General features: G+C 34.0%; 1 pseudogene; it reads left to right on the plus strand.

The window, feature by feature from the left end:
* The first annotated feature begins 1,609 nt into the window (after positions 1-1,609).
* On the plus strand, positions 1,610-58,063 carry LOC149533849 (laccase-4-like; annotated as a pseudogene).
* Positions 58,064-72,089: the final 14,026 nt, after the last annotated feature.

Here is a 72,089-nt window from a genome sequence, read left to right on the forward strand (position 1 = left end):
TTTTATGAAACCCAATTCATGGCAAGTACCATAATAATGGCCTATTAAAGAGTCTACTAAATTTTTCTTTATTGAGATGATTTTTTTCCCTCTCTTTTCCCAATTATTTCTACATATTTTTACAATGTTTTCAATAAGGAAATATAGAATACAAAATGAAATATACAAGGAAAATAAGTAATGAATTTTTGGTGTCAAGAATGAGTGAAACTAAAGTTGGAAACAGTAAAAAAACCTTATGTAATAACCAATGCAACTTCTATGGAAAGACCAATTAAAAAATGTTGTAGAAGCATATACCAACTAAGAACTTTACTAAAGATATTAGAGAGTGAGAATGTTAAAGCATATGGAGGGCCAAGAAACAAAGATGGTCATAATACAACTAAAGATAAAAGGATTACAACACCCATCCAATAATTATAAAATTACCACACAGCAAGTCAAAAATTCCTAACAATCGATGAGCTTTAGATAGCTATCATTTTTTAATTGTCAAGACAAAGATGCATAGATGGTTTCTTGATAGTTCTAGCATACATCCCACACCACAACTTTGAACAAAAAAGATAAGAACTAAAAATCAAAAGGTATCTAGGCTTGAGATAAGATAGGTGTTCTAAAAGCACACATATTAAGAAAAGAGTGGTCCAAGAGATAGCAATTTTTATTTTTATTAAAATTTCATATTTGATTTTTGAAAACTACTAAAAGTGCATTTGTATGATAAGACCATTGACATTACTCTTAAAATATTAAAGTCTATACTCCTACAAAGTTGGATCAATGAAAATTAAACAAATAAATTCTCACACACACATATTAATTAGATAAAACCTGTATTCACAGGTTTACTTTTATTCTATTACAAAATTATTTCATTTTCTCAGCTTGTTTATGGAACAATTCTTGCATTACCTATGAAGCTTGTTTACGATCAAGGCTTTCAAAGGGGATACATTTCAATCTACATTAGTAATTAGGCTTTCTGAAAATGGATATGTTACCATCTAATGGTGGAACATGGTTTAACTTCCTTCTAAGAAATACAATTTTCAATCTCCCACGTAGCTAAGCGAAGTTATTTTAAGGACGGAGATTGGAGCTTTGGATTAAGTCAGTAAGACTCTATTTTGACCTGTCTGGATTGAATGGATGTGAACCCTGTAACTGGAAATTTCCAATAAGAAAAATAAGAGCATTGATTGGTATACCAACATAGGTTTATTGTACTTGTATTTCAAATGACAAGTTCAGAGGACACAAGCTTTACTTGGTTACCACTCCAGATAGAAAGCCCCATCATATCTCCATACGCCGCGAAGATTACATGTGAATTGTGGAAAGTCAAGAAAATGAAATAGATAAATATAGTTGCTAACTGTAAATTCATATGGATTTCTGACTGTGTTAAAATAACAATATTGCCCACCAACCTACCAAAAAAAAGAGAAAGGACGTCACACCTTAGACTTAATCCTTGTATCTATATATACAACGGAAAATAAACAGATTGTCACATCTCGGGCCAAAAATAATTTAGCAAATACTTAATTAGTGCGCTAAGGTTGAGATCAGATACTGAGAGAGGAAATATTTTACAATCCTGGCAATGAAGGCTTTTCATGGCAGCCTCCTACTGCCACTTTTGGCATTATGGCTTACTGTTCAATTTGTATCGGCAAAGCATAACGTGATTACACGGCGCTACAGATTCAACGTGGGTTATATGTTTCTATGGAATAAGTTTAATGTATTATTGTCGGCGAAGGCATTAAATTTATTTTGTTCTATTTTTTTAGTTTCATCCCTGGTCAAAATATTAAAGCCATGATTAGATCTTTTCTCTAAATTCCTGTAGATCCAAATGACAAATGTGACGCGCCTTTGCACTATGAGAGCTCTCTTGACTGTGAATGGGCAGTACTCGGGGCTTGCGATAGTTGCTCAAGAAGGAGATCGCGTGGTTGTGAATGTAACAAATAATGTTAAAAACAACATTAGCATACATTGGCATTTCGTCTTTTGATCCCGCTGCTCACTTATTTGCTTCATAAACATAATATAATATTCTTTCTATCTCTCCTATTGAATTGCTCAGGCATGGAATTCGGCAACTTAGATCTGGATGGGTGGATGGTCCTGCTTATGTCACTCAATGTCCAATTCAAACTAGGAAAAGCTACATGCACAAATACATAGTGTAACGCCTTGTCAAGGGATCCAAAGAATTAATCTAAAGTTTCCTTAAGTTTGGTAGCATTTTCTTTTATTTTTTATTTTTTGAAATATGAAAGTTAAACTATTCACAACATAGTAGCGAAAGCAATAACATCATTCAATTAAAAGTAAACATACATAACAGGTTACATTCTTCAAGGATCCCTTAATGTTGAATCACATCTAAATTAACTAATATTTGTTCTATCTAATTCCACATTCACATGAACTAATAAAAAGTCCAACATTCTTAAAATAATATACTTTTGTTCCAAATGTCCCCTAGTAAATTACATTTCAAAATGCTCTATCATCCACTGTACATGTCACAGGGTATGAAAGCTTAAAAAGAATATACATATGTGAAAATAATGTACATCATCATCCAATACTAATCCATGATGCAACAAAGTAAATGAAACCAAATACAATACATGATACATCATCATAGAAGATATAAACATCCATCATAAAAGTTAACCATATATCATCAAACATAATTGACTAAGTGCATGGTTCCTCCCAATCGTAAATAGCATCATTAAACCATTATGGGCCCTAGCCATCTCTCCGTGCATAACATCCCAAGTTATCGAAGAGATCATCGGTATTATCATAGTAGAAATATCACTCCTAAAACATACTACATCATATGCAGAAAGAAATCTAACATACTACAACATATGCATAAGAGATCTAATCATGCAAAATAAAGCACAAGATAAGTAAAAAACATCATCTATCATATGCTAATCATCAATATAAGGATACGTGTCCACCGTCATAATCCATGAATAGAATGAAGATAGATGCCAACAAAGAATGCTTCAGCCATGGTGTCTCAGACAGATCTCCAATGGTAAGAGTGAAAAAAGCACTACCACTCGACTGTGTGGAACCTAAATGGTCCACTCCCACCGCACAGAGGAGATAATCTCAAGTCCCAAACATGCTATCAAAACACATAGCACAATACTCTCTAAGTCCAGGAATCCTAAAAGTATACTAACTCAAAGGTTCCAATCACAGACCGACATCTAATCCCAGAGGCACAACAAAGACATGTAAGAAACGTACTATGCAAGCAAAAAAGTGTCACCACACAGATCACGCTAGAGTTACCCTGGTAGTCTCTCAATAGACCCTAGCCCCCTAGTGATCCCTATGTGGCTACTAGTATCCTCTCATACTGATGAGGCATACTATGGAATGCAGGGTCGCAATCAAGCATTCTCTCTACTCCCATCCTAGTCTATACTAGCACTCGAGGCATGGGCAATAAAAAATAATTATCTTATTAGTTTCATTTAAGTTAGTATTAGGTGTAATGTTTTCACTTATTAAGCAACTTACAATGAGTTACCCTAGCAGCCACTTAAGGCCCCGACACTACATGTAGATAACCTACCCTAAGCTCATGGAATCATAAATTACAAAATCATCACAGTCCTATACAAGCAACTGAAAAAATACCAAAAGATAATCCACAATAAGAGCATCAAATCTTCATGAGCAACTGAAAAGCATCCATAGATAATCATGACCGCAACAGTTCTCTATTGGCAACTAAAGATATCACTGATAATCACAATATCCATTGGTTCTCAATAAAGCAACCAAAAAGTATCTCAAAGTAATATTGATCGAAGACTCCAAAATAGTCGAGTCAAAACATGTCACAACATGATACCATCAAGATCGGATAAACACTTTAGTCCTATCAAAGTGACTGGAAAGTAATCCAAACACAACTGGTTGATAACTCATAAAAGGTTACATATATCATAGCTTACACAAGAAGACTGAAAACAATATTAATTAACATACCATCACATAATCATGGTTGAGTTAAAAAAAATCGAGATGAAAAGACATCATCATGACATCACAATCATAACCCCTGAGCCTCTGGTAGACGTCCTATAACTGGTCAACAAACTAGTCAACCCAAAAACTCAAAATAAGAAGCATATAAAAAACAAAAATGCAAGCACATGTTTTGGTTTGCTAAAATTACATAGTTGAATAAAGTGTGGAGGTCTTAGTTTTCATTTTCAAATTTAGATATCGAGTGAAAAAATTTGTACATTTTACCTAACCCGTGTATTTTTTTGATAGATAAAAGTATTCTCCCCATAACCCATTAAATCTATATTTTAAGATGTTTCTAAGAGTATATGATATTTGAAATAGACCCCTATCATGATCCAATAAGTCACATTGTAAATTTTAACAAGAATGATTACCAATTTCTCCTTATTATTATCTATCCTTCATAATTGAATTCTATTACATAGTCAAATTAAATATAAGTTTACAATAAAATCTCTATGAGAAAAATTAATTAGTAAAAATAATAAAACTTTTATTAAAATTGCATTAATTATACACACACACACACACACACACACACACACACACACACACACACACACATTAATATAAGTAATAACTAATATTTAAAATTATTAATACTTAATAACAATAATTATTAATAATCTTATATAATAATAAAAAATGATATAACACATATATTTCTTTTAACATATATATTAACCCACGGAAGTACTATGATGAAATAAGTCGCAGACTACCATGACCTGCAGCACTGTCCATACAGAGGCCTACCACGGCACTGCCATGGCAGTGGCCACCGTGTAGCCTTTAATGGCTGCTAGTAGATCCATTGTCGTGGACAGTGACCATTGTTGGGGGTGGGAGGTGATTGCTCGCCCTCACCAATTTAGTATAAAATTTTATTTATTTAACGTTTTCAAAAACATTTCTCTCATATGCGATTCGATTTTATTTTATAAATATTTTCTCACTGCGATTTTTTTAAAATAGGCAGCGTTTAATTAAATTTATATATATGTCTATATGTATATATATATATATATATATATGTTTATGTATATCTATATGTATATATATGTGTGTATATATATGTATATATATGTGTGTGTATATATGTATATATATATAGATATACATATATATATATACACACACATATATATACATATATATACACATATAGGTATATAGATATATACATATATACATATACATACATATATATATGTATATGTATATATGTATATATCTATATACCTATATATCTATATATGTATACATATATACATATATGTATATGTATATATGTATATATATGTATATATCATATATATATACATATATACATATAGATATATGTATATATGTATATCTATATATATACATACATATATATATATATGTATATATGTATATCTATATATATACATACATACATATATATATACATACATACATACATACATACATACATACATATATATATATATATATATATATATATATATATACACACACGTAGATTGTTACTAAGCACTACAACATTTTTATAATAAACATATATATGTGTGTGTGTATGTATGTATGTATGTATGTATATGTATATATATGTATACAGATTTGTATATTTTAAAAAGAGAACATATACATAGTTTTTAAACAAAAAGGACTTTCTAATTCTATAAGTTAAGAATTTTTCCTATAATGTTCGTTCTCTAAATTGACCTATTAATCCTTTTAATAGGTTTTGTTGATAAGCATTTTTAACCCTAATTCCATATATTTCTCAAATCTACACGTGTGGAATTTTTTCATATAGAAATTTAACTACCCATGACAAGAATGCATACAACCAAGATATTCAACACATGAAATCCTCAGAAAGCATTCAGAAGACACGAAGAAGACAAGAAGTGCAAGAAGTGAAAATAACATATGCAAAATCACAAGTGTCTACCTGGACACTAATGCTAAATCACTTCTCCTCAGAAACTATAAAGCAAGCTCGTTCCTTCTCCAATGTTCCCAGGTCCTCCAAATGCGCTACCTGAGCTTCTAGGAGTGCCTGAATATAAAGAACTCTCAGGAAGCACCTAGAATGTTTCTAGAAACAACCAGTAGATGAGATAAGCGTTGAAAAATAAGCACAAGCTTTTTCCAACCTTCTAGATGAGTCACAAGGTTGTAGACACCATGTGCTTAATTTGTGCGCTAACTCCTCTGTTGTAGACACATGTGCATTCAAGAGGTGCACTTACTCCTAGATAGACTTATAACTTTCATTTTAATTCTTTTATCATTATTTTTATTATTATTTATTTATTATTATTTTTATCATTATTAATTTTAATTTCTTTTATTTAATTCTTTTTCTCAATTAATTCCTATTTAATTAATTAAAATCAAAATATCAAAAGATCATGATATTATATTAATTTTCTCCAAAATTATTAAATTATTAATTAAATCTTTTAATTTTAGAATTAATTAATAGAAAATTCACCATAGGCCTCCAAGATAAAATATGAAAACCCATGAAAGAACAATTCACATAAAATCAGTCTAAAGGGTTAAAATCATGAATTATGTCATTCGACACATTCATAAGGTAAAATATCTCAGACACTTGTCCTACCTCTCTAGGACAAATGGTTTTAAAAGTTTAAGATTTGGACTTGAGAATTTATTTCCCCTCTCTTACCATTGAGATAATGCAATAGGGTATGCTCATCCTAGCAATTCATGGAAGTCGATACTAGGTACCTGCAACCTGCATAAAATCCATGCATGTACATACAATATATAAATATGCTAAGCTAAATAGGCAATGGCAAGAAGTGGTGCATTGTGTAGATCTCGACTAGCAGGTGACTACGACTCCCTTAACCACATCAGAAACGCCATACATAAAGAGAACAAACATGCACACCATAGACATGCAAGTATGGGGTAAGTATCCATAACAAAATACATGTGATAATAAACCATCTAACTAATCATCATCACTAACTGAAAATAATGTAATAATCATCATGCATACATGAAATATAGAGTCTAAATAATCTCATCACATATCAACTAAATCCATAACACAATATCTAATAGTCTCAAAACAATGCTACTAACACAAAACTAGTTTAACAGAGTTCGACCATGATAGCAACAATGTATCTAGAAAAGTGTAAACGAGGGTAGGCACTACATCCACTCACCCTAGGATTAGGCTTACTCTTGGAAGCCTAGAAACAAGTAGGGATATAAATCCCATAATCTAGCTACATCCTCCCATGTAGCTGAAGAGTCATTAGTAGGATCCCATTGGACCCTTACCTGCTCTATGGTTCGACCCCTGAGGGTCAACTCTCATTGCTCCAGAATACGAACCGGCTCTAAAGCCAGCTACCCATCCTCTACCTGCAATGCATTCCAATCAAGAACATGTACTACATTAGGGATATACTGCCTAAGTACTAAAACATGAAAAACATCATGAATGTGAGCTAGGCTAGGTGGTAAAGCAAGGTGATAAGAAACTGGGTCAATCCTCTCAAAAATCTCGAATGGTGCCACAAAGCAAGGTGCTAGCTTTGAACCCTTTTCGTATTTAATCGAGCTCTTTCATGGACACACTCTCAAGAATACCTTGTCTCCCATAACAAACTACTTATCTGTCCTATGTGCATCAGCATACTTTTTCTGTCTATCCTGTGCCATAGTCAAGTGCTCATAGATACGCACTACCTATTGCTCCATATCATGAAGCATCTCAGGACCCAACAAGATGCGATCCTCAAGACTATCCTAGCTCAAGGGTGTATGACAAGGTCATCCATATAAAGCCTGAAATGGTGCCATGCTAATAGAACTATGATACCCATTGTTGTAAGAAAACTCCACTAGGTAGAGATGGTCCTCCCAATGTGTCTTCTTATCCATCACATACATGCTTAACATATCTTCCAAAAACTTGATTCACCCTCTCTATCAGACCATCTGTCTCTGGGTGATATGCCAAACTAAATTTCAATTGTACTTCAAGTTCATGTTGTAGCAATGTCCAAAATGCAGATGTGAATACAAGATCCCTATCTGAAATGATCTTTCAGGGAATACCATGTAGTCTCACAATGTCACGCATAAAGACATTAGCTATAGAAGCTGTTGTGTAGGAAGACCTGATTGGTGAAAAATATACCACCTTAGTCAATCGATCAACGGTGACCATGATAGCATCATGATGACGAGCAGTCATAGGTAATCCTTCTATGAAGTCCATAGAGATAATGTCTCACTTCTATGAAGGAATGATATTTGGTTGCAAAAGTCCTACTAGATGCTGGTGTTCTACCTTGACTCTCTAATACTCAAGAAACCTAGCCACATAATCAGCAATGTCTCGCTTCATCCCGGACCAATAGAATAAATGTCGCAAATCAGCATGCATCTTCTGCAACTTATTTAATCGTAGTACTATTGTAGTTTAATATATATGTTAAAAGAAATATATGTGTTGTATGATTTTTTATTATTATATAAGATTATTAATAATTATTGTTATTAAGTATTAATAATTTTAAATATTAGTTATTATTTATATTAATAAATATACATATATATATATATGTGTATATAAATATAAATATAAATATATATATATGTGTGTGTATATAAATATAAATATAAATATATATGTATATGTATATAAATATAAATATGTGTGTGTGTGTGTGTGTGTGTGTGTGTGTGTAAATATAACTATATAAATATAAATATATATATATATATATAAAATACAATTTTAATAAAACTTTTCTTATTTTTAATAATTGATTTTTCTCATAGAGATTTAATTGTAAAATTATATTTAATTTGACTGTGTAATGGAATTCAATTATGAAGGATAGATAATAATAAGGAGAAATTGGTAATCATTCTTGTTAAAATTTCCAATGTGACTTATTGGAACACGATAGGGGTCTATTTCAAATATCGTATACTCTTAGAAACATCTTAAAATATAGATCTAATGGGTTATGGGGAGAATACTTTTATCTATCAAACAAATACACAGGTAAGGTAAAATGTACAAATTTCTCCACTTGAGATCTAAATTTGAGAATGAAAACTGAGACCTCTGCACTTTATTCAACTACGTAATTTTAGCAAACCAAAACATGTGCTTGCATTTGTTTTTTCTCTATGCTTCTTCTTTTTGGGTTGACTAGTTTGTTGACTAGTTATAGGACGTCTACCAGAGGCTCGAGGGTTATGATTGTGATGTCATGATGATGTCTTTTGATCTCGATCTTTTTTTAACTCAACCATGATTATGTGATGGCATGCCAATTAATATTCTTTTCAGTCTTCTTGTGTAAGCTATGATATATGTAACCTTTTATGAGTTATCGATCAGTTGTGTTTGGATTACTTTCCAGTCACTTTGATAGGACTGAAATGTTTATCTGATCTTAATGATTGTTTTGACTCAACTATTTTGGAGTCTTCGATCAGTATTACTTTGAGATACTTTTTGGTTGCTTGTTGAGAACCAATGGATATTGTGATTAGTAGTGATATTTTCAGTTGCCAATAGAGAACTATTGTGCTCATGATTATCTATGGATACTTTTCAATTGCTCATGGACATTTGATGCTCTTATTGTGGATTATCTTTTGATATTTTTCTAGTCACTTGTATAGGACTGTAGTGATTTTGTGATTTATGATTCCATGAGCCTAGGGTAGGTTATCTACATGTAGTGTCAGGAAGTGACTTGCAATGGGGGCCGGGGCCCTAAGTGGTTATCAGGGTAACTCATTGTAAGTTGTTTAATAAGTGAAAAAATTACACCTAATACTGACTTAAATGAACCTAAAAATATAATTATTTGTTCTTGTCCATGCCTTGAGTGCTAGTATAGACTAGGATGGGAGTAGAGAGAATGTTTGGTTGCGACCTTTCATTCCGTAGTATGCCTCATCAGTATGAGAGGATAGTAGTGGCCACATAGGGATCACTAAGGGGTCGGGGTCTATTGAGAGACTACCAAGGTAACTCTAGCATGATCCGTGTGATTACACTTTCTCACATGTATAGTAGGTTTCCTACATGTCTTTGTTGTGCCTCTGGCATTAGATGTAGGTTTGTGATTGGAACCTTTGAGTTAGTATACTTTTAAGATTCCTAGACTTAGAGAGTATTGTGCTATGTGTTTTGATAGCCTATTTGAGGCTTGAGATTATCTCCTCAACGTGGTGGGAGTGGACAATTTAAGTTCCATGTGGTCAGGTGGTAGTGCTTTTTTTACTCTTACCATTTGAGATCTATCTAAGACACCATGGCTGAAGCATTCTTTGTTGACATTTATCTTCATTCTGTTCATGGATTATGATGGTGGACATGTATCCTTATATTGATGATTAGCATATGATAGATGATGTTTTTTACTTATCTTATGCTTTATTTTGCATGATTAGATTTCTTATGCATATGTTGTAGTATGTTAGATTTCTTTCTGCATATGATGTAGTATGTTTTAGGAGTGGCATTCCTACTATGATAATATTGATGATCTCTTCAGTAACTTGGGATGTTATGCATGGAGGGATGGCTAGGGCCCACGATGGTCTAATGATGTTATTTATAGTTGGGAGGAACTGTGCACTTAGTCAATTATGTTTGATGACATATGGTTAACTTTTATGATGGATATTTATATCTTCTATGATGATGTATCATGTATGGTATTTGGTTTCATTTACTTTGTTGCATCATGGGTTAGTATAGGATGATGATGTACTTTATTTTCACATATGCATATTCTTTTTAAGCTTTCATACCCTATGACATGTACAGTGGATGATAGAGCATTCTAAAATGTAATTTACTAAGGGATATTTGGAACAAAAGTATATTGTTTTAAGAACATTGGACTTTTTATTATTTCATGTGGATGTGGAATTAGATAGAACCAATATTAGTTAATTTAGATGTGATTCAACATTAAGGGATCCTTGAAGAATGTAACTTGTTATGTATGTTTACTTTCAGTTGAATGATGTTATTGCTTTCGCTGCTATGTTGTGAATAGTTTAACTTTCATATTTCAAAAATAAAATGCTACCAAACTTAATGAAACTTTAGGTTAATTATTTGGATCCCTTGGTGGGGCATTACACATAGTGAAAAGGAAGAGAGGAACATTGTGGTGGCATGCCCACATCTCATGGTTGCAAGCAAGCTTACATGGGCCCATTATCATCTACCCTAAAAAGAATGCTTCTTACCCATTCCCTCACCCACACCAAGAAGTGCCCATTGTTTTTGGTACACCCTTTCAACACTCGTAGACAATATCTTTAACATCAACTTTTCTATTACATCAGGTCTCTTTAATGAAAAAGCCTATCTTTTGGTTACAAATTGTAGGGGAGTGGTGGAATGCAAACATTGAGACTGTTATCAATCAAGTAATGCAAAGTGGTGAGCAAGTGAATGTGTCAGATGCATATAACATCAATGGACTCCCTCGGCTTATGTACAACTACTCTGCCAATGGTGAGTATAGGTAGTTAAAAATGGATGAAACATAAAGAGACCAATGTTCATTTTTTTAAATGAGAGTGTAACAACAAATATAATGTTTACTCATGTACAATATAGATACATTCAGGTTCAAAGTGATCCCTGGGAAAACTTACTTACTTCATTTATTTAATGCTACACTTAATAGTGACTTGTTTTTCGCAATTGCCTATCATACACTAACTATAGTAGAAGCAGACGTTGTGTATGTCAAGCCATTTCAAACTAGTGTTATTCTAATCACTCCTGGTTAGACTACCAACGTCCTCTTGACAGCAATGTCTCAGCCACCCAATGCGACATTCCTCATTTTTGCTGGCCCTTTTCCTACGAGAATAACAGCTTTTGACAACTCAACCAATGTTGGAGTTTTAGAGTATGTTTCCAATGTTAATTCCTCCTACCTTCCCATGATGAAGCCTATGCTTCCAGCCCCGAATGATACCTCATTTTCTGCCAACTTCAGCCAAAAGAGGAGAAGCCTAAGCAATCCAAAATTTCCAGCAGCAACTATTCCTCAGAAGGTGGATAAATAGTTCTTCTTCATAGTTGGGTTGAGGTTGAACCCATGCCCACAAGGACAAACATGTCAAGGTCCCAACAGTACCAAGTCTGCAGCCTCCATTAACAACATTTCCTTCATTCTTCCCTCCATCACTCTTCTTCAAGCCTACTACTTCAACCAGTCCATTGGAATTTACAATACTACTTTTCCTGACAATCCACCTTTTCCTTTCAACTACACAGGCACACCGCCCAACAACACACAAACACTCAATGACACGAGGGTCAAAGTGCTTTCCTTCAACACCAATGTTCAGCTTGTTCTGTAGGACACCAATATTTTGACCTTCGAGAGCCATCCTCTGCATCTGGATAGCTTCAACTTCTTTATCGTGGGTATGGGTAATGGAAACTACAATGCAAACACTGACCCAGCTAGCTTTAATCTCGTGGATCCTCTCGAGAGAAACACAGTTGGAGTTCCCAGTGGAGGATGGGTGGCTCTTAGATTCCTAGTCGACAATCCAGGTATGGTGATATTGTTATTAAAATTTGATCGTCTCAAACTTTTTGATCTATATTTCACGAATAATAGTTTACATTAACATTCATTTGTTTCTACATATTACTGTGATTAGGTAATACTAATTTCAATCACTTATTTAAGGTTTATTCATGTAAACTTATGTGTGTTTAATTATAAGAGTATGGTTGATGCATTGTCATCTCGGGCTGCATACCAGTTGGGGATTGAAGATGGCATGGGTCATTTTAAATGGAAATGGAGGTAGATCACAATCTGTTCTTCCACTACCCAAAGATCTTCCTTGCTATTGATCTCTTCACTTATGTCTTCAAATTCATGGTGCAATGTGTGCTTAGTTTTCTAAATTTCACTGTTACCATTTTTGTGCTTGTTCAACATAGTGGCAGAAGAAGAAATAGACTATTAATGTGTCTTTTCTCCAAAGAAGAAAGAGACTATTTAGGTCTCTTTTCTCTAATATGCTAGACAGAAGAATGTGCATTAGTGTAACAATAGTATAAGACTTGTATTCTATAATAAGGGCACTTTATGAAAATGCTAGTATGGCTTTCCAATTTACAGGATGAATATACTCTCTAATGGCATTAAGAGTTATATGAAACTTTATACTATTAAGGTATTATGTTGATTGTTAAAATAAAAATAAAAGTGGTGTCTATTTTATTTTTCATGTCTTAATATATTGTTTAATGGTATTTATTTTAATTTATATTTTCTAAATTTTAAATAAAATATATATATTTATATATATTTGAAAAATAAATATAAAATTTCATTACGATTTAATCATATTTATAAACTATTTAGTCTTTTATTTATTAAATTAAAATAAATAACAAATAAAGTGATCAAGCTTAACTTTATTGAAAATTATTAGTCTGAACTAATGTTTTCACTAGAAGCATTCAATTTATTTGCATGAGAGACAGATTTTAAAATCTAAAGTTTTGATAAAGATTTTTTTTTTAATCTACTTATGAAGTATAATTTCTTATTTTTTATTGGCTGGGAACAATTTTACTAGGGTTATTTTCTTTTTCTAATTGCAAAAATAATAAAAATTGTGATAGGATGAATTTATTACATTTTCAGTGTTGGTGTTCTAAAACTATCGAACAACAAAATGTTCAATACCAAAATAATATCTCTCACACAATCTAAGGATTAGCCAATTCCTATTAACAATTATATGTGCAAACCATTTGGACCCAACTTCAACAAAACCAAGGGTGGTTTTCTACTCTTTAGGCTCTGCAAAACCAGGGTGGGTATACCGAGGGATGATTCAAGAGTAGAAAATATTGTATGAGAATTATTTTAGTTTCATTTTGATTCTCATTTCAAATCCTCAAATACGTGCATAATTCTTGACAATTTGGTAAAAACATCCCATATAATAGATTTGGCCAAAAAAATTCTATAGATTTGCACATGTTCTCAGTAATAGTGGCTAACTAAAGGTAAAACATTCTATGCAAACAAGTATCGACCAACTTTGAAGATCTTCAGGAAATAAAATTGAAATTGATTATAATTCAACATTTGAAACCCATTTATGACATACTTCTCTTTCAATTGAATTAATTTTGACCATTGCCTAATCCATTAGTGTTCAGAGTCTACTACAAATCCTCAGATCTAATTTGTTTCCTTAAAAAAAATATTATCAGCAATTCTTATTAGAATTCATCATTCAAAACATCCTTCTTAATACTATAGCAGCCTTATCTAGTTCATCAAAGCTTTTACTTAATCCATTGAACTAATAGCAGTGGTGAACATATATACAACCTAAATGGATTGCATTCAATTGCACAAGACTTTACTCATACAATATCAAGATAACTAAGTAACTAAAAGGAGACAAAATTCAAAAAGAACTAATATGGGGACAACTCATAATTTGTATTCATTTTCTTTGAAAATTGTATACATTTGCAGTAACTTAGAATGACCTTAGGAAGAAACACAAAGATCATTCTATATTAATGCATTCTCAAGAACTAATAGAGATGATACATCATAAAACTTGCTCAAACATTGGACCGAAAACAAACTAAGTATTACTAATAGTATTAGAAATTGGACCCTTTCTCTAGCCCTAAAATCTCACTTATATAGTGTGAGATGCAACAACCTTTAGGCTAAGAGAAATTTACAGGTGTCTTTTACAAGAGATATTTACATACACCCATCACAAAATGAAAAAATGTGAGTAATAAAAAGACTTATACATCAAACATTCCTTTTGTGGGCCCCTTTCTATTACATCCATTGGAATCGAAAAAGTACAATGATTTGATGCTTCTATCATTCCGATTCCTTAGAATAAGTGACCACGAGGCTTGAAAGTGATGTGTCCTCTTTAGTTACCTACAAGTTTACTTTAACTTGGGGATTTTCTCTATCTTCATCATCAACTGTTAAAGTAACAGTCACACTTGCATCATCTTCTACCTTGTCATCTTCTTACATCTGCTCTATAGACATGAATTTATCTTTCCACTCATTATAAGTAGTATCATCTAGCCAATCAAAATTTAGAACCTCCCTTTGTACAGTTATTAAAGAATTTGCAACTACCTCTATATCAACAAGGTTTTTCCTGACATCTTTATAAAATAACTGTACTTTTACCAGCTCCTCATTTGTCCTTGCCCACAACAAATGACCAGTCTCATTAATGATTTTATTCATCCTTTCAAAAAGAATTTCATCTAATTCTCTTTTTCACTCTTCCTTTTCCTTCACTTCATCAATGGTCTTTAAAGCACAAGGAAACAAATCAAACTTCTCTACAATATACTTGGAAAAACAAATAATTAATCTTTTTTGAAAAGAATCTTGTTTGTCATCAAAACCTTGTAATTTATTTAGCAAATCAAATATTTGTTCTATTTGATGACATGGTAGTTGAATGACAGATATACACATGGTAGTGATATCTTTATTTGTTTTTGTCCTTTTCTGCATAAGGGGTTTGAAACTACCCTCATTTCTCTTTAATTCATCCTTAATAGCTACAATCTTTTTCAATCAGTCAAAAAATGATGGCCATTCAATTCTATCTACCAAATACTTGACACCCTGCCTCAATTTTTCTTCATACTGATCATTTAGTTCCACATGCAATGAATATAATTTATTCTTTTCTTCTTCAAATTCCTCTATAGTGTAGAACTGTGGCCTTTCTAGGGTATCTGGTACTTCAACAATTGGAGTGGACTTGAAAGGTTCAATAGTTGGCCTAGGGGCGTATGCAGTCCTTGGTTTACTAGTTTCTTATACTTTTCTCTTCCCAAGTACCTTCTCCATTTGAGATAGTTTGTTCTCTAATGATTGTATCTACATACCCCTCTCCTCATATGCTTTCAAAACTTCTTCAAACCTAGCATTGAGTTGGGAAAATCTATCTTCTTCCTGGCCAAATAAAACACTAGCAAATTTTAACATTTTTTAGGCCATTCCTATTATCTACTTACTGCTTACCTCACCAGCCCTAAAAATTGTCAATGCACTAGTATGTTGTGCAGTAGAGATTTCCTGCATTGTGGTCTTGTCTCTTTTTTCAATTGAACATATAACAAGGGCTTGGTGGTCATCACTAAACCTGACTCCCCTATGAGCCTATAATATCTCTTCCTTAGTCTTAAACTACACATCCTTTTCTTTCCTTACTGAATCAAAAACTATGGCATTCACTATATCCCATTCAGGTAAAATAGGACTCCTGACTATCTAACTACTTGCCTTTTGACCTCAGGTGTAAATTGAGAAAAATCATTCAAAAACTTAGATTTTACCTCTTCTTTAATAACAGAGTCTGATTTATCAAGTTTCTCTACCTTTATCTTTTCACAAGTCTTCTCAAAATTTCATATATTTAGCCTCCATAAAAATTGTGCAAATGCCCTAGACTTCACAAAATATTCATCATTAATAAACCTCTCAGAGGCTTGGGAAACTATTTGATCAATTTCCTTACCTTGGTAATCAGTAATAGTTAAATCCAAGGAAGGTGTAGGTGGTTCTTGTGGCTTTCCAATCTCCAAATCTATGGAGGTAACAATTGCATCTTCCTCTCCACCAATTTGTCTAAGCTACTCTCTTAGAGGTGTTTCATCATCAATTTTGATTGGAGATTAGCTTGGGGAATATTATTCCATTTGAGAAGAACACCCTTGCTCTAAATTTTGTCTTTTTGGAGCACAAGTTGTAGGTAGGCTTTTTGGCCTTGGTCTCTATTGAGGAGGAACTTGTTCTACATTCTGGATCATTACATATCCTACCCTTTTCTATAAATTGTACTGACTCAGAGACACCATATTTCTATTGTTTATTCTCCTCTGCAACTCTACAGCCTTGTCTAGATAAGCCTGGGCATATGCATCCTTCTTCTCATTCATGGCTTGTGTTATCACAGCAAAATTATTCATCAATGCCTACATCTTCGCTCCCCAACATTTCTTATCTTTCAATGGATCATAATGGGGTTCAAAAGCATTAATGAATTCTAAGGTTTTGCTAAGTACTATCCATTTCTCCTTTCTCAATTCTTGTTCTTGCAAAGTAAAAACATTTCTAATCACATCCTTTGGGTAGTAAACTTGTTGCACCATTCAGGAAGCTTTTATTGTCTCTCTTAAGAGGTCATAGAATCCTTTAGGATCAATAAACTTGGCATGAAATTTTGCCATGTTATATTTATCTAAGAACAAATTCAAATGCTTCCACCCTTTCCTTACAAAAACAAAATCATGTGCCAGAGTAACAATAGAAAAAAATGTACCCTTCTTAGGCAACTCCCTCTCATCTATAGTTCTTATTTGCCAAAACATCTTAGCTATTCCTATCTTCAAAGGCACATGAAATGGTAGCACACGAGGCTTTCCATGGAAGCCATATACTCTTATCACTATTCAAACATTATAGGGAATTATATCCCCCCAATTATGACTAACCAATAGCCCTTTTGCATTGTCCTTATGTTTGACCAATTCTAATAGTTCTTATGGAATTCTAGGGCTATCTCCTCTCAAAAGCAATCTAAGCTTTGATGCAAAATATCTGTCAAACCTCACATAATTGGCATCTCTAACTTCTGAGGTCATATCCACACTTCACAAGTATATTGGATTCCTCTCTCCATTTCTAGTTGTTTCCAACTCCATACCCTTAGAAAAGAAGGCAAGTCCCTTATAGAAACATACATACATGAGCAATGAATACCAACATAAAGGTTTATCCACTTTTCCCCTTGCTATCCCCACCAAATTGTTGTGAATTTCCTTTGCAAGAAAAGCAACAAAATCTAGAATAGTGCTCATTCCAAATTGAAGAGTTTGAGCCATTATGAGGATAATTGAGCCTAGGATTTGTTGAGCTTCATCCATTCCAAAAATCTTACAAAGAGAAATATATAATGCCTAAGCCCTAGGGTTAAAATGTCTTTTCAAGTAATGGCTCGGGTGTGCTAATAGTAATTACAAACAAGGTGTCAACTTTAGCAACATGCTCCTACAATGGTCCTATCCCTAGGTATATTCTTTGTGCATCATATCTTGCATGCAAATCATCCATATCAATGATCTCATGCACAGTGTGGTTAGGGTTAAGGTTAAAAGCTTCACTGAATAGCTCAGGGAAAACCCTAAAAAGATTCACTCTAAAATGATTCTTCATCCACCCTGTAATAGGATCATATTTCTTAGCTAGGTCAGTCAATAGATCACTATCAAAGAAAATTGTAGGGACTATTAATCTTCCAATGTTGAATTCCTAGAAATTGCTCATGGGGGTATCTAAATTCCTTTTTGCAAACCATTTTTTGAACAATTGCAAACCTCCCATAGATACTTGGTCGTCTCTTACCCAGTTTGCCCTATCATAGAAACCCTTAGTGACAAGTACCCTAGGGTTCTTAGGATTGAGCTCCCTACCTTTAGTTATTTCATTTACTGATAAGGGAAATTGTTCTAGGAAATCGTCATGCACAACCCTCTTTAAATAATTAATTTTCCTAGAAAATTCCTTTTGTGGAGGCATTTTTAAAATTTCACACTCTTACAACAAGAAATTCTGGATTTCTTATGGTCACATGTTACTTACTCACTAAATTTACCCTTCTTTCTCTGCAATTTTCTCTGCAAATTTGCTAAAACCCTTGAGAAATTATGTTCCCTAGCTCTAGAAATCCTTTCACTCTGAGAAAATTTGCAATTGTGTGCTTCAATAATGGCAAATTTTCATATTATACTAGTGCATTTAGGTCGCATGAAGGAAACTTTGAATCATATTAATTCCTATAACCATTAGTTTTGTGTTATATTTCAAATTTGAATTTGACCTGTCGATCTCTGAAAGATTGGATGGTTTTATTTCAAAAAGTAAAATGCCTTAAAAAATTTTAGAGCCCCCAACCACATGTCAAAAGGGCACTTTCCCGCATTATTTAAAAACCTTGCATCTTCTTATTGTGGGAAAGTGCTCTTCATTGATCCTACATAGATCGACGGTGAGTCTAAAACTTTTTATTTGATGGCCTACTCAGCTAGCTTGACCAATAGAATATCATCTTTTAATCAATGTGCTCTGACAGATTTGACTGTGGCATTTAGAGTTTCAATGCCCATGACATCACCACTTGTAACTTGGCATACTTGTCGCCTACCACCAATGAGCTCTCTTTACTTCATCTAACCTTTCCAGCATGGCATGATTCAGCATTCCTTTTAAGTCTTGGTCCCATTGTGCCTACTTTCTTGCATTATTTAAATGTTGAGAAAGTCCATATTGCGGGTAAGCACTAACCCTAGATCTTATTTAAATCTACGGTGATCAAAAATCTTCTGTAACTATATACTTAGTCAACTGGATAGACCAATGAGGAACTTCCTTTATATTCCAACTCACCTGACAATTTGCCATGGATGACAAGGGTCCATGATATCACTCTGTGTCATGCATCATGAAGGGGCTTGCCCACATTTCTTAAAAATTGTATATTTTAATATTGCGGGCAAGCACCACCCCTTGATGCTTGCTAAATCAAAGATCACAAAATCTAAACTATAATGTATTAATATCGTTAAAAGATCAACCAATGATATCACAAGAAATTTAAAATATGCACGGGGAACACTAACAACTCTTCAAAAGGTTTGATTGCTTCTAAAAACTAAGAACTTTTGTGGTGCACTGAGGTTTGAACATCAGCATGAGCTATGTGTCATAAAGGCACTTGCCCACATTATTTAAAGACCTTGCATTTCCATATTGCAGGCAAACCCTAACCCTCGATCTTGAAAGGATCTATGGTGCTTCAAAGATATCACAACTTGGACCTTTTTCAAATAAAATAATGCAATTAAGGCAAACTTTATAAGGTTTATTAAAAAGATTAATAAAGGTATCTTTGCACAGATAAAATTTGGCATAAGAATGTCCTGCCAAAATGTATTTGAAATATTACTTTATAAGGTTTTCAAAGGCTAGGGAAAAACAAGACAAGGCATAAGGGTTTCTATGGTGAATTTCTTGCCTAGGGTTTTGACCTAATTCCCAAAATTTTAGGGCACACATTTAGGGTTTTTCACTACTAAATATAACAAAACAAGGGTAGTGAAAAATGAGGCCAATAGTGGCTCTGTCTAGGGACAATGAATAAGAAAGATTCATATGAGGGCTCAAAATCCTTGGGAGAGGCAAACCACAAGCTTGACCTTAAAAACTATGACAACTTAGAGAGAGAAAAAACACAGAATAGAAGAATATACAAGGATTGTACAGAAGGAACAATGATTATATACAATGTACAAGGAAACCTAGACTACTATTCATGGAGAAAATAAGTATTTTTGAAGAAAAATATCTCTTCAAGAACTGTCCATGAACTGGCAGTTCAAGAATGTTCACTGATAGATCTTTGATAATATAAGAATCTTCTCCCCATGTGTTTTCAATAAGAAAGGGACCTAACCATATGGGATCAAACTTACCATGTTTTCCTTTATCCTCTATCCCGACATTCCACATAAGGACTAAATCTCCATCTTCAAATTTATTGCTCACTGTCCTTTTATCATAGAGTGCTTTAACCTGTAGTTGCAACTTTTGGTTTCTGCTTGATGCTTCTTTTGTAGCCTTAGTCAGCCTAACTAGTTCATCCAATCTTTCTTGCATATCATCAGTGATATCCTCATCATACATTTGAATGTATTTATACAGACCTACTAGGTTGTTTTGAGGCATTCTTGCTTGAATTTCATATACCAAATCAAATGGTGCCACACTAATAGCTTTCTTCATAGTTATCCTGTCAGCCCATATTGCTAATTGTAACTTGGAATCCTAGGCTTTCTTATTATCATCCAATGTCCTTTTTATTATTTTCAAAAAACTCTTATTTGTAGACTCAGCTTTTCCATTTCCTTGTGGATGATATGGGGAAGATGTTGATCTAGTGATTCCATATTTGTCATAGAATTTCTTGAATTCTTCGGACCCAAAGCACATTGCATTATCTGTTACAATCTTCTGAGGATAACCAAATCTAGAAATAATGTTATTGAGCAAAAAATTATTAACAACTTTATTGGTGGCATTTCTTGCAGGGATTACTTCTACCCACTTTGTGAAATAGTTAGTAGTAACTAAAATCAAGGAATAGCCAGTGCTAGATTTCGGAGAGATTTCACCTATGAAATCCATACCCCATTATTGAAAAAGTTCTTGGACTTTAATTGGCTTTAATGGAGTATTACCTGAGAATTTCAATTTTCTAGCAAATCTTTGTCATGCATCACATTTTCTAATCATGATTTAAGAATCCTTGAAAAGAGAGGGCCGCCAAAATCCTGCTCTCATCACCTTATGTGTAGTAGTCTTAGCCATATAGTGTCCTCCACAAACTCCAGCATGCATTTCATTTAAAACTTCTTTTACCTTTTCTTGATCAATGCATTTCAGTAACACCCCCTCAAAATTTCTCCACCACAAATTGCCTTTAACAATTATGTATTTGATGGCTTGTAATTTAGTAATCCTCTTTTCATGTTCAGTCAAATGGGAAGGAGCTTCCATATGTTGAAGATGATAGATAACATTAGCATACCAGTCACAATGATCCATGTCACACAAGTCAGATTTGAGGTCATCAACTACCACATTTATTTGATTGGCATCCAAATTAGATTCAGCCACGAGTTTAGCCAAACCTTGACCTCTTACTGACTTAGTTATCTATATTTCAATATTAAATTCTTGGATCCTTTTGATCCATCTACATCTTCTCCCTAACACTTCTTGCTAAGAAATTATGTTTTTGATAGTAGCACTAGGCACAAATGGAATGACAATAGTACTTATCAAGTAGCATCTAAAAGCCTTAACAGCCTTTACTAAAGCATATGCTTGTTTTTCATTTATCTCATATTTCAATTTAGCAAGATGTAGTGACTTCCTAAAAAAATCAATGGGTTGTTCATATCCTTCTTCATTTTTCTGCAACAAGATTGCGGCTATAGTGTGAAGATGTAGAAGAGAATATATGCATGGGTTTTATGTAATCTGGAGTTCTAAGAACTAGAGAATTTTTTATGGTAGTTTTAATATCCTAAAATGCCTATGAAGGTTCACCATCCTAGCTGATTATAGCTCCTTTCTTAAGCATTTTTGAAATAGGCCTACTAATTTCAGCAAAGCCTGTAACAAACCTCCTTAGAAAATTGACTTGTCCAAAGAAAGATTGTATCACTTTCACATTTTTTGGCTTTGGCACCTTATCAATGGCTGCCACTCTCTTAGGATCTATCTTTAAACCATCTTTTGACATTATATGTCCTAATAATTTTCCTTTTGTTACCTTGAAAGTGTATTTCTTTGGGTTTAATGATACTCCATATTCCAAAGCTTTGATAAAAAATTTCTCCAAATGCCTACAATGATCCTAATCCTTCTTAGAATAGGCTATAAGGTCATCTTGGTATACAACCATAAATTTTTTGATATAATAATGAAATACCATATTCATAGCTCTTTGGAAAGTAGCTCCTGCATTAATCAAGCCAAATGGCATCCTTACATATACATAGGTTCCCCATGGGGTTGTGAAAGTTGTCTTAAATTGTTCATTTTCCTTTACTAGAACATGATTGTACCCAGAGAAACCATCCATCATGGACATTAGCTCAGAACCAGTTACCTGCTACAACATGGCTTCCATATTTGGTAATCCATAATTATCCTTCAAGGATGCAATGTTCAAATTCCTAAAATCCACACATAATCTTATGTCTCCATTTTTCTTTCTAATAGGTACCAAATTTAAGACCCAGATGGAATATCTAATTGGTTTGATTATCCCACCATCCCTTAACTTCATCAATTCTTCTTGCATTTTGGGAGCTACGGTAGGATTTACTGGTCTTTGTTTATGTCTGAAAGGTTTTACATTATCCTTAAGTGGTATGACATGTTGGAATAGATCTTCCCTATAAGCCTTCAGGTTACCATATGACCATGAAAAAACATGTATATACTTCCTAAGCAAGTCAATTAATAGTTTTCTGATTTCAGTAGGCAGATTTTGGCCAATATAAACCTTTTTGGGAGCTTCACCAGTACCAAGGTTTATCTCTTCTAATTCTTGAGGCTTAGGGTCCTTAACTCCTGGTTTGACTCTATCCTGATTATAAAAAATACTTTCCAAAACCACTAACCCCTTAGGCACCTTGTTGGTTTTCAACTACATAATCTCCTAGCCAAAAATGGTTTCCTTACCATCTATAGTTTCAATTAAATCACTGCAATCCATTTCTTGACCATGGTATTTGTCTTCATTTAAAAAAAAAAATTAAATGTCTTTATCATCTTCAAAGACTTGCTAATTTTCAATATTATTAGGTATCAAAGGTCTACTCTATACTTCAATTTGAGAAATTCCTACAAATGACATCTCCTTAGGTTTGATTGCTAAATTTGTTAATAAATCAGCCATCTTATTTTGAGTCCTTTCTCTCCATGAGATACCAAATGCATCAAAAGATTCTATCTAGTCCCAAACAACATTTCTATACTACTTTAATCTCTTGTTCTTGGATGCACAAGTTTCTTTTATCTAGGAGATAACTAGTTCAGAATCTCCTATGACATGCAATTTCTTAATTCTATGGTGGGTAGAAACTTTCAACCCTAACAACAAGGCTTCATACTCAGCTATATTATTAGTACATAAAAATTTTAAGGTAAAAGAATATTTGAAAGTGTTCTTCTTTGGAGAAACAAAATCTACCCCTACCCCTACACCCTCTTTAGAACTAGCCCCATCAAAAAACATTGTCCATAATATTGGTGAGTTCATACAACATTCAACTTCATGTTCAATTACAACAAGAAGATTCTCAACTTCTTGAATAATCAATTCAGCTCTAAATGCATTCACACCAGTATCTAAGAAACAAGTGGCATCTTTTTCAATTTCTTCTCCTAAAATGTGACTGGCCCTTGGCTCCTTATTTACCTTGATAGCTTTATCTTTGATTTGAAAAGTAGCATAAGTTAGGTCACATTGCAGACTGCCTCCCTTTGTAGCACTCCATTTTCTCAAAAGCAACATTCCACAGTGTGGAGGTATATCCACTACAAGAACTGACATGGTCAACTCTATTTCAGGATATGTAGCTAATTTGAATGGTAAAGAATTTATGGTACCTATGACTAGGACTTCCCTAGCATCCATACCTCTACATTTTCCCTGCTTGGTGTCCACATTCAACCCTAAGGCTTCGATTACTTTGAAACGTATTATGGTGTTAGAAGCTCCTAAGTCTATCATGCAATTTTTTAGGGTCTTCCCTTTTATAATTAGACTGAGAAACAATGGGTCAATATCTTGTATATATGCTACTGATGAGTCATCCAAGAACATTTGGGGAATTTGAGATATGATACCACTATCCTCTACTACTAATGGGGTTTGTTGGATAACACTTTTTTCTACAACAATATTGTTGTTTCCTATCCCTCCCAACCATGATAAAGCCTTGCTTTTATGCTTTTCAATTCTAAGAAGTTTAGACAAAGGTACTTTTACAGTTATTTGGGACAACATGGATATCATATCAACAGGTTCAACAATAGTGCGTTTTACAAGAATACCTGGAGTTGAAGTCTTTTGAACAACAAGAACCACTATTTTTGATAGTATCAGGTCCTAATTTCTTTTCTTGCACAACTACTTTTGTTGTTTTGTTTGTTTGAAATTGAATCTTCTTTTTTGGTTCCCACTTCTTAACCTTGTTGTCTTTTGATCTTAGGCACATCTATATTGACCTTATTTTCATCATTCATCTTATGGGTAATATCTTTGATGAATACACTGGATGGCTTTCCTGCATTATTATTTACTATTCTATTTCTCAAATCATAGTTACTATGAACTTGAGAAATCATTTCTACTGTGATTCTATCAATCTCCTCTTTAGAGGGCATTCTTAAGCTTATGTGACCTACATCAAAAGATGTAACACATACCTTATCTTCATCATAACCTTCATCATCTGAAAACACTTGCTCATGATGTAAATGATAAGAAATTCTCTGACTGGTAATATCTATTTTAGGTTCTTCAGAATCACAATCTATACAATCATCACACATGCCTACCATATTGCGACTTATATCATAATGGCTTTTCTCTTCATTTTCTTCTTCAAGTTGCACACCTTGATCTAGGGCAAATGATTGAGAAACAACACAATAATCAAAAGAATGAGGTGATTGACATACAATGTACCATGGTACATCATCATTCATGTTTACAGTGTTCCTTTGCAGGGGGTCTGGGGTACTCTTATCCTTCACATTTTATGTCTAGTTAGGAACTGGCCTACCATCTTTCCACTGAGTAGTGTAAGGGTAATTCTGCATTCTAGGTTGTCTATTGAAATTGTTATTATTCACAGGGGTTTTCTCAACAACAGTTGGCTTATTGAAACTAGGGGGATTCATCTTCTTTAGTAATTCCAACACCAGCACTATTGTAGGTTCTTTGGGCCTTTTTCCTATAGGAGTTTTATCACCCTCCCTTTTGTTATTATTCTTAGGATTGAAAAGCTTTGGGTCATCTCTTCTACCCATTTTACCAAATGCTTTTCTATTGTTTTCTATATTTACGACAACCTAATAGGCATCCCTTTAAGTTTTGGGATCCTTATCCTTCAATTGATAAGCCATTTTTCTATCAAAAGCATTAAAATATGTTGTGAGACAAACATCCTCATTCAACCTCATAACTTGAAATAGTTTGTACATACCTTTCTAGAACCTAACATTGAAATTGAATGTGGACTCATTAGGATTCTTCTTGATGTTATTGAATTCATTTAACATGAATCCTGCATTAGTGTTGTCTCCATATTGCTTTTTAAATAATTTCTCCAAGTCACTCCATGAGGTGATACTATCATCAAGAAACCTTCTGAACCAATCCCTTGCATCCTTAGTTAGTGAATGAACAAATAACTTCATGACCACATCTTCATATTCAACTTCATAATCATTTAACATGTCTATGAAAACTCTCAAATGTTCTTCACCAGTAACAACATTATTTCCAGAAAACTTAACCACTTTATCTCTTAAATCAAAAGATATTGGATGTGGAGCACCAGGAATACCTACAAATGATTTTTTTTGTACTTTTCTAGGTATAAAGGTTTCTTCTAGAAACCAGGAACATTTGAGGTACTTGCTATATTAGCTTGGTTTAGAGGAACATTTTGGGATTGTTGAGGTTGGACAATAGGGGCTTGAGTATAAGTGGTGGATGATGAGGCAGGAGTAGATTGCGATATTCCTTGAACTGAGACTACTGGTCCATAAGAAGGTATAGAAGCTAAGGCTAGGGTGGATAAATTTGGCCATGAGGCTAATGTAGAATTAGTCTTAAGGAACTAGATTTTTCTCCTAGTTTCTATAGCTTGAGCTTCATTTTCTACCTTCTCGAGTTCTTTTGCAAGATCTTCCTTCTCTTTTCTAGCCTTCTCCAGATCTAGATCTAATTTTGACATGGAGGGTTTTATGGGTTTTCTTGGTTGAGCTTGTGGTTCATTTATTTGGACTCCTATAGCTTTACCCTTTCCTTTGTCTACAGCTTTCACAATGGGTTCTACAGGATTTACTTGAACAGGTTTATAGTCTTGGACTTGAGCAATAACTAGTTCTTCCTTTTGACTCAGGCGTTGTTCTTGTTCTTGAACTTTAGCTCTCAGACTATCTACGTCTCCAAAAACATCAGTATGGAGAGTCATAGTTTTTTCTTCTAACTTTTTATTCTGCTCCTTCAAGGCATCCATCCTTCTCTGTAGAGCATCTCTTTCTATTATGGCATCCAAGGTGGCTTGCTCCTCTTTTACAAGATGAATGCATTTAGCTTCTTCCTCAGTAACCCATTTCTTCAAAAATCCTATCTCTGATTGTAATTCTTTAGGATCGACAGAAGTAGCTTCTGAATCAGTAGGGTCATCCATATCTATTAGGTTAGGTTTTGTGTATGAGGCTGTGTTGGGGTTAAAAGGATCTCCAAATGAGTTGTTGAGTCCTAATCGTTGATTCATGTTAGCTATCAACCCAAGTCTAGGAGATATATTTCCTAGTGGTGACATATCTTTATCTTGATATATTTTTTGATCTGCTACTAGGGTACTAAAAATGCCTCCTAAGAGTCTTGTGGTTTTTGATTTAGAACTGAGTGAGGGAGACTCTCTCCCTAATACTGGTTGATATTGTGAATTGGTGGATACACTACCTATGGGTTTCTAGGTGGCGTTTGGATCTATCCTTTTCTTATTTAGGTTCTTCCTACTATCTTTAGATAAATCAGTATACAGTTCATCAGGATGAGTTCTAGTGTAAGCTCTTGTATTTCTCCTTTTCTTAGCCATACTCACTATTTATAAAATTAGCACTAGCTCCAAAACCTTGACTGAGTCGCCACCCTTTTCTTAGGAAAATACACAATTATAAGTATTTGTGCCTTTGAGGAAAATCACAAATAGAGATAGAAATATCAAGTACAAATAGACCAACCACTAATATTGTATGACTACAACTCTTGCTTGTTAGATAAGGCACTTGGAGAAACTAGATACGTTAGTATGTCACTGTGGTATTTGGGCTATTGTCTCTTTAAATTTTCAAGGTTTGTCACTAAAATATCCCCTTATAACCACAAGGAAAAACTTAGACAACCTGACACACGTATACAACAGGACCAAAGAATCTGCAGTACATTTCATAGATGTGTTGGACAACTCCCTAGTAGAGTCGCCATTTTGTTGGTATTCTAAAACTATCGAACAACAAAATGTTCAATACCAAAATGATATCACTCAGACAATCTAAGAATTAGCCAATTCCTATTTACAATTATATGTGCAAACCATTTGGACCCAGCTTCAACAAAACCAATGGTGGTTTTCTACTCTTTAGGCTCTGCAAAACTAGGGTGGGTATACCCATGGATGATTCAAGACTAGAAAAGACTCTATGAGAATTATTTTAGTTTCATTTTGATTCTCATCTCAAATCCTCAAATACATGCATAATTCTTGACAATTTGATAAAAACATCCCATATAACAAATTTGGTCGAAATTCTTCTATAGATTTGCACGTGTTCTCAGCAATAGTGGCTAACTAAAGCTAAAACATTCTATGTAAACAAGTATCGACCAACTTTGAAGATGTTTAGGAAATAAAACTGAAATTGATTATAATTTTGCATTTGAAACCCATTTATGACATACTTCTCTTTCAACTGAATCAATTTTGACCAGTGCCTAATCCATTAGGGTTTAGAGTCTACTACAAATCCTTTGATCTAATTTTTTCCCTTACAATGTAAATATTATCAGCAATTCTTATCAGAATTCATCATTCAAAACATCCTTCTTAATACTATAGAAACCTTATCTAGTTCATCAAAGCTTTTACTTAATCCATTGAACTAATAGCAGTGGTGAATAGATATACAACCTAAATGGATTGCATTCAATTGCACAAGCCTTTACTCATACAATATCAAGATAACTAAGCAACTAAAAGGAGACAAAATTTAGAAAGAACTGATATGGGGACAACTCATAATATGTATTCATTTTCTTTGAAAATTGTATACATTTGCAGTAACTCAGAATGACCTTAGGAAGTAACATAGAGATCATTGTATATTAATGCATTCATAGGAACTAACAAAGATGATACATCATAAAACTTGCTCAAACATTGGACCAAAAACAAACTAAGTATTACCTATAGTATTAGAAATTGGACCCTTTCTGTAGCTCTGGAATCTCACTTATATAGTGTGAGAAAAATCATTCACTATATCCCATTCAGGTAAAATAAGGACTCTTGACTTTCTAACTACTTGCCTTCTGGCGTTAGGTGTAAATTGAGAAAAATCATTCAGAAACTTAGATTTTACCTCTTCTTTAATAACAGAGTCTAATTTATCAGGTTTCTCTACCATTATCTTTTCACAAGTCTTCTCAAAATTTCCTATATTTAGCCTCCATAAAAATTGTGCAAATGCCCTAGAATTCACAAATTTTTTATCATTAATAAACCTCTCAAAGGCTTGGGCAACTATTGGATCAATTTTCTTACCTTGGTAATCAACAATAGTTAAATCCAAGGAAGGTGTAGGTGGTTCTTGTGGCTCACCAATCTCCAAATCTGTGGAGATAAAAATTACATCTCCCTCTACACCAATTTGTCTAAGCTACTCTCTTAGAAATGTTTCATCATCAATTCTAATTGGAGACTACCTTGGGGAATATTATTCCATTTGAGAAGAATACCCTTGCTCTAACTTTTGTCTTTTTGGAGCACTAGCTGTAGGTGGGCTTTCTAGCCTTGGTCTCTACTGAGGAGGAACCTATTGTACATTCTGGATCATTACATATCCTACCCTTTTCTACAAAGTGTACTGACTTGGAGACACCATATTTCTATTGTTTATTCTCCTCTGCACCTCTGTAGCCTTGTTTAGATAAGCCTTTGCATATGCATCCTTCTTCTCATTCATGGCTTGTATTATCATAGAAAAATTATTCATCAATTCTTGCATCTTGGCTCCCCAATATTTCTTATCTTTCAATGGATCATAATTGGGGTCAAAAGCATTTATGAATTCTAGGGTTTTGCTAAATACTATCCATTTGTCCTTTCTCAATTCTTGTTCTTGCAAAGTAAAAAAATTTCTAATCACATCCTTTGGGTAGTAAAATTGTTGCACCATTCAGGAAGCTTTTATTCTCTCTCTTAAGAGGTCATAGAATCCTCTAGGATCAATAAACCTTGCATGAGATTCTACCATGTTATATTTATCAAAGAAAAAATTCAAATGCTTCCACCCTTTCCTTACAAAAACAAAATCATGTGCCATAGTAACAATAGGAAAAAATGTACCCTTCTTAGGCAACTCGCTCTCATCTATAGTGCCTATTTGCCATAACATCTCGGCTATTCCTATCTTCAAAGGCACATGAAATGGTAGCACATGAGGCTTTTTGAGGAAGCCAAATACTCTTATCACTATTGAAACATTATAGGGAATTATATCCCCCCGATTATGACTAATCAATAGCACTTTTGCATGGTCCTTGGGTCTAACCAATTCTAACAGTGCTTGTGGAATTCTAGGGCTGTCTCCTTTCAAAAGAAATATAAGATTTGATACAAAATATCTTTCAAACCTCACATAATTGGCATCTATGGCTTCTGAGGTCATATCCACACTCCACAACTATACTGGATTCCTCTCTTTATTTCTAATTGTTTCCAACTCCATACCCTAAGAAAAGAAGGCAAGTCCCTTATACAAATATACATACATGAGCAATGAATACCAATAGAAAGGTTTATCCACTTTTCCCCTTGCTATCCCCACCAAACCGTTATGAATTTCCTTTGGAAGAAAAGTAGCAAAATCTAGAATAGTGCTCATTCCAAATTGAAGAGTTTTAGCTATTATGAGGACAATTGAGCCTAGGATTTGCTCGACTTCTTCCATTCCAAAAATCTTACAAAGAGAAATATATAATGCCTAAGCCTTAGGGTTAAAATGTCTTTTTAGTAATGGCTCGGGTGTGCTAAGAGTAATCAAAGACAAAGTTCCAACTTTAGCAGCATGCTCCTACAATGGCCCTATCCTCAGGTATATTCTTTGTGCATCATATCTTTCTTGCAAATCATCCATATCAATGATCTCATGCATAGTGTGGTTAGGGTTAAGGTTAAAAACTTCATTGAGCAGCTTAGGGAAAACCTTAAAAAGATTCACCAAAATTATTCTTCACCCACCCCGTAATAGGATCATATTTCTTAGCCAGGTCAGTCAATAGATCACTATCAAAGAAAATTGTAGGGACTGTTAACCTTCCAATGATGAATTCCCAGCCATTGCTGATGGGGGTATCCTAATTCCTTTCTGCAAACCATTTTTTGAACAATTGTAAACCTCCCATAGATACTTAGGCATCTCTTACCCAGTTTGGCCTATCATAGAAACCCTCAGCGGAAACTACCCTAGGGTTCTTAGGAATGAGCTCCCTACCTTTAGTTATTTCATTTACTAATAAGGGAAATTGTTCCACGAAATCATCATGCACAACCCTCTTTAAATAATCAGTTTTCCTAGAAAATTCCTTCTATGGAGGTATTTTTAAAATTTCACACTCTTACAACAGAAAATTCTAGATTTCTTATGGTCACAGGTTACTTACCCGCTAAATTTCCCCTTCTTTCTCTGCAATTTTCTCTACAAATCCGCTGAAACCCTTGAGAAATTCTCTGCCCTAGCTCTAGATATCCTTTCGCTTTGAAAAATCTGCGATTGTGTGTTTCAATAATGGCAATTTTTCATATTACACCAATGCATTGAGGTCACATGAAGGAAAATTTGAGTCATATTACTTCCTTTAACCATTAGTTTTGTGTTATATTTCAAATTTGAATTTGACCTGTTGATCTCTCAAAAATTAGACAACTTTATTTCAAAAAGTAAAATGTAATTAAAATTTTTAGAGCCCCCAGCCACGTGTCAAAAGGGTGCTTGCCCACATTATTTAAAAACCTTGCATCCTCTTATTGTAGGCAAGCGCTCTCCATTGATCCTACTTAGATCGACGGCGAGTCTAAAACATTTAATTTTACTGCCCACTCAACTAGCTTGACCAATAGAATATCATCTTTTAATCAACGTGCTCTAACAAATTTGACTGCAGCATTTAGAGTTTCAATGCCCATGACATCACTCCTTCCAACTTGGCATACTTGTCACCTACCACCAATCAGCTTTCTTTACTTCATCTAACCTTTCTAGCATGGCATGACTCAGCATTCCTTTTAAGTCTTGGTCCCACTATGCCCGCTTGTCCACATTATTTAAATGTCGAGCAAGTCCATATTGTGGGTAAGTGCTAACCCTAGATCTTATTTAAATCTACGTGATCAAAAATCTTTTGTGACTATATACTTAGTTAGCTGGACGGACCAATGAGGCGCTTCCTTCGTATTCCAACTCACCTGACAATTTTCCATGGATGACAAGTTGTTATTACCCTCTGAGAAAGGTGGCCCCATGATATCACTTTGTGGCACGCGTCGTGAAGGGGCTTACCTGCATTGCTTAAAACTCATGCATTTTCATATTGCGGGCAAGCGCCATCCCTTGATGCTTGCTAAATCAACAATCACAAAATCTGAACTGCAAAGTATTAATATCATTAAAAGACCAACCAATGACATCACAGGAAATTTAAAATGTGCACGAGGAACATTGACAACTCTGCAAAAGGTCTAACTACTTCTAACAACTAAGAACTTTTTTGGCGCATTGACATTTGAACATCAGCAGGGGCTATGTGTCATAAAGGTGCTTGCCCACATTATTTAAAGAATTTACATTTCCATATTGTGGGCAAGCCATAACCCTTGATCTTGAAAGGATCTATGGTGCTTCAAAGATATCACAACTTGGACCTTTTTCAAATAAAATAATGCAATTAAGGAAAAATTTATAAGGTTTATTAAAAAGATGAATAAAAGTATCTTTGCGTGGATAAACCTTAGCATAAGAGTGTCCCACCAAAATGTATTTGAAATATTACTTTATAAGGTTTTCAAAGGCTAGGGAAAAACAAGACAAGGCGTAAGGGTTTATATGGTGAATTTCTTGCCTAGGATTTTGACCTAATTCCCAAAATTCTAGGGCACACATTTAGGGTTTTGCACTGCTAAACATAACAAAACAAGGGTAGTGAAAAATGAGGCCAACAGTCATAATATATGATAGCTAGGACAAGACATCACAAAGTATAGTAACTCACAAATAATTTTAGTAATTTTAGCTAAAATGCCAAAAAAAAAAAGTGGCAAAATTAATATAAAATAAATATAGGAAATCATGACCAAAATATTGCCCAAGAAATGTGTAGTTAAAGGTAAAATGAAATAATCATGCTAGACTATATTTATTTAGAATATTACAAACTTGCATAGCTAGTTCTTTGTAATTTTTGCTCATTTGGACAATCATTTTTGTGACTTGTATTTTCCACATCAATTGCAATTGTCACCAATTTTCATGGTCATGGCCAATGTTTTCCTACAAATATTTTTAAATTGATTTTTCTTTTCAATTTTTTTTTTCTTTTTAATATTTTAAAAATTTATAATATATTAATCAATACAAAACTTAAGATTAAAATAATATGCAATATAACATATTAAAGGTTAATAATTTATTTTTTAATATATAAAATGATTATTATATCATATCACATGTAATATATAATTAAATGATTTTATTGTATATAATGTGAAAAAATATTAAAACTTTTTGTATTAGATATAAATAAAATATTAATAGTTTTTAAGTAAATATGATTTGTATGTTAGGATAAAACCATGAATAGAAATAAAAACTACATGCAAATATAACCAATAATAGAAAAATAATAGATCACACAGAAATGAACACAAGGCACCAAGATCTAATGTGGTTCACCCAATCCCTAGGCTACGTCCACCAAACAACAAGTTCAATCTTATTACAATTTAGTGATTACAACCTAATTACAATCCGCAATCTCTTACAGCTCAATACTATCGCAAGAACCCCAAAAAATTATGGAGTATGTACAATACTTTCCTGATCAGTCACCACAATCTAACAATCTCCCACTTCGGGACTGATCAGGCTCCACACTAAACAGCAATCTCCCACTTGGAGACTGATCCTGTAGCAATACCACTACCACATGGGGCTCCCATTGGATCAAACCTCCCTGGACTCTACCCTTCTTTTATTCATGTTTAGTCTAGAAGACCAATCGAAGCTAAAGAGGAGTTTAGCTTCTTGCTTGTTACAACCTTTGTCAACATATCTGTTGGATTGTCATTTGTATGTATCTTCTCCAGCTTTAATTGTCCATCCTCCAAAATTGACCGAATGAAATGGTACCGCAACTATATGTGTTTGGTATTAGAATGCGGAGCTAAATTCTTGGCAAGATGAATGGAACTCTAGCTATCTGTGAACAAATAATTATCCTTCTGAGGATGTCCCAATTCTTCCAAGAAGAACTAAAGCCCTATCATCTCCTTGGCTGCCTCTGTAGTAGCAACATACTTTTCCTCTGTAGTGGATAGAGAATTAATCTTTTGTAACTTAGAAACCCAGCTCACGGTTGCCCCACCAATAGTAAAGACATAACCTGTAGTACTCTGCCTGGTATCAATATCCCCTACCAAATATGAGTCAACATAGCCCTATAAATTAGTAGTAGAGCTCCCAAAGTGTAAACACTTGTTAGATGTTCCTCTCAAATATCTAAGAATCCACTTGACAACATTCCAATACTCAAATCTTGGATGACTCATATACCTGCTAACGACTCCCATTGCATGGGCAATATTTGGCCTAGTGCATACCATAGCATACATCAAGCTTCCTACAACTGAAGCATAAGGTACCTTGGACATCTTATTCTCCTCTTCCTATGTCTTAGGACACATCTCCTTAGTCAATTTCAAATGACCAGGTAAAGGTGTGCTGACAGCTTTAGCATTCTCTATAGAAAAACATTGCAACACCTTCTCAACATAATCAGCCTGAGATAGTGTCAATGTTCTATCACTAATAGATTCGGCACCGATTTGCGATGGCTATGTGTCACAATTACGACAGAAATGTGTCGCGACTGCCACAGACATAGACGTAGTTATTTAGTCGCAATTTACGATGTCTACCCTTGCCGTTGCATTTGCGACACCCATCCGTCGCTCTGCAACCACCTTATTGTCACACCAACCCCGTCACAATTCCTCTTCTTTCTGTCGACATTGCGACGGGGTTTCTGTCGCATTTGCGACGCCCATCCGTCGCTATGTAGCCATATATTTTTGGTTTAACTTCCACATCCATTGCAATTGCGACTCCAATTGCGACGGGGTTGCCGTCGCATGTACAACAACCTCGTCGCAATGTCTAGGGTTGCCGTCGCAATAGCAACGGAATCCCCAGCAATTGCAATGGGGTTGATGTACATGCGACGATAACCCCGTCGCAATTGGTGTCGCAATTGCGACGGATGTGGAAGTTAAACCAAAAAAAAAATATTGGCTCGAAACTAATAATTTTAAAAAAATTACTTGACCTTTAAATTAATATCCATAATTTATTGCAACATAAATAAAATAATTAAATACACTTTCTAAATTGTGACATTTTGTTTATGAAAAATAAGAAATTTTTAAACAAAGATATTACGCTAAGATGTTTAAACAAAAATCTAAACCAAAAGTTCTCTTTCTACCTACCAAAGCCATTAAAAAATTGAACTCATCTAACCACAAATCCAAAAAATTGAATGTTGATAAATGATATGATCAAAGAATACATTCTTACAATATAAACAAGTAATTTTTTATATTGTAAGAATGTATTCTTTGATCATATACCTTGTCTCATACATTATCTTGTCTCATACAATGTATTTTTTATATTGTAAGAATGTATTCTTTGATCAGAAGCATACCTTGTCTCGTACATTATCTGCATCTTCGCATAATAGTTAGAATTGATCAACAAGGCACCCATCCACCATGGAGACACTTAACCTTGATGCTATGTACAAGTGAACTTCGGATAATCACTTGTCTATATCATCGACACTAGTGAGCTACATGATGGACCAATGACTTGATTACTAGTAGCAACCATTATGTGATAATCATCATGATATGCATCGAACTTCATATGCATTGCCATCCATAGATATGCATCCACTCATGATACATACATTTTCATCCACATAAATGCATCCATTTATGATGTTCCATCACATGCATACATATATTCATGACACTCACACCATATATAGACACATCCATCTAGATGTAAATGCATCATTATCATGCATCATCCACATCATGTTATCATTGTCACATTGTTGCATTCCAATCCACATTTCATTAAGCATCATATAAGTATGCACATATCTCTGAAAAAAGGAAAATCATCAGATCTAATACAACAATAACCATAGATCATAAGACTAATGAATCACCATACATCATTAGACTAAAGAAAAATATGATCGGCCATCACTTTCGATTCATCTATCGGCCTTATAAGTTTACCATAGTACAATAACATATGCTAATAGTATTATCCACCTGGCAATTAGTGATTCATGATTAATAGCATAATCGGCTGGCAATTGTTAGCAATAACTACTCATGATTAGTTCATTGAATAATCATGAATGATTATTGGGTAACAATATAATTAGCAGTTGTTATGAAGGGTGGCATCTTTCCACCCGCACAATTTCATAGTTTGATGCACATATATATACAGGTCAATCAGCTCTCCAAGAGGCAGTGAAGAATTGATGTTTGATAACTTATATATTCCCTTGCGGAAAGTGCTCGACTTAGGAGCATAGAAGGTTACTACCACAAACACTGGTACAAGTTATTTAACTGTATATCAGAGAGAACATCCATTAGAGAAGCATAAATCATATTTTCCATATCAGAGACAGCTTCACAATCTAGAGAATCAGTGCATAAGCCATTCAAAGATATACCGAAGACAGCCTATCTCTGTCCATGAACACCATACCAATGTGTATTTGTAGCATGGATTAAATACAGAGATCAGAGACAACCCTTCAAGTTATTGAGCATATTTTTACATTGTTATATTTGGCACAGCCTTCGCTTATTTGTATGCTACATTCTAAACTGTACAGAAATTCAACATTTGCATTTGGACTTACCAGGAAGACATTTCATTCTGATCATAATTGTGTATGCCTTTGTATATTTGAATCATTTGCATTATTTACTACTTGTTAATTAAAATTGGATCAATAAAACAATTATTTAAGTAGGAATTGTATATTTTCAGTAGTGTCTCATATATACCAAAAAGGGGACATACAAACACCTTGTATCTAGATGGCAATGCCCGTGAAACAGTAGGTCTTAAGATAGAATCGTTAATTTTTTTAAACAAAGCTTGTGAAGCTCTCAACTCAGCAATCTTTTTGAAAAAGGATTCTAACTATTCTCCAATCTTCATCAAGATATGTATCTGATTCTGCAAATGATGTTGGGAAGTCCACCGAATTGCTTCATAGGCTTCTTCATCCTCACCACAATTTTGGCTTATAGACTCTTCCTTTTGGAGGAGATTTACTAGTTCCTCAAAATTGGGAATATGTTTCGTGACATTCAATGTTGTCACAAATGCCTTGTATCTGAATGGTAGTGCCTGTAAAACAATAGGCACCAAGATAGTATCATCAACTATTTTACCCAAGGCTTCTAAGGAAGCTCTCTACTATTCTCTTGTAGATTACAAGAGAATATAGAAACAAAAAATTAACATTTTTGATAAAAGGAGTTGAGAGATATACAAATTGTTTTCAAAACAAAATTTTACAATAATTCATTTTGAGATTTAGGAAAGAATTAAAAATAGCTCCCCACAAATTTAATCATATATGCAGGCTTCTAAGTTTTACATACATGTCTACAAGTAAACTGTTAGAGAAAATATAGGAAACCAATTAATGAAATAGGGGAGAGTAAGATGAAATGTATCTTACTAATCACTTAGATTAATTCTAGAAGCTTGGCATTTTAGTAGTTCTTGGACTCTTGGGTTTTGTGATGTCTGTTGGGACCATGATCTATGACTAAGGTTGTCAACCCACCTAGTTTCCTTTGCCTTGTCATCCAATGCCACTTATTCCATGATTCAACAACATAGATAAAGTGAACCTACATCCTAGACAAGGTCCAAAAGTCCTAGATAGTATGAACCTAGTCCGCCTAGTCCAAACTCATCGCCACAATTGTCTCTTGCAAGTTCAAGAGGAGATGTAGCCTCTTTTGCTCCAGCAAAAACTCTCTTCAATATTTTTAAGATGTTGAGGCATTGGTCTCATAGGAAGATGTCAATGCTATTATTTTAAAAATAAAGAGACTACTCAAACAGAGGTAATAAGGGAGCACAGAGTCACCACTTTATCACCTAAGAAACATTCAATCAATATCACATGATAACATTCATTAACACATTAGATTCATAAACACACAACATTCATCAATATTTTGCATTAACACATAATTCATGAACATTCATTAGCACATAATTAAATTCATTGAGACATGAAATTCAATCATTATCAATTAAGTTATGTAGATGACAATCATTTATTTTTTTCTTTCTATTTCTTTTTTCTATGTAAGTTCTAAGAGGAGCATCAGTGTCATCATCAATTCCCCCCTCATCAGTTCTTTTCTTTGTTCTTGATGATCTCAAATTCATATGCTATTGCAAAGGGGGGTCCTCTGCAATAACAAATAAAAGAGTTAAATTAAAAATAATTTATTATAATTGTTACAAGTATTTAATTATTTTAAATAACATAACTGTGGCGCTCTTTACCTAATATGACCACATCATTTTGTCTGGACTCAACGTCAACACGCTCATGAACATCGATGCCTCAATCCTCTACAGCTGCTATACAAAATGTTACATTAATCCAAACAACAATTGCAATTACATATAAAAAATTTAATAGCAAATGTATACCTCCAACACTGGGATGCACATAATGCGAACCTTCAGCATTCACAGATTGTGTAGAAGGATTGTCAGGCTGCATTCCAACATCCTACGCATTGTTATCATTGCTTGCTTAACATCAAATAGACTAATTGGTAAAGTATTCAATTTGAAATAAATTTCATTTAGCTTATTTACCTATGGCTCAGATGCATCATTATTAAAAGCTTCCACACTAATTTCAGATCGTAGCCCTTCAGCCACGGCTCTATAGCCTTGTTGGAAGCCAATTCTCTTATCCTCTTCTGTGAGGCATCTCTTGAACTTTGAGCCCTACATTTTTGCGTGGTATGGTGAATTTTACTTGCATTGTTTCATCAACCAATGGAGGGTAGTTAAAATATCAAAAGGAAATACAAAAGTTGCAAAAGTTGAGGATCAAGAATACTTACAACTCGTGCTTGAAGTTTTGAAAAACCACCAGAGCCGAGCTTGTGTGTCCCGTGCTTTTCTAGTCTTGCCTTTGTTGCCTTTGATGTGTCAGACAATCTATGAAAAGTTTGAAATATGTTAGATAATATAAATATAGAGGTTAATTAGTACATAATTACATTCTCAACAGTATCACATACCTTGGTGGTGTACTCTCTACTGGTGTAATTGTATTTTTCTTGTCAGCTTTATACTTTCCATCCAAAATCAAAGCCTGCCACTCAACCTCAGGAACATAGGGTGGACGCTCGTACCTAGGGTTATCTTGTAAATTTTTTCTATACTGGTCCCTAATATACTTCAAACATAAACCAGCTTTTTCAAGGAGCTTGTTTCTCTCGAATGCACGAGGTCCAAAGAGTTGGATCATGCTCTCTAGAAGATCATCCTTCAATTTTTTGTCTTGTTGATTCCACCTTTTAAGTAAAAAAAAACATGTTAGACTCATAACTGAAGTGAAGCTACCTTTAATATAGTTCAAGAAATGGATGAAAAAGAAAACTATTCTAGCAATGATATGAAATCAAAATAGTGGTTTGGGGTTTTAGTTAGGATATGATGTTCTACCAGGTATGCACGGTGGGCCCGAATATTCACAAACACTCATCACCAAGTTTTTTCCAAAAAAAATCATTCCCTACAAAACAAGCATGGGATCATTAGTTGATGAAGAGTGATCAAAAAATAAATTACTATTATATCACTATAGAATAATAACTTTAAAGTACCTGGAACTTTGGCTACTTTTAATGGAATGCCTTCATCGTCGCTGACGATCAATATGACATCCTTCACCGTTCCCGTGCTAGGAACATAGGAACATCCAGGGAATGATGCTACAGCTCCTATTGCAAAAACTTTCATAAGTTTCATAAGTTTAGATAAATTAACCTGTTTCAGATAAATTATTGCAAAGAGAAATTTGGAGATATTTATTGCAAAGAGAAATGGGTTTTTTACTTTATCTACATCTGCAAGGATCACCCTCTTTTATTATTAGTTGTTCCAACAATCAACATCAACTAACTAATCAAGTCAATTCAAAAGAGACATCAATTCAACCATCTCCTTGCTCATTGGGCATTAAGAGTTGCCCATATCCTAAAATGCTGAAAGTATCCTTGTACATACCGATAAAGTGGATAGCGATACAAAGATAGTTTAAAGCTCTAATCCCTTTGGTTCTTCATCATTAAATGACTAAATCTATTATTTCAAATTACATCTAAAAATTTTATAAATTACAAATAAATTAAAGAAAAGTATAAAAAAAACAACAATTATGCTTACCCTAATCTCAAATGAAAAGAATGGAATCAAATTTGTAAAGGTATTTCACTGTTTGTTTCTATCTCTGTTGATTGGTGCCCACATTTGTGGCACTGCTCAATCCTGTATTTCTAGCTATAAGTAATCAAAATCACCATTTTGTTTTTTAATATATTTTAACAGCAAGTGTTGGACAACATTAGTGACTTTGAAAGGGACTTCATTTCATATATTTTGCGGCAAAGGTGTTGTCTCTTGCCATTGTTTAACTTTACCTCATCTTTGTACCCTTCTGCTAGAGATTGTGCTATTTTGCAGCATACTTGTGAGATTGCGGACATGACAAATTTTTTAGCTAACCTATTAAAAAGGCTAAATCTTCAAAGAGAAAATAAATTCTGGGTCCTAGATTCAACTCTAATCTATTCTGCAGATTCTGTAATACATCCTGCCTTTCACCTTGGCATTTAATGCCTAATATCAACAGAACATTTTGTTGAGTATTTTGTTTCTAAGTTCTAAAGCTTTTTTTAATTTTAAGCTTTCAAACATATCAATTTCTCCTTTATGATTACATTCTGCTATTTGCAAACCAGGCACAACTTCTCATTTGTGTTTCTGTTAGGGAATGTCATTTCATTTGTGTTTTTGTTTGGGATAAGTCATTTCATTTTGTTTCTGTTTGGGATAAATCATTTCATTTGCTATATTTTGAATATTTTAAATGTAAAAATGAAATATATTGCAAATCAATTGTTCCTTTATTATACATTGACACCATGTGCATGACAAAAGAGAGAAAAAGAGGGATTTGTGTACCAGTAGATGGTGCAACAGTCGATGCCTGTAAACTGCATGTTGTCGACTCAGCAGTCGCAAAGAGATTTGTGGTTGTCCTGGATGGAGGCAGTGTCATCATAGGATCTGAGGCTAAAGAATAAAATTGTTAGAGCATGCATAAATATAGAACGCGTGCATAAATTTAGTCTTAATTGCATGTATTTTCAATGATTATGATAATTTCTACCTATATTCAATGGAAAACACAAGTGGGGAATGGAACATGCGATCTACCTGAACCACCTACAACACCCTCATCATGGGAATGGAGCTTGAAATCATGCAAAAAACTCTGTAAAGACAACACATCAATATTTTAATTAATGGCATAAAAGAGCATAACATAAAACTATTATTGAACTCTTGTTATAATTAAAAATTTCATTAATACTTACTTTTAAAGTTTCAGAGGTTTGCAACAATTCAGATGCCCTATTTTTTATTTCCTGAGTAGTAGGCTTAATGGTTGCCAAATGTATAATTTCTCTACCAATTTTCTTTAGCAACTTTTTAATCGTACCGATTAGGTCATCGGTCTCTGCTAAATCAATATAAAATGGGTCCTCCTCAGGGGTGGACTACTGAGGGAGTGCAGGTTCCTTTCCCTCCCTCCGAACACTGGCCCTCTGTGACAACAATAGTATTAGTATTATCAAAATTACTCCAAAACAATGAAGAAAACAACATTAAAAAAATAACATTTTGCTTCTATCTAGTTTGCACAATTACAATGAGTTTTACCTGCTCATGTGTAGATGAGCCGGGAACATCGCTAGCATCCCCTCTAGGCGGTTGCTCCATATTGTGCTCCTGTGTCAAAGATCAAGTATAAAAATGTTAGCCAAAAATTTATTGACTAAAAAATATGCAATTTTCATACCCAAGTGCACGGCTATATGACTCGTGCAATGGCCTTCTTGCTTAGCTGTAGAAACTCTCTAGCAACCAAATCATACAAGCTACAAGGCCTAACAACAATTTCAAAACATATAAGCTAAAAGTCTAGTTAAAATATACATTAGATTAAAAAATATGCAATTTTCATACATGAGTGTGCGGCTATATAACTCATGCAATGGCCTTCTTGCTTAGCTGTAGAAGCTCTCCAGCAATCAAATCATACAAGCTACAAGGCCTAACAATAATTTCAAAACATATAAGCTACAAGGCAAGACATATTATATGACATGGCAAAAGGAACAAAATTTACAAGTGTTAGCAAGACATATCAAATGACATCATAGTGCTAGAGAGATCACAATTATATGAGTCTAGATTTTGATTGTAGTCTTTCAAAATTGTGTATGAACTATGGTAATATACGCATTACATAAAGACCATTGTTATGATAGATTATAACATTTTCATTTCTGTTTTATGCATGTGAAGAGGAGGATATTGCAAATTGGAGCAGTAGGAGGTCCTCCACACTATTTGGTCAAAGATAGATCTATTTGGTGGGGGCTTTCCTATAATGGTAAACCTTTGGCTTTAACACATAGTTGTTTAGCCAAGGCTTGGAACTTAAAGGGGATCTCGTTGATATAGGACATTATGGATGGTGGGCAGCTAAGGGAGTGGGAGGATATCAAATACAGATTTAACATTCCTGACTCGCAGAAAAAGACATATACCCTTATTAAGAAAGAAATGCTTAGTTGTAAGCCAAAAGAATTGTTAGATGCTAATGGATCCTTAAAGAAGATTAAATGGATTAATGGTAATCTGTTGTCAGAAAGTACTACCAAAAATGTTTATCTCTATATGAAAAATGACTCCTCTCTCATAGCCAGGGTGTCTCAGTGTTGGGGGAAAATTAAGCCTTTTTCTATTTGGTCTTTTTTCTTTGAATACATGTCGAAAAGTAAAGCAGAGCCAAAAAAAAACTTTGTTTCAAGTGGTTGCTCTTATTTAAGAAGTTAGTGTTAGATTGTGGTGACTGATCAGGAAAGTACTGTGCCGACATCGACATGGTAGCCGACATATTATGGCCGACATATGGCCGACATGTTATAACCCTAAAGCGGTTTAATACTTGTATAAAAAGGGCTTAGGGTTGGGTATTTTTGATGTGTGGTGATACGAAATTGGTTCTTGCGGCGGTATTGAGCTGTAAGGGATTACGGATTGTAATCAGGTTGTAATCACTGGATTGTAATAAGATCGGACTTGCTGTTTGGTGGACGTAGCCCAGGGATTGGGTGAACCACGTTAAATCTTGGTGCCTTGTGTTCATTTCTGTGTGTTCTATTATTTTCTGTTATTGGTTATATTTGCATGTAGTTTTTATTTCTGTCCGTGGTTTATCCTAACAAGTGGTATCAGAGCCTAGTTGTTTCTCAGTTATCCTCTGCAGGAAAGTCTCACGGTTAAGTGGGAGTCTCACGGTTGAGTGGGAGCAATGGCAGATGATGGTAAGCTGAGGGTTGATAGGTTTAATGGGCAGAACTTCCAGTTATGGAAGATGCAAATGGAAGACTATTTATATCAGAAGGATTTGTGGAAGCCGTTGGAAGGAAAAGCCAAGAATCAGGGAACTATGTCAGAGGCTGAATGGGATCTTTTGGACAGAAAGGCACTTGGAAGCATTCGGTTATGCTTGGCACCATCGGTGGCATTTAATATTACAAAAGCAAAGACGACAGAAGATTTGATGAAAACCCTAGCGACACTGTATGAAAAGCCCTCCGCTTCAAATAAGGTATTTCTCATGAAGCGTTTATTTAATATGAAAATGGCAGAAGGTGGATCTGTTGCAGATCATTTAAATGAGTTTAATACTATTACTAGTCAATTATCTTCTGTGGGTATCAATTTTGATGAAGAAATTAGGGCTCTCTTGATTTTGTGTTCTTTGCCTGAAAGCTGGAATGGCTTGGTAATGGCGGTGAGTAATTCTGTTCCTGGATCTAGTACCCTAAAATATGATGATGTGATTGGTGTTATTTTAAGTGAGGAAACTCGTAGAAAATCCTCAGGTGGATCTACATCAGGAAGTGCTTTAAATGCACAAAGCAGGGGCAGAACGACTGAAAGAGGAAGTAACTCTGGAAATCGTGGGAAATCAAGAGGAAAGTCAAAGGGGAGGAGGTCTCAATCGAGAGGACCAAATGATTGCTGGTACTGTGGGAAACCAGGGCACAAAAAGAAAGATTGCTGGACTCGAAAGAAAAATGAAGGAGATAAATCAGATGGAGACAAAGAGGCAAATGTGGTAAGTAACAAATCCGAAGAGGATGCTTTGCTTCTGTCTTTAGAGAGTGTTGATGATTCATGGGTTTTAGATTCTGGTGCTTCTTTTCATGCTACACCTCATAGAGGTTATTTCATTGATTATGTCCAAGGGGATTTTGGGCTTGTTTATTTGGGGGATAATGAACCCTGTCAGATTGTTGGAAAGGGAAAAATTAAGATTAAGTTGCAGAATGGGAATCATTGGCTACTACATGAGGTAAGACATGTTCCAAAACTAAGTAGAAATTTAATTTCAGTAGGGCAACTCGGTGATGAGGGTTGTGTAGTTACTTTTAATGATAAAAATTGGAAGGTTTCAAAAGGTTCCCTTGTAGTAGCAAAAGGTGTGAAAGTAGGCACCTTATATCTTTGTACAGGTCATATTGTTCCTTCTACTTTGATTGTTTCAGAGAAAAATGAATATTCAGGAACAATTACTGCAGATGAGCAGGGAGAACAAATAGCTGCTGTTGATTCTGATACAGCGCTGTGGCACAATAGACTTGGGCACATGAGTGAGAAAGGTATGAAAGTACTTCATTCAAGGAAAGTTTTACCAGGTCTAAAATGTGTGAATATGGATTTCTGTGAAAGTTGTGTGTATGGAAAACAAAAGAGAGTGAGTTTTGTAAAGACAGGGAAGGAAAACAAAAAGGAGAAATTAGAACTTGTGCATACAGATGTATGGGGACCGGCTCAGGTATCTTCCCTTGGTGGCTCTCATTATTATGTTACATTTATTGATGACGCAACTAGAAAAGTATGGGTTTATTTCCTTAAACAGAAATCTGATGTATTTCAAACTTTTAAGAAATGGAAATGCTTGGTTGAAAATGAGACTGGTAAGAAATTAAAATGTCTCAGATCTGATAATGGTGGTGAGTATTGCAGTCATGAATTTGAAGATTATTGCTCCACTAATGGTATTCGTAGACAAAAAACTGTTCCAAGGACTCCACAGGAAAATGGAGTGGCTGAACGCATGAACAGGACTATAATGGAGCGCGCAAGGAGCATGAGGTTGCATGCTGGGTTGCCCTTACACATGTGGGCGGAGGCTGTCAATACTGCAGTATATTTGATTAATAGAGGTCCCTCTACTCCTTTGGGCTGTGGTATTCCAGAGGAAGAATGGACTGGTAAGAAGGTGAGTTATTCTTTTCTCAAGACCTTCGGTTGTGAAGCTTTTGCTCATATAGACTCTGAAAATAGAACCAAGCTAGAAGCTAAATCAAAGAAATGTGTCTTTGTTGGATATGGCATTAATGAATTTGGTTATAGGCTTTGGGATTTTGAAAATCATAAAATTATAAGAAGCCGGGATGTCATATTCAATGAAAAAGTGTTGTACAAAGATCTGTTGCAGCAACATGAGAAGAAAGAAGATGATTATGTAGTGCTGGATGATACTCCAAAAGCTGATGTTCCAGCCATTCCTCATGATGTGCAACAACCGCAACAACGAATACCACATACACCAGTGAATGTTAGACGGTCAACAAGGCCAATTAGACCTCCACAAAGGTTTTCTCCCTCTTTGTATTCTATTTTACTTACTGATGCTGGTGAACCTGAAAGTTATGATGAAGCTGTGCAGGTGGATACTAAGATTCAGTGGGAGTCTGCAATGAAAGATGAAATGGACTCTTTGCTGAAAAATAAGACATGGGATTTGTGCAAGTTGCCTGCAGGTAAAAAGGTTTTACAGAATAAATGGGTTTACAGGTTGAAAGAAGAGGAAGGAGGTAAGAAAAGATTTAAGGCCAGGTTAGTTGTAAAAGGATTTGCACAGAAAAAAGGAATTGATTTTGATGAAATATTTTCTCCTGTTGTTAAAATGACTTCTATTCGTACTGTTTTAAGTCTTGTGGCTACTGAAGATTTGCATTTAGAGCAGATGGATGTTAAAACAGCCTTTCTTCATGGTGATTTGGATGAAGAAATATATATGGCTCAGCCACAGGGTTTTGAGGTCAAAGGTAAGGAGAACTTAGTGTGCAAATTGAAGAAAAGTTTATATGGCCTGAAGCAAGCACCTCGGCAATGGTATCTGAAATTTGACAGTTTTATGCATGAGCATGGATATAATAGGTGTCATTCAGATTACTGTGTTTATTTTAAGAGGTTGGATGATGACAGCTACATTATTTTATGTTTATATGTTGATGATATGCTTATAGCTGGGTCTAACATGGATCATATTAAGGGGCTGAAACGCCAATTAGCACATGCATTTGCTATGAAGGATTTGGGGGCAGCAAAACAAATTCTTGGTATGAAGATTTGCAGAGATAGGAAGAACAGAACATTGACGCTATCTCAAGCTGATTATGTTGAGAAGGTGTTGCAACGTTTCTCTATGGAGAATGCTAAAGCTGTCAGCACACCTTTACCTGGTCATTTGAAATTGACTAAGGAGATGTGTCCCAAGACACAGGAAGAGGAGGATAAGATGTCCAAGGTACCCTATGCTTCAGCTGTAGGAAGTTTGATGTATGCTATGGTATGCACTAGGCCAGATATTGCACATGCAGTGGGAGTCGTTAGCAGGTATATGAGTCATCCAGGTTTTGAGCATTGGAATGCTGTCAAGTGGATTCTCAGATATTTGAGAGGAACATCCAATAAGTGTTTACACTTTGGGGGCTCTACTACTGATTTACAGGGCTATGTTGACTCAGATTTGGCTGGGGATATTGATACCAGGCGGAGTACTACAGGTTATGTCTTTACTGTTGGTGGGGCAGCCGTGAGCTGGGTTTCTAGGCTACAAAAGATTAACGCTCTCTCCACTACAGAGGCAGAGTATGTTGCTGCTACAGAGGCCGCCAAAGAGATGATATGGCTTCAGTTCTTCTTGGAAGAATTGGGACATCCTCAGAAGGATAATTTTTTGTTCACAGATAGTCAGAGTGCCATTCATCTTGCTAAGAATTCAGCTCTGCATTCTAAGACCAAACACATACAGTTGCGGTACCATTTCATTCGGTCTGTTTTGGAGGATGGACAGTTAAAGCTGGAGAAGATACATACCAATGAAAATCCAGCAGATATGTTGACAAAGGTTGTCACAAGGGAGAAGCTGAACTCCTCTTCAGCTTCAGTTGGTCTTTTAGACCAAATGTGAATAAAAGAACAGCAGAGTCCAGGGTGGTTTGATCCAGTGGGAGCCCCATGCGGTAGTTGTATTGCTACAGGATCAGTCTCCAAGTGGGAGATTGTTGTTTAGTGTGGAGCCTGATCAGTCCCCAAGTGGGAGATTGTTAGATTGTGGTGACTGATCAGGAAAGTACTGTGCCGACATCGACATGGTAGCCGACATATTATGGCCGACATATGGCCGACATGTTATAACCCTAAAGCGGTTTAATACTTGTATAAAAAGGGCTTAGGGTTGGGTATTTTTGATGTGTGGTGATACGAAATTGGTTCTTGCGGCGGTATTGAGCTGTAAGGGATTACGGATTGTAATCAGGTTGTAATCACTGGATTGTAATAAGATCGGACTTGCTGTTTGGTGGACGTAGCCCAGGGATTGGGTGAACCACGTTAAATCTTGGTGCCTTGTGTTCATTTCTGTGTGTTCTATTATTTTCTGTTATTGGTTATATTTGCATGTAGTTTTTATTTCTGTCCGTGGTTTATCCTAACAGTTAGCTCTTGGGAAAGTCCTTTCATCAATTGGTCTTGCTCCTGTGTGTTGTAATATTTGTAATGTTCATGAGTCTTTTGAGTACCTATTTTTTGAATGTTTATATGCACGTAAGATATGGTCTATTTTTTTGTGGTCTCCATGTAAGTAGAACTGTATTAATAGTTTTTCCTAGTAAGAGATCCTTGCTGGATATGTGGATAGATTTGATTCTAAATTCAATAGTTTTTGGTTTTTTCTGACTATTGAGGTGTTATGGATTCTATGGAAGGACAGGAATAAAGAAATCTTTCAAGCCGAGAGGAGTAAGCTTACTGAGTTTAATTTTAAACTCACCCATTTTAATATTATGTCACAAGTATCATTGGTTCTTCAAATCAAAAGATCAGACTTTATGAGGCTAATCTGTGAAGGGTGCTTAATGATAAAGAAAGATCAAGTTCAAGCTGCAAACTATGTTTCAGGATTCCAATCCTTCTTGGCTCCAACAGAAATGGATGAATTGAAAAAATATATTAGTGAATGTTAGTTGCAAGATGTACCTCAAACTGAGCTTCCTCAAACAGGTTGGAAAAATATGTATAATCAAGAGGAGGATCAGGTTGATGTTGTTCAATCCGGTTGGGGAGCTGATCAACAATCTAGTGGAGGTTTTAGTCCATAATCATGAAGAGCGGGGACTAGTGTAGCATGATGGTTGGATTACAATGCCCAATCAAGATAATAGACAGAGTGAAGCTGATCAAGTGGCTCATGCAGAGGTGTCCAATGTCAAGGATGGATGGGGTCAATTTCAATAGTGAATTTTTAGATTATAAATTTGCTTGTAATGAAAATGGATTGTAGTCTAAGTATAGCTAGTTAAAAAGAACTGATACCGTCACCCCCTAATTTTTTAATTGTATATATTCAAGGGGGTGTGAAAAGTCCTTTTTTCTTTTCTTTTTCTTTTCGAAACTCTGAACTCGTGATGTAGATATTTATTAAATTGTCTTAATAGAAAATATATATATTATTATTATTGATAAATAGTTAGAATAATAAAATTACTAAAAATAATAATAAATCTAAAAATAAAAATAAAAATAAAAGTGAAAATATATGAACTTCAGGATTGAAAAAATTGATTGGCGAAATTAATAAAAGAGAGATGAAAACAAAGAGGGAAACTTAGATTTTAAATGAAGGTTTTGTATTTAAGAGTAATAAAAGTTTTAATTCTTCAAATGTCGGCTATTATTTCTGAGCTACATTATTTCAAGACTAAGATTCGGTTGGCATTCTATTTAATGACTTTTTTGAAAGCCAATTTTTCCAATCGCTGACGAGTGATTATTTTATAGGACAAAAACCGAACAGACTGTGAAAGCCATGAATAAATCATAATACAATTATTCGCCAATAATTGTTTCTATAAAAATGCTTAATTTTGGCTGGATAGATGCTGCAAAACTGTATTCCTAAAGGCCATATCACCTGGATTAGAAAAGGCAGTTCAAATTAGAAACCACAAAATTTAACAGCGGATATCTATTGTTTGATTATTTTTTCCTGACGAAGCTTATCTAGATGAGCAATTTGCAACTAAAAATTTCAGACCCATAGTGGAAAAGGTGCGATCTTTGTGAAGTAGAAGAGGAAACTTGGAAACATACATTCATTCTACATAAAATTTAGATTTCAAACAAAGAAGAAAAATTTACTGTAGCATCACATTGCACAAAGAACAAAATTAGGAAATAACTCTGTTAAGAATTTCAAAGAGGGTAATGGCAGTTGCAAAGGAGATAATGAAAAGAGTTTTCTTCTTAGAGAGTATGCACTGAAATGGTTCAACTCATATATCTCTAGGAAGCGCACTTTTAAAGAGGTTGAAGAGGAAGCAAATAACATGCAAAATGCAGAGCAAGATCACATGAGGAAGAGGGCAAGAAGGGATATAGATGATGGTAGCTCTCACTTTAAAGAGGTTAGCAAGATCTAATGTTCTTTTCTGTAAACATCTTCTAAATGCAATCACCACTAAATGTACTATTCATATTTATAAAAGAATGAATACTAAATATGTAAGAAATATCTCCTCCATATGAATACCTATTTTACTTCTAAAATTGCTAAAAAGTTATAGTGTCCTTTATTCCATGAATATTTTTATTGTGCTTGTAAGCACTACAGAATCTAAGTGGTCATCCATATAGTTTCCAATTACAGGTGGACAACAGGTGGGCAACACAACATTTTCCCCTCCATGATTGCCTTTGATTCTGGCTATTTGAGATAAAATATTGGTTGTTGACATGATACAATTTGCATCTCAGCTGTTAAAAAGTGGGAGACGCTCTTATATGCCATTGAGGATGAACCGAAAAAGGACAAGCTCTGACTTCCCATTAGGTAATTTTGGTGCATTTCAATCAGCTACTTAACAATTCAATCAAATAAATTATTTATTTATTATATTTAATACATTTAGGCTAAATACATGGGTGAGAGGTCATAAATTGAAATCTTATAGGAAACATGTATGCACATCTTCTTTGTAACACAGTTAAATAGTTCTTTTGAGAAGTACCGAATATGCTTATATTGCTGTAAGTTTCTATAGATCCATGTACACATTACTTGATATCATAGATTATAACAAAAGTGTTTTCTTTCTTTCTTTTGATTGCAGTTATCAAGAAACCAATGGAAACAGAGAAGCAGGGGGTTTTGTTGGCATATGAACTTCTAGTGTCGCAACAATCTGGAGTGGCAACTTGTAAGATATTAGAGCATGTGGAGCAGTTCCAGTCATTTTTTGAAGGAAAATCTTCAACTCATTTAAAATCAAATGATGATTGTCAAATTTCATCAATATCTCTAGAACCTTTGGCTTTGACAATTAAAGGTACATCTTCCTCAAGATTTTTGGGCATGTATCAAATTTTAAATCTAATTTTATGTGACAGTTTTGTAATTCATTTTTTCAATCCAATTGTAACTGTATTGTAAAATGTTAATAGCTCAATTAAAAGCCTATAATCTAAAAACAAAACATCAATTCTAGTAGAGCTCTAAATCAAATACATTAATATATAATAATTCAAATATACCTTCTCACACATTGTTCGAATAGACTCTATTGTTCTCCAATCCTTCAAGACCTTGTACATAATTGTATTGTTTCAGCATGAAATACTAACTTAAAATGACATGAAAGAACAATATTGTTGATTGATGACACAAAGAAGATAGAAAAATAATACTAATCATAATAAACAGACAATGATAACATGCCAACAATAATACTTAATGTGATTTTTTAAATATCAACACACTAAAAAACCTCCATTTTACATCTGAAAGTATATTTAACAAGCAATAAATTTTCATTTAATTTTTTCCTACATTTGAACAGTTTATATTTTATTTATTTTCTAATAATTGCTTCTCATTTGTTCCATAGAAAACACAATACCAGTATCAAGTTCAAACGGACTCTCTACATTAAATATTGCAACACCTTCATTTTGTATTAGTCATTGCAACATCTGCCTTGGACCTATTGGAGCATCATCTAGTATCACTAATGTTGTTGAAAGTATTCCAATAGTTCCAAAAGAGATGAAATGCTTTCGAATGTGTTTATCAGATGTATATGGGGTTCCTGAAAAGACAAAAGGTTTTCGAATGTGTTTATCAGAGGTATGTAAGGTTAATAATGGACTATGTCCCTAATTTTCCCCCTTTCTTAAATTCAAAACCCCCGTTTTGTCAAATTTGTCTGTTGAGCGAGACCATGACTACACAGGGGTTGTAAAGATCTTGAAGAAATATGACAAGACAACGGGAGGCGTGTTACGGAAACCATTCATCCAGGAGGTTCTGCAACAGCCATTCTTCACCACAGAGCTTCTCTCCAATCTCATCAAGAAATGTGAAGAAAAACCCTCGAATTTGAGCAATGTCACATGCTAGAGAGCATTGCGCGTCCGTGAAGAATCGAAGGAAGCATTTTTACAGAGCGCGAGCTCACAACAATCCTCTCAGTGATTCGCACTTTCCTGTACCTCTTTGTCTGGCTCAATTCGGTTATGTCGACCATTTCCCTTCATATTTATCCGAAAAACATCTCAAATACAAAAAATCTCCAGCGCCTAACCCTAATGGCAAAGCTCAAGAAGAACACAAAGTCTCAAACTCTAAGGATTTGAAACCAGCGAACGCATGTTCTGCCTCAACTGGTCAAGAAAAGAAAATTCGGTTTGCAGATATTGGCTGTGGCTTTGGTGGGCTTCTGGTGCAACTTTCACCCATTTTCCCATCGACCCTGATGATAGGCATGGAGCTCCAGGACAAGGTAAGCGAGTATGTTAAAGAAAGAATTTTGGCTTTGCAAAAAGTGAATCCAGGCCATTATGATAATATCTCTGTAGTGTCCCTACTGAGTTTGTTTCCATAGCATATAAAAAGGAAAAAGGAGGAGAAAGAAGTAGCAAAAACTTTTCCATACCTTGGGTGCTAGATTTGGCGATTCGGAGGCAGTGATAATTCTCGGCGGCAGCAGAGCTCGATTCGGCGACAGTAGATAATGAGCAATGCGCCTCTTTTTTTTTGCCTTATAGCCCGACGACGTCACAATTACGACGTTGTTGGGCTATAAGGCAAAAAAAAAGCCAAATGCAAATTGACGTCGCAAAACACTCCCAAATCTATTAGTGTATTCTTCCTATCTCTGTAAATCTTCATACCAAGGATTTGTTTTGCTACCCTCAAATCCTTCATAGCAAATGCATGTGCTAACTAGCATTTCAACCCCTTAATATGATCCATGTTAGACCCAGCTCTAAGCATATCATCAACATATAAACATAAAATAATGTAGCTATCATCATCCAACCTCTTAAAATAAATACAATAATTTGAATGATACCTATTATAGCCATGCTCATGAATAAACCTATCAAATTTCAGATACCATTTCTGAGGTGCTTGCTTCAAGCCATATAAACTTTTCTTCAATTTGCACACTAAGTTCTCTTTACCTTTGACCTCAAATCCCCTTGGCTAAGCCATATATATTTCTTCATCAAAATCACCATGAAGGAAGGCTATTTTAACATCCAACTACTCTAAATTCAAATCTTCAATAGCCACAAGACTTAAAATAGTATGGATAGAAGTCATTTTAACAACAGGAGAAAATATCTCATCAAAGTCAATTCCCTTTTTCTGTGCAAATCCTTTTACAACTAACCTAGCCTTAAATATTTTCTTACCTCTTTCCTCTTCTTTCAACTTGTAAACCCACTTATTCTGTAAAGCCTTTTTACCTACAACAACTTGCACAAATCCCATGTCTTATTCTATAGCAAAGAGTCCATTTCATCTTTCATTGCAAACTCCCACTGAATCTTAGTCTCCACCTGCATAGCTTCATCATAACTTTCAGGTTCACTAGCATTAGTAAGTAAAATAGAATACAAAGAGGGAGAAAATCTTTGTGGAGGTCTAATTTACCTCGTTGACTATCTAACATTCACTGGTGTGTGAGGTATTTGTTGTTGTGATTGTTGCACATCATGAGGAATGGCTAGAACATCATCTTTTGGAGTATCATCCAACACTACATAATCATCTTCTTTCTTCTCATGTTGTTACAACAGATCTTTGTACAACACTTTCTCATTGAATATGACATCTTGGCTTCTTACAATTTTATGATTTTCAAAATCTCAAAGCCTATAACCAAATTCATTAATGCCATATCCAACAAAGACACATTTCTTTGATTTACCTTCTAGCTTGGTTCTATTTTCAGAGTCTATATGAGAAAAAGCTTCACAACCGAAGGTCTTGAGAAAAGAATAACTCACCTTCTTACCAATCCATGCCTCCTCTGGAATGCCACAACCCAAAGGAGTAGAGGGACCTCTATTAATCAAATATACTTCAGTATTGATAGCCTCCACCCATATGTGTAAGGGCAACCCAACATGCAACCTCATGCTCCTTGAGCGCTCCATTATAGTCATGTTCATGCGTTCAGCCACTCCATTTTCCTATGGAGTCCTTGGAATAGTTTTCTATCTATGAATACCATTAATGGAGCAGTAATCTTCAAATTTATGACTACAATACTCACCACCATTATCAAATCTGAGAGATTTTAATTTCTTGCCAATCTCATTTTCAACCAAGCATTTCCATTTCTTAAAAGTTTGAAATACATCAGATTTCTGTCTAAGGAAATAAACCCATACTTTTCTAGTTGTGTCATCAATAAATGTAACATAAAAATGAGAACCACCAAGGGAAGATACCTGAGCTAGTCCCCATACATCTGTATGCACAAGCTCTAATTTATCCTTTTTGTTTTCCTTCCCAGTCTTTACAAAACTCAGTCTCTCTTTTTTCCATATACACAACTTTCATAGAAATCCATATTAACATATTTTAGACCTGGTAAAACTTTCTTTGAATGAAGTACTTTCATACCTTTCTCACTCATGTGCCCAAGTCTTTTGTGCCACAACACTGTATCAGAATCTACAGTAGTTATTTGTTCTCCCTGCTCAACTGCAATAGTTGTTCCTAAACATTGATTTTTCTCTGAAACAATCAAAGTAGAATGAACAATATGACATGTACAAAGATACAAGGTGCCTACTTTCACACCTTTTGCTACTACAAGGGAACCTTTTGAAACCTTCCAATTTTTATCATTAAAAGTAACTACACAACCTTCATCACTGAGTTGCCCTACTGAAATTAAATTCTTACTCAGCCTCGGAACATGTCTTACCTCATGTAGTAGCCAATGATTCCCATTCTGCAACTTAATCTTAATTTTTCCCTTTCCAACAATCTGACAGGGTTCATTATCCCCAAAATAAACAAGCCCAAAATCCCCTTGGACATAATCAATGAAATAACCTCTATGAGGTGTAGCATGAAATGAAGCACTAGAATCTAACACCCATGAATCATCAACACTTTCTAAAGACAAAAGAAAATCTTCCTCTTCAAATTTTTTACTTACCACATGTCCCTCCTTGTCTCCATCTAATTTATCTCCTTCATTTTTCTTTCGATTCTAGCAATCTTTCTTTTTATGACCTCGCTTCCCATAGTACCAATAGTCATTCGATCCTCTCAATTGAGACCTCTTCCCCTTTGACTTTCCTCTTGATTTTCCACAATTTCTAGAGTTACTTCCTCTCTCAGTTGTTCTGCCCCTGCTTTGTGCATTCAAAACACTTCCTGATGTAGATCCACCTAAGGATTTTCTATGAGTTTCCTCACTCAAAAAAACACTGATCACATCATCATATTTTAGGGTACTAGATCTAGGAACAAAATTACTCACCGCCATTACCAACCCATTCCAACTTTCAGGCAAAGAACACAAAATCAAGAGAGCCAAAATTTCTTCATCAAAATTGATACCCATAGAAGATAACTGATTAGTAATAGTATTAAACTCATTTAAATGATCTGCAATAGATCCACCTTCTGCCATTTTCATATTAATAAAACGCTTCATGAGAAATACCTTGTTTGAAGTGGAGGGCTTTTCATACAATGTCGCTATGGTTTTCATCAACTCTTATGTCGTCTTTGCTTTTCTAATATTAAATACAACTAATGGTGTCAGGCATAACCAAATGCTTCCAAGTTCCTTTCTATCCAAAAGATCCCATTCATCATTTGACATAGATTCCTGATTCTTGGCTTTGCCTTCCAATGGCTTCCATAAATCCTTTTGATAAAGATAGTCTTCCATTTGCATCTTCCATAACTGGAAGTTCTATCCATTAAACCTATCAACCCTCAGCTTACCCTCATCTGCCATCGCTTCCACTCAACTGTGAGACTCCCACTTAACCGTGAGACTTTTTTGCAGATGATAACTGAAAGACAACCTCACTCTGATAGTACTTGTTAGGATAAAACCATAGACATAAATAAAAACTACATGCAAATATAACCAATAATAGAAAAATAATAGATCACACAGAAATGAACACAAGGCACCAAGATTTAACATGGTTCACCCAATCCCTAGGCTACATGCACCGAACAGCAAGTCCGATCTTATTACAATCCAGTGATTACAACCTGATTACAATCCGTAATCCCTTACACCTCAATACCGCCGCAAGAACAAATTTTGCATCACATCATAATAATAAAATACCTAACCCTAAACCCTTTTATACAAGTATTTTATGTCGTTTCAGGGTTATAATTAATAATTACATGTCGGCCCAAAATCTCGATAAAATAGGGCCCATATTTTTTTTCAAAAAATATGGAGTACGTACAGTACTTTCCTGATTAGTCACCACAATCTAACATTGTAATGATATTTTAGAACTATTTATCATTTTTATAATATTTTTTAACACAATAAGACAACATAAAGAAGATCAAATATTTAAAATTGATTAGTTTGCAAATTTTTATACATTTTATTAAGTAGAAGTAAAGATTTACAATTTTTAGGCAATTCATGCTTGCCAAAGATCTAAATATCTTGACACTAAGCCACTACAACTATTTGCCCACACCCATTATACATTTGAGAAAATGGTCATGAGCACCAAAAAACCTCCATCTAATTTATCTACTTTCTAACCATTACATAAGGCAGGGACTAGAGACATTCAATTAATTTTCATGAGAAACAGATTTTAAAATCTAAAGTTTTGATAAAGATTATTTTTAAAATCTACTTATGAAGTATAATTTCTTATTTGTTATTGGCTGGGAACAATTTTACAATTTGTTATCCCGTGCCCACAAGGACAAACATGTCAAGGTCCCAACGGTACCAAGTTTGCAGCCTCCATTAACAACATTTCCTTCATTCTTCCCTCCACCGCTCTTCTTCAAGCCTACTACTTCAACCAGTCCTTTGGAGTTTACAATACCACTTTCCCTGACAATCCGCCATTTCCTTTCAACTACACAGGCATGCCGCCCAACAACACACGGACCCTCAATGACACTAGGGTCGAAGTGCTTTCCTTCAACACCAGTGTTCAGCTTGTTCTGCAGGACACCAGCATTGTGACATTCGAGAGCCATCCTCTGCATCTGCACGGCTTCAACTTCTTCATCGTGGGTATGGGTACTGGAAACTACAATGCGAACACTGACCCAGCTAGCTTTAATCTCGTGGATCCTCCCGAGAGAAACACAGTTGGAGTTCCCAGTGGAGGTTGGGTGGCCCTTAGATTCCTAGCCGACAATCCAGGTATGGTGATATTCTTATTACGATTTGACCGTCTCAAACTTGTTGATCAATATTTCATGAATAATTTACCTGGATCCATCTCTCATGACATTGAAAAGAATACTTAAAGTTCATTTGTTTCTACATATTACTATCATTAGATAATACTAATTTCAAACGCTTATTTAATTCAAAAGATAATGTGTTTGGTTTATTCATGTAAACTTATTTAACCAATTGAATATAATTACAGGAGTATGGTTTATGCATTGTCATCTCGAGCTGCATACCAGTTGGGGATTGAAGATGGCGTGGGTCGTTTTAAATGGAAATGGGGGCAGATCACAATCTCTTCTTCCACCGCCCAAAGATCTTCCCTCCTGTTGATCTCTTGACTTATGTCTTCAAATTCACGGTGCAACATGTGCTTAGTTTTCTAAATTTCACTGTTACCATTTTTGTGCTTTGTTCAGCATAGTGGCGGAAGAAGAGACTGTTTATGTGTCTTTTCTCCAAAGAAGAAAGAGACTATTTAGGTCTCTTTTCTCTAATATTCTAGAAAGATGACTGTGCATTAGTGTAACAGCAGTATAAGACTTGCATTCTATAATAAGGGCACTTTTAAAAAAAAAAAATTGTTCTCTTATGAAAATACTAGTATGGCTTTCCAGTTTACAGTATGAATATACTCTCTAATGGCATGAAGAGTTATATGAATCTTTATACTATTAAGGTATTATGTTGTTTGTAAAAATAAAAATAAAAGTGGTGTCTATTTTATTTTTCATGTCTTAATATATTGTTTAATGGTATTTGTTTTAATTTATACTTTTAAAATTTTCAAATAAGATATTGATATATATATTTTAAAAATAAATATAAAGGTTCATTATGATTTAATCATATTTATAAACTATTTAGTCTTTTATTTATTAAATTAAAATAAATAACAAATAAAGTGATCAAGCTTAACTTTATTGAAAATGATTAGTCTTGCTTATATACAGGAAACTAATATTTTCACTAGAGACATTCAATTAATTTGCATGAGAAACATATTTTAAAATCTAAAGCTTTGATGAAGATTATTTTTTAAAATCTACTTATGAAGTATAATTTCTTATTTGTTATTTTCTTTTTCTAATTGCAAAAATTACAAAAATGGCGATAGGACGAATTTATTACATTGTCAAAATATGTGTAAATGAGGACAAGACATCACAAAGTACAATAACTTTCAAATAATTTTAGTACTTTTAGTTAAAATGCCAAAGAAATAAATGTACCAAAATTAATATAAAATAAATATAAGAAATTGTGACCAAAATATTGCCCGGGAAACATGTAGTTAAAGGTAAAACAAAATAATCATGCTTGACTGTATTTATTTAGAATATTACAAACTTGCATACCTAATTCTTGGTAATTTTTATTCATCTGGACGATCATTTTGGTGACTTGTATTTTTTGTCACCAATTTTCATGGCCAATGTTTTCCTACAAATATTTTTAAATTGATTTTTTTCTTTCAATTTATTTTTTTCTTTTTAAGATTTTAAAAATTTATAATAAATTAATAAATACAAAACATAAGATTAAAATAATATGCAATATAACATATTAATGGTTAATATTTTTTTTTAAAGATATAAAATGATTATTATATCATATCAAATGTAATATATAAATAAATGATTTTATTGTATATAATGTGAAAAAATACTACAACTTTTCATATTAGATATAAATAAAATATGAATAGTTTTTAAGTAAATATGATTTGTAATGATATTTTAGAACTATTTAACATTTTTATAATATATTTTAATACAATAAGACAACATAAAGAAGATCAAATATTTAAAATTGACTAGATTACAATTTTGCATATATAACTTTTATATTTTATTAAGTATAAGTAAAGATTTAGAATTTTTAGGCAATTCATGCTTGCCAAAGATCTAAACATCTTGACACTTAGTCACTACAACTATTTGCCCACACCCATTATACATTTGACAAAATGTTCATGAGCACCAAAAAATCTCTGTCTATTTTATATACTTTCTAACCATCACATAAGGCAAGGACAAGAGGCATTCAATTAATTTGCATGAGAAACAGATTTTAAAATCTAAAGTTTTGATAAAGATTATTTTTAAAATCTACTTATGAAGTATAATTTCTTATTTGTTATTGGTTGAGAACAATTTTACTAGGGTTATATTCATTTTCTAATTAGAAAAATTACAAAAATAGTGATATGACAAATTTATTACATTATCAGAATATACATCAGCTAGGACAAGATATCACGAAGTACAGTAACTTTCAAATAATTTTAGTAATTTTAGCTAAAATGCCAAATTAAAAAAAGTGGCAAAATTAATATAAAATAAATATAGGAAATCATGACCAAAATATTGCCTGGGAAACATGTAGTTAAAGGTAAAACAAAATAATCATGCTTGACTTTATTTATTTAGAATATTACAAACTTCCATACCTAGTTCTTGGTAATTTTTATTCATATCATTTTTGTGACTTGTATTTCTCACATCAATTGCAATTGTCACCAATTTTCATGGCCAATGTTTTCTTGCAAATATTTTTAAATTGATTTTTTTCTTTCAATTTTTTTTTCTTTTTAATATTGTAAAAATTTATAATAAATTAATCAATACAAAACTTAAGATTAAAAATAATATGCAATATAACATATTAATGGTTAATAATTTATTTTATATATATAAAATGATTATTATATCATATCACATGTAATATGTAAATAAATGATTTTATTGTATATAATGTGAAAAAATATTAAAACTTTTAGTATTAGATATGAATAAAATATTAATAGTTTTTAAGTAAATATGATTTGTAATGAACTATTTAACATTTTTATAATATTTTTAATACAATAAGACAACATAAAGAAGATCAAATATTTAAAATTGATTAGTTTGCAATTTTTTATATGTAAAATTTATATTTTATTAAGTAGAAGTAAAGATTTACAATTATTAGGCAATTCATGCTTGCCAAAGATCTAAACATCTTGACACTAAGCCAGTACAACTATTTTCCCACACCCATTATACATTTGACAAAATGGTCATGAGCACCAAAAAACCTCCATCTATTTTATCTACTTTCTAACCATCACATAAGGTAGGGACTCTAGCTCAACAGAGCTCTTGTTAGTTTAAGAAATTGGGAGTAGCAATCATACATTTTTGTACATGCAACAATGAGTTGCTAAGAGATTTGATTATATAAATATATTTAACAATATTAATTTGTAAGTTTTCTTACAATTTGTATTTTTTTAGATACATGTCAAATTTGTTACTAGTTTATAACATAATAAATGATAAATGAAACAAAAAAATACCATTCAATCTTCTAAGAATGACAATATAAAATCTAGGATAATTTGACTTATAAATTTGAATAAAGATTTAAAAGACAATAAAAACTAAATTTGTATGTATTTACCACAATATTATAAATACAAAAAAATATTAATTTATGTGATAAATATAACACAAAATATTCATTAACGTGAGTGGAATGGCATAATTTGCCAATCAAAACATTTTATTATAGTGTTACCATTTACTTGAACTAGTGGATAAGTATTAAGGTTGCAAATTTAAGTCAATTTAATTTTATCTAACTCAAGTCCTAAAACTATGAACAAGTGTCATATGTTGTAGTTGTGAGTATTTCAAATGTGTAGAAATAGAACATAAAAAGATCAAAAAATAAAAACTCAACCTAATAATGAAAGTGGTTTAACTTGACCTACAAAAGGACATCACACTCATAATAAGTTAGCTAGATATTTTAGCGGTGTAAAGTTACATTATTAAAATGTATGTATTTATTAATAAGTTATTGAATAGCTAGCATAAGCTTCTAAATATGAGAATGATGCAAATGATAACATCTACATCTCTGGTGATCCCCTTTCCTCCTTTCCCCCTACTTGTTCATTATTGTGCCTAAAGTTCTGGGAAGGAATTTTATGTCCTTGGTTGAGAAAGGAAAAATCAAAAGCATTAACCCTTCCTCAACTCTCCCACTTGAGTTCCTTCAACAACTTGTTGATGATACTTTTCTTGATGTCTTATCTTCCCTAAGAGAGGCCAAGTGGTGGAAGGAGCTTCCAGATCATTATGTTGAGGCCTTTGGTCAGATTATAAATTATCAAAAGAGATATTTATACTTCTATAATACTAAGCGAGATCTCCAAGGATGGATGACTAGAGAACTCAATTAGTAGATGGGTACTCTCCCTTCTATCTCTTATTGTCAAGGAAGTGACTCCCGTTTTTGGAAATTGATTGTGGAATGCATGTAGAGGAAACTTGCAGATTGGGAAGCGAAAGTTCTTAGTAATGCAAAAAAGCTACAATTACTTTTGGCCTCACTCCAAGGTATACCTATATTATTTTTTATCACTATTTAAAATATCTAGTAGACTTAGAGATACTATTGAGAAAATATTAGAAAATTTCCTATGGGCAAGAATAGAAGACAAGTCTAGGATGAGTCCTATTGCTTGGGTCGAAGTCTGCAAACCCAAAGCCTAGGGAGGGCTAAGCTTGAGAAAAATTACAAACCTTAATAGAGACCTCATGGCTAGGGTAGGTTGGAGATATATTCAAGATTATATTAGATCATGTAGAATTATGAAGGCCAAATACCTTGGATGAAATCATTTTCGATATAAGTTGTACATTAGTGACATCCCAGCAAATTCTAGAATCTAGACTAACATTGTCAACAATTAGAGTCTACTCAAGAAGGAAGTTATTGGAAATGATTGAAAAGATCATGAATGAAGAATGATGGAACTAGTAAAGAATGTTTTCAATCATTTTTTTTTCATTGATGTAAAACTTGCTACTTGTAGGAATGACAACTGCTTAAGTGATCCAAATACTATCAATTGGTTGATTGACAAGGAGGAGGCAATCAATAAGATGTAACTAGAGCACCTAGAGAAAGGTTGAAGTTATGATGTTGTAATGAAGTATAAGGATCAACTAAGCCATTGAAGAAATAGTGTATTGATGATATACTCTAAGACATAAGGAATGGACACACTAAGACACATCAAAGATGTAAGGTTTAACTAAGTCATTTGTAGAACCCGACTAAGTTTATTTGTGAGTGAAGAGAAAACTAGTTAAAGCCAAGAAAGTTCAACTTCAGTGTGTGTTGAGAAATCCTTGGCATGTCGAGTAACACAGAAGGTGTCGAGCATCAATAAATGTAGTAGAATTTGAGTAACACAGAAGGTGCCAAGCATCAGTAAATGTAGTAGAAGCCGAGTAACATAGAAGGTGCCAAACATTAGTAAATGTAGTAGAAGCCAAGTTACATAGAAGGTGTTGAGCATCAGTAAATGTAGTAGAAGCCGAGTAACATAGAAGGTGCCAAGCATCAGTAAACCAATGATGCCGAGTTGCTGCATTATTGATAAGACAAAAAGAATGAGAAGTTTGAGCTCAATGTATACACAGACACAGATTTGGGAGGCAACATTGATGACATGAAAAGCACAAGTGGAGGAGCATTATTCTTAGGTAAAAGGCTAATTACTTAGACTAGCAAGAAACAAACATGCACATCTCAGTCCACTATAGAAGCAGAATATGTGGTAGCAGCAATCAATTGCACAAACATTGTGTGGCTCAAACATCTATTGAAAGAAATTAAAGAAGAGGTAACCAAATCTATGATACTATAATGTGATAATACAAGTGCTATAAACATATCCAAGAATCTAGTAATGCATGCAAAAACAAAGCATATTGCAATCAAGTATCACTATGTCAGAGAAATGGTGGAAGACAAACAAGTGAAGATGGAGTACATTCACACAAAGGAAAAAATTGCATATATCTTCACCAAACCATTACCCAAGGATACTTATGAATATCTTAGAGGCATGTTGGGGGTAAAGCCCCTAACTCAAGTAGTCTAAAGCAACAAAAAAGTTGCCCTACATCAACAAGAGTAGATCATTGAAATATCAGAAGAATGATGCAAAGGATGAATATAGGAACAAAAATTCCAGATCAGTCACAAGCATGGTGACAAAGGAAAAAGACATAAGATGCAAAGCTTACACCAAGCATGTTGAAGATACTACACCTTTGGCATTTATGTCAAAGAGGGAGATTTATGAGAAACTGATCAATAAAAAGTTAGAGGGAGATGTATGAGATCAGTAGTAGACCAAAAAAAATAGAGAGATGAAAGAGGGAAATTCAAAAGAGATAAGAAATTGATCAACAAGCAGCTATGAAGGATTAGGAATACAGAGTAAGGATGCAGCAATCAAGAGGGAGAAGTAGAACAAAGGATCTAGTTTATATTAGCAAAAGAGGGAGACATGATACAAAAAGGAAGATATGAAATGAACATGTAATGACAAAATTTTTTCTATTTGGTATATAATTTTAGTGGTAACCAAGTTGATCAGCTCAATCAATTGATCAGTTTGGTTTGCCATCAATGCCAAAGAGGGAGTTTGTTGGAAATGATTGAAAATATCATGAATGAAGAATGATGGAACTGGTAAAGAATGTTTTCAATCATTTTTTTGTCATTGATGTCAAACTTGCTACTTGTAGGAATGGCGATTGCTTAAGTGATCCAAATATTATGAATTGGTTGATTGACAAGGAGGAGACAATCAATAAGGTGTAACTAGAGCACCTAGAGAAAGGTTGAAGTTATGATGTTGTAATGAAGTATAAGGATCAATTAAGCCATTGAAGAAATACTGTATTGATGACATACTCTAAGACACAAGGAATGGACACACTAAGACACATCAAAGATGTAAGGTTTAACTAAGTCATTTGTAGAACCTAACTAAGTTCATTTGTGAGTGCCGAGAAAACTAGTTAAAGCTGAGCAAGTTCAACTTTAGTGTGTGGTGAGCAATCCTTTGGGTGCGGAGTAACACAAAAGGTCTTGAACATCAGTAAATATAGTAGAAGCTGAGTAACATAGAAGTTGCTGAGCATCAGTAAATGTAGTAGAAGCTGAGTAACATAGAAGGTTCCAAAGATTAGTGAATGTAGTAGAAGTTGAGTAACATAGAAGGTGTCGAGCATCAGTAAATGTAGTATAAGTTGAGTAACATAGAAGGTGTCAAGCATCAGTAAACAAATGATGTCGAGTTGTTGCATTATTGATAAGACAAAAAGATTCACCAAATCAATAACGATAAGTTTGTGACATTGAATTTTGTGAAATAGTTGGATGATAAGGATGATGAGTAGATGTTACAGAATTTCATATAAACCATGCAAACTAGTTTTGAGTGAATACTGATGGACTTATCATGAAGTTTTTGGAAGAAACAATTTGGAGGGAAAATAATATCGTTCTCTTAGATCAAATCAAATTGATGAGCGAGAAGATTTGATCAAAAAATGAAGAACATAACTTCTTTATAAGGAGTTATAGGTCAGAGATCAAGAAAGTGAGTGAATTGGTCATAATTGTGGTCATGTGAAGAAGCCAAGAGAAGGCTAGTGTGAAGTGTCAAGAAGAGGACACAATGAGGAGTAAGCATAGAGCATCAAGACTTTGAGTTGATCAAGTGACATTGAGAACATTGGTATAACGAGTGGAAGAACTCAAGGAGATAGATCTTGAAGGGTGGACAAGATGTCAGCACTGCAAGGAAGAAAAGCCAAGCAAAGAAAAGAACTGAAGAGTGATCTAAAATCTGCAAGGTTAGAGTTGCAATGTTTATCAGGTCAGTACCTTTCTAATACTTTCTTACCATTGTATTAGATATTGAAATCCTACATTGCGAGGTTAGCTTAATAGCTAGGCGGATAAGCCTCCGGAAAAGGATAGAAGATCCCTAGGAGAAGGATAAGAGATCCTGAGGAGAAGGGTAGGAGATCCTTAGAGAGGGATAAAAGATTCTTTTGAGAAGGTGACTGTAAATCCCATGGACTTGGGTGGGCCTAATAGCTCTATGTAAATCCTTTAACAGGGTGGCATTCTAAGTTGAATGTTCTTAATTCCTCTAACAAGGCACACTCCTAACAAAGTGTAGAAATTGTTTAACAGGGTCACATCTGATAGTGTGTAAAGCCTTTAATAGGGTAGGCCTTTAATAGGGCAAACCATCAGAAGTGGTTGAAATCTATTGCACAATAGTTTTGTGGGTATCATCCCCACCCCGGTTTTACCTTCTTATTCTTGGAGGGTTTCTGGGTCACCAAAATCTCAAGTGTTATGTGGTGATGCATGTTTACTTTTCATGGTTGTTTAATGTTTAATTTCATGCATGATGATTTCAATTATATGCCATTAAGGATTTGACAAGAAAGTAAAAAGGCAAGTACTTCTGATTCACCCCCGTTTTATTAAAAAAATTGTATTGGACATTATTGGACCTTGAATAACTAATTCACCCCCCCCTCTCAATTATTCTAAAAGAATTCTAACATAAGTGAGATAGGTGATTGGCTATTGGAAATACAAATAGATTTTGGGAAGATAAGTGGGTGGGAAACAATCCTTTAAATCAAACTCTATAGTGCGGTGAGGAAAATTTGTATAAACTAGCTTAGTGAGAGATTAAGTAGCTATGTAGATAACAATGGTAAGTGGTACAAACTTACCTATGGAGGACAAAATCATAATCTTATTAGAATCATGAAGGAGTTACAAGGCATTATGGAAGGTACCTAGATTCCTACTTTTCTGAGTGAGTGTGGTGCAAGAGAACCCTCAAAGTCATCCATTTCAAACACATCAAAAGGACTAAAGACAAAGGGTTAGGTTAGTAGAGTTGGAAACAACAATCCACCAAGATTACTTGGGGGAGGGGGGGAGGGTGGGGGTGTTAGAAAACTTAACCATTCCACCAAAGTAAAAAAAAACCATAATAAGATGTACATAGACAATTACACTAGATGTGTTAACTAGGGAAACCCTTGATCAGAGGGAACACCCTAGTGGGAATGATGTCAACAAAATGATTTACTTATATATAAGTTCCTTGTTAGAGGATGGACCCTGTTAGGAGTCTATTACAACATTCAGCACATATGACTCCCTGCTAGAAGACTTTAAATCCCTCTTAGGAGATTCCAACCTTGTTAGGAGTTGTAGTACAATGTAAGCAAGAAGAACCCACTATCTAAACATGTAATTTCAACTACAAGAAGAGCTCACTCCTCAAACATGAAATTTATTATTATGTTCTTCTTTCCTTTGTTCTATCAACCAAACCAAACACTGTTAGACCTTGTAGACTAGGTCATGAACCTTGGATCCAAATATCAAACCTCAGATCACTCAACAAAACCTTGACAATGAAGTTTCCTTCACTTCCACTCTACTCTACTCAAATTCACATTTCACTCTCTCTACTACTTACAATCACTTCATCATCTACATGCCTTTCATGATAAAGGAAAATGTCCTTCTTTTATACCAAGTCCATAAAACAATTCCCTAAGTCAATTTTTACACCTTCTCAATTAATTATTATAGGACCACATTAAAAATGCATTACACTTAGCGATAACATTAATCTTCTATCTTGCAACTTGAATACCTTTTCGTACATGTAATATTATGGCAAGAAAACTTGGCCATGTCATCACCAACATGTCTTCTTCACATCCTCAACCTTGATTCTTAGAATAACAATTTTTCTAAGAGATATAACAAGTTTACTATAACATGCCTCTGTAAACTCTATCTCAGAAAAAACATCACCAAAACTTGCATAACTTCTTCTAAACTTATCATTTCTTCATCTGATGTTAACTAAATGTACTAGAACCTCGGATAGTGAGAATACTCAACTAGCCATCCATACCAACTTGATCTTTTCATTGTTCTCCTATCAAATACCATAGAAAACTACTATGTTGACATCAATGACAAAATCAGTCATGAATGTAACATATGATTATAGTAATATATCTATAATACTCCCCCATAGGAATATCATCAGCATTCATGCTTCCAAAAATTTCCCACTTTGGCATTGATGGCAACATAGATGAAAAACATCTAGTTCCAAGAATACAAACAAGATTGTTCATCTTTCTTTTCAAATCATCTTCATCAATCATTCTCCCCATTGATATACCTTAATGTGCTTTCTGTCAAACTATCATTTCATTATTATAATATTGCTATCAGGATTTAACTGTGTGATTTTTGAGTCAAACTCATTGACCCTTGTTTCATGAGTAGTGATTCAACATGAATCCATCTCTCATGAGAATAAATGGAAAACTTGCACTCATTGGATCTAGGTGATGCTCACAGGGGTGAAACACCAAGACTTCTCGAGAGGTCACCCATCCTAGTACTACTCTAGCCTAAGCACACTTAACTACAGAGTTTCCTCCATGGTTAAGCCCAAAGCTTGCAACCCCATTTGCAAAACCTTCACCAAGTGTTTTTCCTTATGAACCATTCATTAGGAAGCCCCTTAAGCTCATCAATTGATAAGTAGGAGATAATTTTGACAGCATGTAAAATTATGATATTGCTATCAAGATTTAATTGTGTGATTTTTTAGTCAAACTCATTGACCCTTGTTTCATGAGTAGTGATTCAACATGAATCCATCTCTCATGATAATAAATGGAACACTTAGCACTCATTGCATCTAGGTGATGCTCGTAAGGGTGAAGCACCAAGACTTCCCAGGAGGTCACCCATCCCAATACCACTCCAACCTGAGTGCGCTTAACTACAAAGTTTCCTCCATGGTTAAACCCAAAGCTTGTAACCCCATTTGCAAAACCTTCTCCAAGTGTTGTGCCTTATGAACTATTCATTAGAAAGCCCCTTAAGCTCATCAATTGGTAAGTAGGAGATAATTTCCACAACAAGTCAAATTATGATATTGCTATCAGGATTTAATTGTGTGACTTTTGAGTCAAACTCATTGACCCTTGTTTCATGAGTAGTGATTCAACATGAATCCATATCTCATGAGAATAAATGGAACACTTAGCACTCATTTCATGTTGTACTTCTTCAAACATGTTGTACTTGTTCTTGCTTGTCTTCTCCTCATGATCTTCTCATGATGTTTTTCATGCTAAACTTATCCCGCATTGATATTAATGTCAAAGGTTTTAGCAACCATCAAACTCTACAATAACTAATTCTTACTAGCTCAAGTGTCCAAAGACACTATTCAAAACAATATTGAACAAGAGTCCTAGATGACTCTATCCATCACAGATACTCGCCCATACAGGAAGCATTAATATTTAGTCTAGACAACAATGGTGCTCTATTACACTAGATTGATACACTCTTGCATCATCTACTCTGATGTAGGAAGGGGCATAACCTCTAGCATACCTCACAAATACTCAAAAGTCTCTTTGGGAAGAGGCTTAGTGATTGTATTTGCAATCCACTCTTTAGTACTCACATACTCCAATCTAATTTCCTTTTCTATAAATTTGTCTCTCAACATGGGATACTTAATAGAAATGTGCTTGGTCTTTGAATGCAACATTGGATGCTTAGACATATTTACTGTGCTTGTGTTCTCACAATGTATGACAATAGGTTCACTGATTTCTATCCTTATATCCTTCAACATCTACTTCATCCAAATATCTTGATTGTAATTATTTGCTGTTGTAACATATTTTGCTTCCATTGTCCTTTATGATGTACAATCATACTTCTTGCTTAGCCAAGAAACCAATCTTCCTCCAAGAAAGAAGGCTCAAAAGAAGAACATAATGGGTTTACATGTTTCCAAACCAAATTTTTTTAGTAAATGGGTAGAAGCAAGGAGTAGGGTCTCAATTCCATAGAAGTATGCAAATTGAGATCATGCTCTTTTAGAAATGGGTACTCGTTTTTGAAAAATGAGTACCCATTTTAGGCTTGGGTGCCTGATCTAAAATTTTAAAAATGGGCATCCATTTTTTTAAAAATTGGGTACCTATTTTTTATTTTCGAGAAAACATAAAAAAATTGTATTTTTTAGAAATGGGTACCCATTTTCTACTTTTAAAAAATGGGTACCCATTTCTAAAAATTTAAAATTTTATTTTTTGGGAGGATTTTGTATGCCAATTTGACTTTTTCAAAATGGGTACTTGTTTTTAAATTTCAAATAATGGGTACCCTTTTCTTACAACATTGGGTGGGATTTTTTTCTCCTACCTCAGATTTTGGTTCGAGATAGGCTTGGTGAGACCAAGCCTATGCCTTGACATCTCAAGATTTGGCTAAGGCATTGAACTAACAAATTCACACCTTGCCATAATTTTTAGAGGGTCTTCCCAATCAAATTCTTTTATGAAACAAAAACTAATTAGAGCTCTTAGTGTCCTAATTTCAAAAATATAAATTTTATGGTGATATGATTTTTTTTACTATTTTTGCATTATTTTTTAATTAAAGGTGGTACCTAAATGTAAAATAGAGTAGTTCACTAAAACTTTAATAACATTTTTATTTTATAATCTTTTTAAAATTAATTTATGTCATCAATCTACATACAATTCTTTTGAGGTTAAAAAAAATAGAATTTTTGAAAAAAGTGAAATTTTGATCAAATTATGATGTTTGTACATGAGAGGTTTAAAAATTTATCTTTATAGCCAATTAATAATTAATAATTAAAGAAATATTCAATAAAAAATTAAGGAAAAATATTGTCATCAAGCTTAGGTGTATTAGGTAACTCCTTTAAAAGGATTTACGAAAACTCATTTATTTCTGTCAAATTATGGTGTCCGTACACGAGTGTGCTATGGTCTTGAAATAGGTATTTTGAAAAAGTGGTTTTTAAAGATCCATGCTAAAAATAAAATCTATCATATGGGTACACAAATAAATTACATATTCAAAAACTAGATTCCGAACACTAAAAATTTTATTGCTGAAATTTTTTTTAATTCAATCTCTAAATGCCTCAAATTTTGACATCAATTGATAAGAAATTTCAAAAATAGCTAAAACACTTCCACTTTTTTTCCAAAAGTGAGACCCAACTTCTTGCACTTACCCAAATCCTTCAAATACTTAGTCTGGCAAATAAAGATTCCTTCTTTATTTTGTATAATCTGTAATCCTAGAAATATTTCATTTCTCCTATCATACTCATCTCAAATTCTTTCTTCATCTCTTCAATAAACTTGTCACTTTCATCATCATTTCCTCCAAATATGATAGCATCAACAAATATTACCAAAATCATCAAACCATCACCAATTTCTTTCTAATAGAGATTACTATCTATCATACCTTTTCTATATCCAACTTTGTCAAATGCTTGTCCAATCTTTCATACCAAGTTTTGGGTGTTTGCTTCAAGCCATACAATGCTTTCTTCAGTTTGCATACTATGTCCTTATCATCTATCAAAGGAAAACCTTTAGGCTACTCAGTGTACACTTCTTCTTCAAGTTCTCTATTAATAAATGCTGACTTGATATCCATCTGATACACTTTGAATTTCTTTTGTATTTTTTATGCTAAGAATAATCTTACTTCTTCTATTCTACCCACTGGAGCATAGGTATCATCATAGCATATTCCATGTTGCTATGAGTAACCTTTACATACCAACTTTTCCTTGTTCCTTACAACTTTTCCTTTCTTATTCATGATGTTCCTAAATACCCATTTAGTTCCTATCACATTTTTGTCTATTGATCTGGGGACCAGTTCCCATGTCTCATTCTTTACTATCTAATTCAATTCCTCTTTCATACCTTGTTTCCAATAGACACCTTTACATACTTCATCTACATTCTTAGGTTCAACTTGAGATATCAAATGTAGTTCTTCATTGACTCTGTTGTTTGTCATCTCACCTTTATATTTGCTTCTGATGATCTGCTTGGATGGGTGATTCTTTATCATATTCTTTCCCAAAGTAGCAGGTACTATCTCAACTCTTGGATCTACTGAAGGTTTTGAGCTTTTTTCTAGCCTTAACTCTCCTTCATTTTGCAAATCATTGTTAGTCTTAAGAAATACCTCATCATTCCTTGGTGTAGTAACAACATCATCATCTAAATTGTAATCAATTATTCTCTCTTGTATTCTAAATTTCTCATCAATTCTCACATTTGCATTTTCTATAATAGTCTTAGTTCTTAGATTATAAAATCCATAAGCCTTTCTTTTCAATGAATAGCCAAGCAACATACCTTCATCACTTCTAGCATCAAACTTACCAATATCATCATCTCTTTTGATATATAACACTTACTTCCAAAAATTCTAAAATACTTAACGGTAGGTGAGTGACCAAACCATAGTTCATAAGGGGTCTTGTTTGTGTCTTTCTTGACTTGCATGCTATTCATAGTGTAGATTGTTGTATTCATAGCTTCTCTCCAAAACATCTTGGATACATCATTCTCTACTAACATAGCTCATGTTGCTTCTGTATTTGATATGTTCTTTCTCTCTACAATGTCATTCTATTCAGGGGTTCTTGGAGCAAATA

The sequence above is a fragment of the Cupressus sempervirens genome, chromosome 10, assembly GCF_028749045.1.
Source record: "Cupressus sempervirens isolate cs-2001-9-10 chromosome 10, ASM2874904v1, whole genome shotgun sequence".
Classification (NCBI taxonomy): domain Eukaryota; kingdom Viridiplantae; phylum Streptophyta; class Pinopsida; order Cupressales; family Cupressaceae; genus Cupressus; species Cupressus sempervirens.